Source organism: Haliotis cracherodii, unplaced genomic scaffold (genome assembly GCF_022045235.1).
Source record: "Haliotis cracherodii isolate W230 unplaced genomic scaffold, xgHalCrac1.p SCAF_1, whole genome shotgun sequence".
Classification (NCBI taxonomy): Eukaryota; Metazoa; Mollusca; class Gastropoda; order Lepetellida; family Haliotidae; genus Haliotis; species Haliotis cracherodii.
In genome coordinates, this window is record NW_027266264.1 from 70,166,083 (window position 1) to 70,238,171 (window position 72,089).

The 72,089-nt window shown below is 42.8% G+C and overlaps 5 protein-coding genes and 2 long non-coding RNA genes across 7 annotated transcripts in view; 4 read left to right on the top strand and 3 right to left on the bottom strand.

Annotated features, from left to right (window-relative positions):
- Positions 1 to 343: 343 nt before the first annotated feature.
- Positions 344 to 1,066, bottom strand: LOC139457274 (streptococcal hemagglutinin-like). The gene has a single exon (XM_071238684.1). It carries the CDS (start codon positions 1,064 to 1,066, stop codon positions 344 to 346), a length of 723 nt encoding a protein of 240 aa, XP_071094785.1.
- A 1,374-nt stretch (positions 1,067 to 2,440) lies between these two features.
- On the bottom strand, positions 2,441 to 8,269 carry LOC139468071 (aquaporin-9-like). The gene is made up of 7 exons (XM_071249781.1): positions 8,183 to 8,269; positions 6,869 to 6,995; positions 6,201 to 6,338; positions 5,525 to 5,643; positions 4,357 to 4,574; positions 3,098 to 3,309; positions 2,441 to 2,502 (listed from the first exon to the last, which is right to left on the bottom strand). Exons 1-7 carry the CDS (start codon positions 8,267 to 8,269, stop codon positions 2,471 to 2,473), a joined length of 933 nt encoding a protein of 310 aa, XP_071105882.1. The 3' UTR covers positions 2,441 to 2,470.
- Positions 8,270 to 13,621: 5,352 nt separating this feature from the next.
- Positions 13,622 to 25,159, bottom strand: LOC139466160 (receptor-binding cancer antigen expressed on SiSo cells-like). Its single transcript, XM_071248154.1, has 5 exons — positions 25,052 to 25,159; positions 21,588 to 21,789; positions 19,895 to 20,077; positions 19,489 to 19,575; positions 13,622 to 18,371 (listed from the first exon to the last, which is right to left on the bottom strand). Exons 2-5 carry the CDS (start codon positions 21,774 to 21,776, stop codon positions 18,159 to 18,161), a joined length of 672 nt encoding a protein of 223 aa, XP_071104255.1. The 5' UTR covers positions 21,777 to 21,789; positions 25,052 to 25,159; the 3' UTR covers positions 13,622 to 18,158.
- An 81-nt stretch (positions 25,160 to 25,240) lies between these two features.
- On the top strand, positions 25,241 to 39,304 carry LOC139468080 (protein LKAAEAR1-like). Its single transcript, XM_071249794.1, has 7 exons — positions 25,241 to 25,326; positions 29,080 to 29,181; positions 29,573 to 29,655; positions 33,507 to 33,578; positions 34,630 to 34,687; positions 36,246 to 36,368; positions 38,097 to 39,304. The coding sequence occupies exons 1-7, from the start codon at positions 25,321 to 25,323 to the stop codon at positions 38,157 to 38,159; spliced, it is 507 nt and encodes a 168-aa protein (XP_071105895.1). The 5' UTR covers positions 25,241 to 25,320; the 3' UTR covers positions 38,160 to 39,304.
- A 5,463-nt stretch (positions 39,305 to 44,767) lies between these two features.
- Positions 44,768 to 46,251, top strand: LOC139468086 (uncharacterized). Its single transcript, XR_011653665.1, has 3 exons — positions 44,768 to 44,922; positions 45,518 to 45,656; positions 46,158 to 46,251. It is a non-coding gene; the product is annotated as an uncharacterized lncRNA (long non-coding RNA).
- Positions 46,252 to 50,067: 3,816 nt separating this feature from the next.
- LOC139468090 (uncharacterized) lies at positions 50,068 to 53,204 on the top strand. Its single transcript, XR_011653666.1, has 3 exons — positions 50,068 to 50,249; positions 52,104 to 52,233; positions 53,125 to 53,204. It is a non-coding gene; the product is annotated as an uncharacterized lncRNA (long non-coding RNA).
- Positions 53,205 to 70,357: 17,153 nt separating this feature from the next.
- Positions 70,358 to 72,089, top strand: part of LOC139468096 (protein FAM167A-like) — a 21,081-nt gene continuing 19,349 nt past the window's right edge. Inside the window, exon 1 of the mRNA XM_071249834.1 lies at positions 70,358 to 70,455. The gene's annotated coding sequence lies outside the window, so the exon portion shown is untranslated. The remainder of the gene's footprint in view (positions 70,456 to 72,089) is intronic.

The following is a 72,089-nucleotide window of genomic DNA, read 5'->3' on the forward strand; positions in this document are numbered from 1 at the left end:
TATAAAATCTTCTGCCAGGTGTTATTTATTGTTAATATACTTAAAAATTGATATTCTAACTATTTCATTGCAGGTATTCCTTCTTCTTAAGTAACTTCTGATACCAGAGGTTATGTATCTGAGCCTAGCGTGGCGGCCACTAACACGGGGTGTCTCAGGACCATCAACATCACAGGCAGGTATGGACGTCTCAGGACCATCAACATCACAGGCTGGTATGGACGTCTCAGGACCATCAACATCACAGGCTGGTATGGACGTCTCAGGAACATCAACATCACAGGCTGGTATGAACGTCTCAGGAACGTCAACATCACAGGCTGGTATGGACGTCTCGGGAACATCAACATCGCAGGCTGGTATAGAATGTCTCAGGAAAACCAACATCACAGACTGGCTTAGGATGTCTCAGGAACATCACATCACAGGTTGGTATTGACGTCTCAGTAACACCAACATCACAGTCTGGTATGGACGTCTCAGTAAAACCAACATCACAGTCTGGTACGGACGTCTCAGAAACACCAACATCACAGTCTGGTTTGGACGTCTCAGTAACACCAACATCACAGGCTGGTATGGACGTCTCAGTGAAACCAACATCACAGTCTTGTATGGACGTTTCAGAAACACAAACATCACAGTCTGGTATGGACGTCTCAGTAACACCAACATCACAGTCTGGTATGGACGTCTCAGTAACACCAACATCACAGTCTGGTATGGACGTCTCAGTAACACCAACATCACAGGCTGGTATGGACGTCTCAGTAACATCAACATCAAAGTCTGGTATGAACGTCTCAGTAGCATCAACATCACAGTCTGGTATGGACGTCTCAGTAACACCAACATCAAAGTCTGGTGTGGACGTCTCAGTAACACCAACATCACAGTCTGGTATGGACGTCTCAGTAACACCAACATCACAGGCTGGTATTGTCTCAGGAACATCAACACCACAGTCTGGTATGGACGTCTCAGTAGCATCAACATCACAGTCTGGTATGGACGTCTCTAACACCAACATCAAAGTCTGGTATGGACGTCTCAGTAACACCAACATCACAGTTTGGTATAGGATGTCTCAGGAGCACCAATATACAGAAAAAGACCCGAGAGTCGGAAGCTAACTTGACATCTTTTAACATTGTTTCTTGGTTTAATAATCATGTATTTCTAGGTAAACAAACTGACCAAAAAATGAACAATAAGGTAAATATAAAAAAAATATTTATGATTTACGTAAACGGTAATTTTTTCAGGACTCTCCTCTGTCTGGACCTGTAGGGGACTCGCTGTATGGACATGCTTACATAATTAACGTTACTACGGAACAGCGACATCACAGGCAGGTATGGACGTCCCAGGAACATCAACATCACAAGCTGGTATGGACGTCTCAGGAACACCGACTTCACAGGCTGGTATGGAATGTCTCAGGAACATCAACATCACAGGCTGGTATGGACGTCTCAGGACTTCAACATCACATGTTGGCATTGACGTCTCAGAAACATCCACATCACAGGCTGGTATGGACGTCTCAGGAACATCAACATCACAGTCTGGTATGAACGTCTCAGTAACACCAACATCACAGTTTGGTATGGACGTCTCAGGACTTCAACAGCACATGTTGGCATTGACGTCTCAGGAACATCCACATCACAGGCTGGTATGGACGTCTCAGGAACATCAACATCACATGTTGGCATTGACATCTCAGGGACATCCACATCACAGGCTGGTATGGAATGTCTCGGGAACATCCACATCACTGGCTGGTATGGGATGTCTCCGGAACACCAACATCACTGCCTGGTGTAGGATGTCTCAGGAACACCAACATCACAGTCTGGTATGGACGTCTCAGGAACATCGACATCACAGTTTGGTATGGACGTCTCAGGACTTCAACAGCACATGTTGGCATTGACGTCTCAGGAACATCCACATCACAGGCTGGTATGGAATGTCTCAGGAACATCCACATCACAGGCTGGTATGGACGTCTCAGGAACATCAACATCACATGTTGGCATTGACATCTCAGGCACATCCACATCACAGTCTGGTATGGAATGTCTCAGGAACATCCACATCACAGGCTGGTATGGACGTCTCAGGAACATCAACATCACATGTTGGCACTGACGTCTCAGGAACATCCACATCACAGTCTGGTATGGAATGTCTCAGGAACATCCACATCACAGGCTGGTATGGACGTCTCAGGAACATCAACATCACATGTTGGCATTGACGTCTCAGGAACATCCACATCACAGGCTGGTATGGAATGTCTCAGGAACATCCACATCACAGGCTGGTATGGAATGTCTCCGGAACACCAACATCACGGCATGGTGTAGGATGTCGCAGGAACACCAACATTACAGCCTGGCATGGGTCGTCTCAGGAACACCAACATCACAGCCTGGCATGGGTCGTCTCAGGAACACCAACATCACAAATGGGTATGTGACGTCTCAGGAGTATCTACAATAATAAATTGAAAACAGTATTTGTCTTGATTTCGTCATAATAATTTAGGTAGTCTAGTTGTTAAAGCGTTCATTCGTCACGGCGAGGACCCGTGTTCTATTACAACATGGGTACGTGCAAAGGCCAATCTTGGTGCCCCGATCGTGAAACTGGAACGATAATGTTAAAAAAAGGCGTGATAGTTATTACTATTTTCTCAACCTGATTTGAACTTTACATTTTTAAAATTATAACAGATTCAAATAAGGCATCATCAATGTACGTCCTCGTTGATAACATTATCACCCTGCCATTACCACACACTCCCTCTACCTTTTTCCTTCCTCTGCACTGTGGGGGTGAAGGCATACAGGGCCTCACTTGTTTGCTATTGGTGCTGCTGAATCCAGAGCCACGAATCCAGTGCCCAGTTGTATGTAAGAGTTATTTTGAACAAGGGAAGGCGACCAGAACTGTAGCGAATCATGCTGGCTAATATCTAAGCTTTTTGCTCCCCAGCACAGGAACGAGAGAAATCTGATTCAATGTTGTTACTGAGGCAGTACAGATGTGGTAATGGTGATCAGATTGTGTTAGTGTTTAAACCTACCACAGCTGAATGTTGGATGTATGTGACCCCTGTCCATGGTTGCTATGCTGACCACGTGTCTGCCATTGTTGCCGGGACAGGAGCTGTCGATGAATTTCATCTCCTCGTCCGGCCAGTGCAGTTCTATGAACATGGTGTACACCAGCCAGGCCAACAGAGCACCCACCATCGGGCCAGCCAAGGGAACCCAGAACCAATTGTAGTCCCGGAACCTGGAACAGTTCTAGAGGTTGTCTGCTCACATATCCTTCATGTATATTCAGTGGTATAATACGACACAAATTGCATCCTCTAGCCGCGCCAGGATCCGATAAGTATGGGTTCGAATCTAATTATATTTTTCTCGATTATGACCCAGTCTTTAAGCTGTCAGCCCCATACATGTGGTTTCACCAAAGTGGTAAACGCGCAAGACATGCCTCACTTTGGGTCTTCCTCCCACGTCAAGTTGTCAAGTTGTCAAGCTGTCAAGTTGTCAAGCTGTCAAGTTGTCAAGCTGTCCGTCAATGAGGGGGATGGCCACTCGAGAAAATACAATATATATTTGTTTGCTCTGGATAGCATGCCTTGTTGCTGTCGGACAGACCGCCTAACACACAGAGACCGAGATTTGTTATCATGACATTGAAATAAAAAACACACACATTTTCACATTCACAAAAAACCATATGAGAATCGAAATGTAACAGGTGGGTGATAGCATAAGCATCGTGGACACGTAATCGGTTATAACGAACTCAAAGGGACCACTAATTTTAGTTCGTTACAACCGTAGTTCGTTATAAGTATATATACAGCATAACTACAGCATATATAGTCGGAACCAAAAAGTAAGTTCGTTATACCCGTAAGCTCGTTATAAGCGTGTTTGTTATAAACGTAGCTATAGTTTACTGTATTTCATAAACATTGTAAATATGTTTTTTTTTCTTTTTGAAAACAACCAGAAACCGTTTTGTTGTTGTACTTTGAAATCAGTCCTTAACAATGCACGTGACCCAGGAACAACACAGACATGGCTGTTATACCGACCCGGTGTTTGGTAGTATGCATACTTCAGGTGACTAAAGCACTGTTTATGCTAAATCGCACAGAAATATCAATAGTTGCATTTCAGAGATATCTGGACGGTGTACCATGTCCAGCGTGTAAATTGTTTGAGACATTTAATCCTGAAGGTGTCATACTTTCATGTTTGGCTGGAGTAAGTACAATATGCCGGAAACAGAACCGCCAGTATCAGTCAGGAAGTAACTTACGTGAAAGGATCTGACCCCCATCCCGCTATAGCGGTAAACAATCTCGGACCGAGGTCCCTCGCCGGGTTGATGGCGTAACCACAGTTGAGGGCGAAGCAGGTTCCCATGCCCAGCATGATGGAGCCGAGAGCGACGGGGAGGAAGCCGTCACTAGGCGCCATGTTGCGTCTGTCTGTGATGGCCAACACACAACCCAGAAGGATGAACGTGCCAAATACCTGAAACGTAGAATTCCAGCAATGCGAACGTGGCCATTCAACTCTCACATTCGTTCAAAACTATTCTCACACATTTCTGTCGCAATACTTATATAATTCCCATTCAATGTTCGTACTATTCTCATCCATATATATATACAAGTCTCACAAAGCACTTACACAATTCTCACACAGGAGCCACACAGTACTCATATAATACACACACATATGTGCCTCTAATCTAGGATCACAATAAAGACTGCTTTATTAAATGAGCGATTTTGGGACGTATTACAGCTATATCATGGCGACTTACAGACTAGCTGTGAAGATCCGGGTTAGAATAGGTCTTCTGCAACCCATGCTTGCCATAGAAGGCGACTATGCTTGTCGTAAAAGGCGACAAACGGGATCGGGTGGTCAGCCTCGCTGACTTGGTTGATGCATGTCACCGTATCGATGCGTAGATCGATGCTCATGATGTCAATCACTAGATTGTCTGGTCCAGACTCGATTATTTACCGACCGCCGTCATATAGCTGGAATATTGTTGGGTGCGGCAAAACTTACAGAGCAACCAGGGCCCCTTTCATATTGATGTTCGAGTTGCCCTCTTAGGCTACGACAGACGTAACTTACATAATGTTACACAGGTCCACTGTAGTCTGTAGCACCCTGTTAAACGGGACCGGAACAGTATCCAGGTTGCAGACCGTTAATTTAAATTTAGTATCCATCCACAATCAGCATCCATGCTAGCCACCTAATCCCTTTTATCCCACCTCTTAACACAGTGTATTAGGTGGATTACTCTTCAGAGGATTTCACATAAGGGGAAATAGTGAACAGTGTTTTAGATAAAAAGGCACGTCTTTAGTGCAGACGATGATAATTATAAGTCCATTTATAAAGCGCCAAATTGCATCCACCAACTGTTTGCTTATTAGTAACCTAAACCCATCTTAGCTCACCTGATCGAAGAAGCAGCTTGCAGTAGACACGTACGGCTGCGGATACGTGGCAAATATCCCGGCAGTAGCTGTGGGGCCTGTGGTTGATCTCAGGCCGCCATCGTAGTGGTTCAGGGCATCTGGTTGCAAACAGTACTACAGTGTACAGCATAACTCGGTGGACTTGTACAACACGTCACGTATATCACTCCTTCACTACTAGACGTTGATCACACTCTGCCTGGATTGAGTGAGTTGGATTTAACGCCGCTTTTAACAGTATTCCATATAATACGGCGTGTCATATCACGGCGTGTCAGCTTAATGTGGGAGGAAAGCCCGAAGTGATGCAGGTCTCAGACGTTTGCCACTTCGGTGAAACCCACGAGCACGGGTATGGTGCTGACAAACCTCGAAACATAATCGAGGCGAACCGGGTTTTGAACCCACAATCATAGGTTTCTGGTGTGCCCAAGGGACGCAACTCTGCACAGCGAATCGCGGCGCCTTAGTTAACTGGGCCCCCCGTGCCCCCCACTCTGCCTGGAAGTACCACTTACACAAACCATTGCGTAGATCGATGGTCATGAAGTCAATCACAGGATTGCCAGGTAAAGACTCGAATGTTTATAGACCGGTGGAATATTGCTGAGTGCGGCGTTAAACAACAAACAAACAAATAAGCTTACAGTCTCACCAAAGTAAAGCAGATACTGCACCGCCGCAGCAAGGAAGGACCCTCCTAGGTTGGCCATAGTGTAGAAGGGCCACTTGTACCAGGGGATGACCCCTCGTAGACACAACGCCATGGTGACGGCGGGGTTCAGGCACCCCCCTGAAACACCATATTAGGTACCAAGTGAGAACATGACAGATGCTTTGGACACTGAAATACAGTAAGAATGATGGAAGGGATTGCACTGGTTGCGGGTAGATAATGCTTGATCTTTGAGACCATCTGGACCATCTGGCAATTGAATGATAACGTGTATGCTAGGAGTGCGTTCAATATGATCATTCACACAACCATATTTGTTCCTAGCTTAATTTTTAATATTTTTACTTCAATCTCGAAAATATCCTGCGTACAACTTATGTCAACTTCCTGACACCCCTCCAGACCAGTAGATACCAAGTGTGAGACCCAACTGACTTACCTGAAACCCCTCCAGACCAGTAGATACCAAGTGTGAGACCCAACTGACTTACCTGACACCCCTCCTGACCAGTAGATACCAAGTGTGAGACCCATGTCACCTACCTTACACCCCTCCTGACCAGTAGATACCAAGTGTGAGAACCGTGTCGCCTACCTGACACCCCTCCAGACCAGTAGATACCAAGTGTGAGACCCTTGTCACCTACCTGACACCCCTCCAGACCAGTAGATACCAAGTGTGAGACCCATGCCGCCGGCGAGGCTGACGGACAGGTAACTGGACAGCTCCTGGCGGCTGAGGACATACTGGGCCCCGGATGCTATCGCGAAGGTCTACAGCGCCAAGATGGACAAACAGACACATGTTTATAGACCAGGAATTAAGCCTAACTTCAATTAAACCTTACCGAGTAGTAGAGAAAGGTTTACTTAGTGATATTAGTTCGGTATATATTCCCACCCCTCTAATGTTTTTTTTTTCCATTGTTAATATACTGAGCAAACTAAGACCATGAATATTTCTTCACTACAAAAACATATCCCAAAACATATTCATGATACTTAACTTGATCTGTTCTGAAAATATAGAGAAGTGCATTAAAGTTGTTATTTTGTCATCACCTCGTTTATGCATTGTCAATGATTAAAAGAAATACATCAAATTTGTCATTTAGATTGGCAGGTTTTGAAAATGTTTCGTTCCCTCATGTTTTTGGCGTTGTTGTCGGAATGAGAAATGCATGAAGACCAAGTCTACTTCACAATGGAAACACATTCCGTCTGGGTAGAAGTTCCGGTTGGTACGCATCAAACACGTCAGTGGAATAGTTGTATGACCATGGTGTCTAGAGTGAGTGAGTCAGTATGGTTTTACGCCACTTTTAGCAATATTCCAGCAATATCACGGCGGGGGACAGCAGAAATGGGCTTCACACATTGTACCCATGTCAGGAATCGAACCCGGGTCTTCGGCGTGACGAGCGAACGCTTTAACCACTAGGCTACCCGACTGCCCCTGGTGTTTAGAAATATTAAGTTCGGGAGTGTTGTTCATATTAATCATTTAAAGACGTTGGTCTTTATTTTCTGATGTACTAACAAAAGCTTCAGTTTTACTAATTACATTTGTGGTACTCCCTATGGAATGTCACTTTAATAGCAAAAATCGTGGTCTTTGCAAAAGAGTATTTTCAACAGGAAGCCAGATATCTGAGCCGTTACTGATTTAGGTAACTTTTCTAAGTTTTGTTAAGGTTTTAGTATTGATTAACAATGACAGCAGCTGAGCTGATATTAAAATAATCCCGTCAGCTGAAACATTTTCACATACCACAATGTATTCATATCACAGCACAAATAGAGAGTTAAACTCCAGTAGAACTTTATTCATATTGGAAACAAAGACAGGCAATGCATTCTCATTTTCAGGAATGAATCTGTACAGCATATTGAATTTATTCCATGCTTAAAAAACGCCAAAAATTTACATTAACATTTTTGGATAATCGCAAAGTACTTACCACGAGAATAAATGTCCCCCAAAACTCAGCAAGTATCTGTCTTGCAAGTTCATTTTTTATTTGCAGCTTTTTCTTTAAAGTCATCATATATTACGGTCGTTATCCAGTATGAAAGTAAACAGTGCAAACCGCTGTCACGTACGTCCTCGACCCGTGGTTGCTGCTGTGTGTAGGGCCGGCTGCTATATCCTTGCTGTGATGTAATTGAGATGAGCCTTGGTAACATACATCATACAGATCAGTCCACGACCTATCAAGTAACGGGGATATTAACGGCGCATCAGCGTTCAGTGGGTCAATGATATGCTAATTAACAATGATTTTCTGTCACTCATACTTTGTGATTAAACTTTCTGTTGTTTATGTGTGCTGTTAGGATCACAGGTCCACTTTGTCCGACAGCTGGTTAACACTTCTGTTGTCTTTGAGTGGATGAGATTTATGTGTTTAGGGGTGAGGTGAAATGGGGTTTAACGTTGCGTTCAAGAATATTACACTTGTGTAGAGAAGACAGGACCCGTTAAGATCCGGGGTAGCGTAGGTCTTCAGCGACCCATGCTTGCCATAAAAGGCGACTATGCTTGTCGTAAGAGGCGACTAACGGATCGGTTGGTCAGGCTCGATGACTTGGTTGATGCATGTCATCGATCCCAATTGCGTGGATCGATGCTCATGATGTCAATCACTGCATTGTGTGGTCCAGACTCGATTATTTACAGACCACCGTCATATAGCATGAATATTGCTGAGTGCGGCGTTAAACAAAAAAATTAAGAAACAAACAAACATAACTTCATTTGGAGGGGAGGTCATACGAGGTATGACAGTTGTATAACGACATACATGCATGTGCGTGTGTGTGTGCGTTTGCGTGCTTGTACTAGTCCGGACTAATGCCGATTGTAAATTGCTGGCCCACGGAGATACCATTCCGCAGATTAACATGAATACCCTACTCAGACCAGTCCTTGTTTTATCCCTTTAATGCCGAGCGCCAATAGAGTAATAGCAAGTACCATATTTTAATGTCTTTTGTTATGCCGAGGCTGGGGATCGAACCATCAACCCTCCGCTCTCTGGATGGACGCTCTATCCACTACATCACGGAGGCGGTCAACATGTACAGATGATGGCCGTGATTCACCAGGTGGTGTGTAGGTACTAGGTGTGTTTGTTGCTTAACGCCGTGCTCACCACTATTCAAGCTACATGGCATTTTCCCGAGGCAAGAGAGTTAACTGACTATAAAAGTCCAGTTTCCACCCTTGCCGAACTAGGCTGGTATTATGGAGTTACAATTTGGCTGGACTAACGAGTCTATGCATAGTCAAATCAAAATCGCGCACCGAAATCGAAATCCGATTGCAGGATTTGCAAAGCATGTGCACCGCCAACTCGTTGTCAACAGATATTTTCCAAATCTGTTCATGTTTTTAATCAAGGTGCTTACGTGATTTGATGCATTTCGCGATGTAAGACCCGTTTTATCACAATCTTGACATTGATTATCGATGAGACCGTCTTGACTGGGCGCCACCATTTTGTGTGAAGCAAACGCAAGTGATGGAATCTCATTGGTCCATAGGAGAGGCTTAAAAGGGACATAACTGGTAATAGCCACTGGCCTAGTTCGGCAAGGGTGGAAACTGTACTTAAAAAGTCAGTTAACTCTCTTGCCTCGGTAAGATGGCTACACGGTGGCTGTAAGTAAATGCAAACGAGTGATTGATATTATGAGTAACGATCATCACGGACTGGGTACGATGACATACTATCAACCAAGTTACCAAGCCTGACCACCCACTCCATAAAGTAAGCCACTTACGGCCAGCATAAGCGTCTTGGGGGCAATTCTAGCGTGGAATCCTCAAGGGTCAGTACCAAACACTGAGGTGGAAACTCACATATACTCCACAACCAACACCATGTGTAAGCAGTGTGTGATGCGTCTGTGAAGATATACTTGTCAAAGGATTTCCTAGATGAAAATACTGGGATCATGGTGTTTTATAGGGTGAAGGTTGGTGTAACGTGTCATTGCCCGCAATGAATGTAAACTCGTAAAGAAGTTGGTGTCATAATAATGTATTTCAGTAAAATACCTAAAAGTAATGTCTGAGATTAAGGTAGCGGCAATACAACATTGTATTGTTCAGGGTGGAAATAAGGGGTCAAAGTATTGCTCAGGATGATAAAGAGGGACATAGTATTGTTCAGGGTGGATATAGGGGTCATAGTATCGTTCAGGATGGATATAGGGGGTCATAGTATTGCTCAGGATGATATAGGGGGTGGTTGGGGGTGGGGTGTCATAGTATTGTTCAGGATGGATATAGGGGTCATAATATTGTTCCGGGTGGATATAAGGGGTCATAGTATTGTTCAGGGTGGATATAGGGGGGGGGGGGGGTCATAGTATTGTTCAGGGTGGATATAGGGGTCATAGTATTGTTCAGGGTGGATATAGGGGGGGTCATAGTATTGTTAAGGATGGATATAGGGGTCATAGTATAGTTCAGGATGGATATAGGGGTCTTAGTATTGTTCAGGGTGGATATAGGGGGTCATAGTATGGTTCAGGGTGGATATAGGGGTCATAGTATTGTTCAGGGTGGATATAGGGGGTCATAGTATTGCTCAGGATGGATATAGGGGTCATAGTATCGTTCATGGTGGTTATAGGGGTCATGTTATTGTTCAGGGTGGATATAGGGCCTCATAGTATTGTTCAGGGTGGATATAGGGGCCATAGTATTGTTCATGGTGGTTATAGGGGTCATAGTATTGTTCAGGATGGATATAGGGGGTCATAGTATCGTTCAGGATGGATATAGGGGGTCATAGTATCGTTCAGGGTGGCTATAGGGAGTCATAGTATTGTTCAGGGTGGATATAGGGGGTCATAGTATTGTTGAGGATGGATATAGGGGGTCATATTATTGTTCATGATAGATATAGGGGTCATAGTATTGTTCAGGGTGGACATATGGGGTCATATTACTGTTCAGGATAGATATAGGGGTCATAGTATTGTTCAGGATGGATATAGGGGTCAGAGTATTGCCCAGCGTTGCCTGTGAATGTAAGTGTATCACTGTATGGTCCGCAAGGCCTGCATGATGAATATAGATTGGGTGTTTCCACTATCGACTGTCATAAAGCCATTGTGGTTATGATAAGATAGATGGGCTAGGGACACGAGGTTTAAGGTTGTGAACTGGTTGACCCGGTCACTGATGAAAACAGAAGAAAAACGCGACAGGCAATGTCCCCAGTGTGACCAGAACATATATCCTATTATACAAAAACACGCCTGTCAACAGCAGCGACCAGGAGATATAGCGTGCTTGTGACAGATACTGATATTAATTGATGAAAACGTATTGATGAAAGTATTAAAGTAGAAAGTGGATCGGTGGCATACTGCCGACAAACTGCCGGCGTGACTTTATTTTTTTTATCTGACTCACACAGACGTTCAGTAAGGAGAGAAATAAAAATAAGGAATCACATTTTTTCGAGTCTTGCAAATAATGCGCTCTGTTCGAAAGTATATACTATTCAAAACAGGCCACTCAGTATTACATGGTGCGTTTGTTGTATAACGCCGCACTCGGCAAACGGACCTTCCGCTCTCTGGACGGACGCTCTATCCACTAGACCATTGAGGCCGTTGACGTGTATAGATGGCCGTGATTCAGCAGGTGGTGTGTAGATACCAGGTTTTGTTTGTTGCTTGACGCCGTACTCACTAATAGTACAGCTATAGGACAGCGGCCTGTATTCAATCGAGTCTGAGCCTGACAGTCCCGTGTTGATATTATGAGCGTCCTACGCCGTCGGGGTACGACGACACGCAACCAACCAAGTCTCCTAACAACCCCATCCAATAGTCGCCTCTTACAAGCAGCAGGACCCGTGAAGATTCCGGGGTAGAATAGGTCTTCAGCAACCCATGCTTGCCGTAAAAGGTGACTATGCTCGTCGTACAAGGCGACTAACGGGATCGGGTGGTCAGGCTCGCTGACTTGGTTGATGCACTTTCCACTAACGTCTTTTCATGAAAAGAGCTGTCAACTCCGTAATCGCCATGCCACACAATAAATCTCTCTCTCTCTCTTTCTCTCTCTCACACACACACATACACATAGACACACACACACACAAATCTTATCAATCTAGACATTTGAGTTAAAGAGTTAATAGGGAAAATTTCACGGGAAAGAACGCAGGTCCCTAGCAAACCCTGCTCTCTCACGCACGCACGCACGCACGCACGCACGCACGCACGCACGCACACACACACACACACATTTGAGTTAATGGGTTAATTCGGAAAATTTCACGGGAAAGAACGCAGGTTCCTACCAACCCCTGCTTATCTTAAGAGGCTGATAAACGAGATCTGGACGTCAGGCTCAGTGACTTGGTTGATTGCATGCGGTATCCATATTGAAAGATCAGTGCTCGTGCTGTCAAGCACTGCATTGTCTGGTCCATACTAGATTATCTGCAGACAGATGTCATAATTCATGTCACTGAAATATTGCTCAGTGCCACCTTAAGCAGGAAACAAACACTCAGCACTGACCGGATTAACGTGGTTTCGCCACATCACTACGGTGTCTGAAATCTACAGGGTGTCGTCCCTTGTGAGCTGACATACCCCACTCACTGACTCATAGCTCATATCACTGACTGCGGTTGAAAGAAGTTGTACAACATTATCAAGAGTTGTTTACGTCTTACAAAACACATAACCCAGAGAGAGTTGTCCCCCTTGCAAGACAACCTGATTATCAGAAAAACAGGCCTCCTCAAGCCTCCTTTGAGGCGTTTGTCACAGAGAGGTCGGAAAAACTGGATCTTAATTTGATTGAAAACAAATATGAATATCCACTGCACATTACACAGATATCAAATTTCACAAAAACACCGGCTCAGAAGAAAACTGAGTGAGTGAGTGAGTGAGTTGGGTTTAACGCAGCTTTTAACAGTAACTGTGTGTCAGCTTAATGTGGGAGGAAAGCCCGAAGTGATGCAGGTCTCAGACGTTTACCACTACGGTGAAACACAGGAGCACGGGTATGGTGCTGATAAACCTAGAAATAATGGGGGTGAACCGTGATTCGAAACCACGATCATAGGTTTCTGACCTGCCCAAGGGACGCAACTCTACACAGCGAATCACGGCCCTAAGACGACATGGTCACCCGTGCCCCCACAAGCAAACTGAAATACGATCAAATATTGCTATTAAAGTAATAGCTTATCCATATGACTAACAATTATGTTCATGCAAGTTTTGGACATAATGAAGTAAGAAAGAATTGTTAGTTTATTTCAACTCACTTTTGATCAGTATTTGTGTGAGTTGGGTTCAACACAGCTATAACAGTATTCCAGGTATATCAGGATGTGTCATCTCAATGTGGGAGGAAAGCCTTTAAACCATGGACCAACAGGGCACAACACAGAGATTCTTTTGAAAAAAATATTTTATCGAATGCCAGATTTATCGTATAAATAACTGCAGACATAGCTGATTTCACAATTCTAAGTAATGACATGTTTCGTCCACTTTCTTCATAACACAAAACCTCTACTACATTGGAGAAAAAGTTCTCCTAGACATTCTCTGATGTTCCATAAAAACCCAAACAAGTGCCTTTACTCATCGCCACAGCTATCAACTATGAAGTGCTGCTGCAAAATGATATTCTACTGCTGCCATGGTTATACTGAAAACTGACAACTACTGTGAGTGAGTGAGTTTGGTTTTAGCAATATTCCAGCAATATCACAGCGAGGGACACCAGAAATGGGCTTCACACATTGTACCCATGTCAGGAATCGAACCCGGGTCTTCAGCGTCACAAGCAAACGCCGTAACCACTAGGCCACCCGACTGCCCCGGCACCTCCTGTGAGTGACACTGAAATGAACTGTGGTCTTAGATCTGAGTGCTAAAAGTGTAAAGGCTATGAACAGACAAACGGATGACAAATCATGGCTAATCATATAATCTCACTTTGACTGTCACGATAAGGTCATGGAAACAACACATTTTCATAACATGATAAACTTTCACCAATAGTAAAATAAGGTATTACCTCTAAAGAGAAAATTCTTTTATTAAATACCCATCATTTATCAAATTTTACCACAGTAATATACAATGTATATAAATATTTCATTCACCAAATTATGCAAACTGTCAAATGCCTGATTTTGCATGATGTTTCAGCACTGTGGAGACCATTAGCAGGGGTAGAGCAGGGGTACAGACACCGAACAAAGCATGTGCTGTTCCATGTCTTAACGTCATTTCATCTGCTGCTTACAATAGTTCTGATAGACTTCTGAAATGGGAAAGCTCTCACTGACAGCAGTCATATACTGAACAATGAAAATAGGGCTCATGGATATTTTGGGGGTATTTTTTGCAGTGAACTGACCACACAATTTCATAAAAATATCCCCCCAATATTAATGATCCTCAGTTTGTTTTTTTCAGTAAATATTATACCTGGAAAATAAAGCAACAATGTTTTCTTGCCTTTCTGATGCTTCATCATCATCATGTTCATTTGGCCACTTTGAATCATTTCAAGACAGAATCTGACAAAACCAACCATTAACATCATCAGTGTCATAAACAAAACAAACAAACAAAAGACTTACTTCAATTTCAAGAAACATGATCAATATATGATTGTGTCATGATATTTCTACATTCAGAGACTAAATGGCTTCAGTGCCTGGGGTCATACCATCAGGAACAGCCCTCCAAGCATCTGACGTGACACAAGGGGGGGTATAACTGTCTACATCAGGAACAGCCCTCCCAGCATCTGGCGTGACACAAGGGCAGTACATCTGTCTACATCAGGAACAGCCCTCCCAGCTTCTGGCGTGACACAAGGGCAGTACAACTGTCTACATAAGGAACAGCCCTCCCAGCTTCTGATGTGACACAAAGGCAGTACAACTGTCTACATCAGGAACAGCCCTCCCAGCATCTGGCGTGACACAAGGGCAGTACATCTGTCTACATCAGGAACAGCCCTCCCAACATGACATGACACAAGGGTGGTACATCTGTCTACATCAGGAACAGCCCACAAGGGTGGTACGTGTCTACATCAGGAACAGCCCTCTTAGCATCTGACATTACATAAGGGCAGTACAACTGTCTACATCAGGAACAGCCCACCCAGCATATGACACGACACAAGGGGGTACAACTGTCTACATCAGGAACAGCACTCTGAACGTTCTGACATGACACACACATTACTAGTGAGTGAGTGAGTAGGGTTTTATACCGCTTTTAGCATATTCCAGCAATATCATGGTCTACATCAGGAACAGCCCTCTCAACATGATATGACACAAGGGCAGTACAACTGTCTACATCAGGAACAGCCCTTTCAGCATCTGACATGACACAAGGGCAGTACAACTGTCTACATCAGGAACAGCCCTCCCAACATGACATGACACAAGGGTGGTACATCTGTCTACATCAGGAACAGCCCTCTCAGCATCTGACATGACACAAGGGTGGTACGTGTCTACATCAGGAACAGCCCTCTCAGCATCTGACATGACACAAGGGCAGTACAACTGTCTACATCAGGAACAGCCCTCCCAACATCTGACATGACACAAGGGTGGTACATCTGTCTACATCAGGAACAGCCCTCTCAGCATCTGACATAACACAAGGGCAGTACAACTGTCTACATCAGGAACAGCCCTCTCAGCATCTGACATAACACAAGGGCAGTACAACTGTCTACATCAGGAACAGCCCTCCCAGCATCTGTCATGACACAAGGGTGGTACATCTGTCTACATCAGGAACAGCCCTCTCAGCATCTGACATGACACAAGGGTTGTACGTGTCTACATCAGGAACAGCCCTCCCAGCATCTGACATGACACAAGGGTTGTACGTGTCTACATCAGGAACAGCCCTCCCAGCATCTGACATGACACAAGGGTGGTACATCTGTCTACATCAGGAACAACCCTCCCAGCATCTGACATGACACAAGGGTGGTACATCTGTCTACATCAGGAACAGCCCTCCCAGCATCTCACATGACACAAGGGCAGTACAACTGTCTACATCACGAACAGCCCACCCAGCATATGACATGACACATGGGGGTACAACTGTCTACATCAGGAACAGCCCACCCAGCATATGACACGACACAAGGGGGTACAACTGTCTACATCAGGAACAGCACTCTGAACGTCCTGACATGACACACATGTTTTTTGTAGTACATGGGTTTTATACCGCTTTTAGCATATTCCAGCAATATCATGGTAGGGGACACCAGAAATTGGCTTCACACATTGTACCTATGTGGGGAATCGAACCTGGGCCTTCGAAGTGACGAGTGAATGCATTAACCACTAGGGTACTCCACCGCCTCACATGCCTTATTAGGACAGTTACAATTCACCGAAACACTGGTGAAACGCCATACTTTGTGCTTCAGGTCAGGTATTGATATAAAACATCACATATTCATGACATGTTATATGGTATGAGAATGAAATGTAAAATACAATATTATGATGGTACAAAATTTAAAATAAATTGAAACATAAATTTCTAAACTTATACCTGTTGTCATTCTCTTTGATGATGTAAGTCTGCAATGCAGCTACTTAGCATGACAAAGGATGACATCACATGGTCTCCAACATGGCCACCTTACTAACAGGGCTCCAGATAATGTCTTAAGCCGCTGAGTATTTATTCAGTGAAAAGTTATCATTCACAGTAGGTAAAGACATCTTTCTGTAGGTATTCAATATGTTTTAACTCCCTTGGGTCCATTGGCTATCTTTACAAAAATGAGTAGACTTTTCTTTAAGATAATTCTGGTGACTTCTAATTTGTATTAGTTCACAAGAAGCCCTAAGTGTGAAACATGTCATCTTCCCGAGGCAAGGGAGTTCACTGACTGCAAACAAACAGTTTCCACCCTTGCGGAACTAGGCTGGAATTTCTGAACTCGATCGTAGTACCACCAGTGGCTATTATGAGTTATGTCCCTTCTATGTCCCTTCTATTGACCAGTCAGTGATCTGTGTGGCCAATTAACAATAAACAGAGAAGTGACACCTTTCTTATGTTTTTTTCACTATTTACTGCAATACAGTTCATATTCTGTGATGCCTGCATTCAATCAGTGAAAAAAGATCTGTATAGAAATATAGGAAAATACATTACAGGTGAAAAAGATACATGGGGTGATTACGTTGTTACATTTATTGTGTTTTTGACATTTTTCATACATGTTTGTGTGCAAGCAGCTTAAAGATTAATTGGGTAATGGTGCTCTATCTTATGTATTTTACGCAAATATGAAGCCTATCTGGAGTTCTGTGCTATTTAGATATGTATTGTATCTCACCCAAAAATGTATTGTTAAGTCCGACAGGGTACAACCACATGCAATAGCCCGTGTCCACTGCCTCCACCTGTAGCAACTGTCAGCAACCATGGCTCCCAGCAGTATCCATGGCAACACAGCAGGTTCACCAAGACATGCAAGGGGTGCTAGACGATGCCCTACAACATGGGAAATGTTGCCTAACCTAACTTAACATTACACATGCAACTAAACACTGAGATACATAAACACTCTTTGGATCGGTTCCAAGGCAGCTCCCTGCCTGGCTCATACCAGACACAAACACATCTAAAAAGTCATTCAACTATTCCGAAAACAGCACATCAACATTAAACATGATGATAATGTCACTAAAACACAGATTACAACACGATGTACCACATAATGAGATAATGTCCAACACCCATCCCACACTGTATGTCCATTGCATGTCCACTGTATGTCCACTGCATGTCCACTGCATGTCCACTGCATGTCCACTGTACCAAGGAAATCCTCCACATAACCCCATGGTGACCACACTGGACACTGCATCATGACAACCTGACCGCCATCATGTGACTGTCTCTTTTCTGGCCACCTTTCATATCCCTCTCGTGTTTTTTCCGCTGCTGCTCCATCGTCCTCTCCTGGCGTTCGAGTCGCCTCTTCTCCTTCATGGCGGCCTCTGCCTGCCAGGACAGGTCCTCCTGAGCCTCGTCCCCCCAGGCGTTTCCCTCGTCCTCCCAGCTGCCTAGCTCCGAGCCCTGCAAAATACACCATGGCATACAGTGACATAGAGAGCACTTGTCTTGACACCAGTCCTGGGCTGTTTCAGATCAACGCACATTGCCCTTGTCGCTCTGCTCCACAGCATGGACAATCACATGGACAATCAGGGATGCAAAACCTGCATATGTCTGTGATTAGTGATAGACCTATCAATGGAGTAATGATATTCCCTCTGTCACTATGAATCACACTTATTACAACGTAAACACATGCACTGACATATACCATGATACAACATTTGTGTTACTACAAACAGGTGAGATTGATGGTGTTACTACATACAGGTGTCACTGATGGTGTTACTACATACAGGTGTCAGATTGATGGTGTTACTACATACAGGTGTCAGATTGATGGTGTTACTACATACAGGTGTCAGATTGATGGTGTTACTACATACAGGTGTCAGATTGATGGTGTTACTACATACAGGTGTCAGATTGATGGTGTTACTACATACAGGTGTCAGATTGATGGTGTTACTACATACAGGTGTCAGATTGATGGTGTTACTACATACAGGCGTCAGATTGATGGTGGTACTACATACAGGTGTCAGATTGATGGTGGTACTACATACAGGTGTCAGATTGATGGTGGTACTACATACAGGTGTCAGACTGATGGTGTTACTACATACAGGTGTCAGACTAATGGTGTTACTACATACAGGTGTCAGACTGATGGTGTTACTACAAACAGGTGTCAGATTGATGGTGTTACTACATACAGGTGTCAGATTGATGGTGTTACTACATACAGGTGTCAGATTGATGGTGTTACTACATACAGGTGTCAGACTGATGGTGTTACTACATACAGGTGTCAGATTGATGGTGTTACTACATACAGGTGTCAGATTGATGGTGTTACTACATACAGGTGTCAGATTGATGGTGTTACTACATACAGGTGTCAGATTGATGGTGTTACTACATACAGGTGTCAGACTGACAGTGTTACTACATACGGGTGTAAGACTGACGCTGTTACTACATACAGGTGTCAGACTGATGGTGTTACTACATACAGGTGTCAGACTGATGGTGTTAATACATGTTGGTCTGAGACTGTGTTGGTATTTATACGTACAGGTATGGGGATATCAGATGACACTGCTAGCCTGTTGGAGATTGCTGTCTTGTTGATACTAGGTTCATCTTTCTTCTTCAGTAATATCTAAAAACAAAAAAGAATGAATACAAACTTGAATGCATGCAGACAGTTGCCATTTGGGCACATCATCTCTCGTTTGCTGAAAATCTTATAATGATTTTCTCTACGAATCCAGATACAGAAGACTGATTTTTGTATGTTGACACAAGCGAGTTGGTTTTGCCTGGCTATCAAACTTTACTCTTTTTTTCATAAGAAATGTCTTCAGTATCAATCGCATCTAAATCCATCCACATCCACAGCCCCAGTTTTATTCATTTCCCCATGGTCCACAGGAGAAATTAGTTTCCACCCCGTCAACACTGTTCATTTGATAACCCACCTTTGGTGCTTTTTTAAAATCTGGTGTGAGGTCCTGGAAGTAATCTATCTCAGGCTCCGGCTCTGGTTCTGACAAGCGCTTTTGTCGATAGTTACTCGCTGTCACATGACCTGCCATGTGTCCGGTGTGACTCTTGCGACTTGTGTCGTCTATGCCCCAGCTGTCCCACGACTGAAGCTCTGTCTGTGGATCAAACATGGAACACTGAGTTGACTTCAGTTTTTGTTTTGTTTGTTGTTTGTTGTTTAACACCGCACTCAGCAATATTCCAGCTATATGACGACGGTCTTAAACATAATCGAGTCTGGACCAGACAATCCAGTGTTTGACATCATGAGAATCGATCCACCCAATTGGGATACGATGACATGCATCAATTAAGTCATCGAGTCTGACCACCCGATCCCGTTAGTCTCCCCTACGACGAGAATAGTCGCCTTTTACGGCAAGCATGGGTTGCTGAAGACCTATTCTACCCCGGATCGTCTTCACGGGTCGGCTGGTGAGTTGGCCTGGCGGTTATACTGTTTATTTGCCACGCCGAATACAATTGGGATCGATGACATGCATCAACCAAGTCAGCGAGCCTGACCAACCGATCCCGTTTGTCGCCTCTTACGACAAGCATAGTCGCATTTTATGGCAGGCATGGGTTGCTGAAGACCTATTCTACCCCTGATCTTCATGGGTCGAGTTGACTTCTACAGCACTGGTGACTGCAGCTAGGAATTTGAGGTGAGGTAAATTGGGGATTACCATCGCGTTCAAGATTATTTCAGTCATAGAGTGACGTGCATGCAGGTGTGTGGCTGCTTGTACTAGTCCGGACTACAGCTAGTCCTATAGAACTAGCCCGCTGAGATACCATGCCGCAGTTTCACAAGGATACCCACTCACACACAGCAGTATACAGACTCTAAACTGACCAGTCCTTGTTTCATCAGCATAATGCAAAGTGACAGACAGGGTAACAAGTACAATCTTTTAACATCATTTCGTATGACTCGGCCAGGGAATAGAACCACGGAGCTCCCACGCTCTGGGCAGATGCTCTATCCACTCCACCACGGAGGCGGTCTCAGCTCAGATAAGAGACTGACCAATCGATATTCTGGGGCTTCATTTGGGCTCATCAATGCTCATAGTTATAATAAAAAAAATAATCTGGTTTTGCAGCTTTAGCAGAATAAATATCCATCTTGTCTCCATACAAATCCCAGGATGATGAGGGTTGAATGAATATAAAGGAGGACTGACATTATTAACATGGTAAAAGCAAAAAAAAATTAAATTAATAATATATTAAGAAAATGTAAACTTTGTAACTTAACATGCTTAAAGTGCATTGAAAATTTGTTCAAACAGAATTCCCTTTTTCTATTAGTGTGTCCAGCATACAAACAGTTAAGACAACTATAGATTAACGCTAAGTTTTACCTTCATTCAAACATAACTTTAACATTTTGATGTCATCGCCAACACTCAAACATTATTACAAATTTAACAAAACATTTGTTCTATGCAGATAGGGAAAGAAATATATGTCTAACAGTAATTCTGTCTGTGCCTTAACGTTCGTACACAAAGGTCTGAGGCCTCAAAGTACTGAATAAATAAATCGAAAATAAATTAGATCAGTATGCAAGGTGACAAGGATCATGTTGACAGATGTCGAGGCTGTGCTGTGTCCTACCTCGCTGCTGTCCGGCACTGGCATCATGTCAATAGTGGTGGAATCATATGTAGACAGGTGATTGCCAACAGGAATAATTCCCGAGTCAGAGTTTTTTCGTCGGCGACATACCAAACGCTTGAAAGGTGAAAATACTTTGAAGATGAGGCTAATCAACGTCTTGATGATGTTCCACACCACACGAAGCATTGTGCATCAAGTCCTGAAACAAACATAGCAACGATCGTGAAACACTGAGTGAGTGAGTGAGTTGGGTTTAAGGGCGCTTCTTTGAACAGTATTCCAGTTATATCACTGCTTGTCAGCTTAATGTAGGAGGAAAGCCAGAGGTGATGCAGGTCTCAGATGTTTACCACTTCGGTGAAACCCACATAATTGGGCGGAACTAGGATTTGAACCCACAAAAAATAGGTGCCTAAGTGAAGCATCTCTGGACATTGAATTGTGGTGTCTTTTCAAAAGGATTGGGCCACCCGTGACCCCGAAACACTTTAAAGAGTATTCAATGAAACCCATGAGAATGATGTGAGCATGAAGTGAAAAGAAATTGATCTTTTTGGAGAATAAACAATCAACGATGAGGAATTACGGACAATCTGATCCAAGTGAAAGAGTGCTGAAAGCGCTAAGCCTCTGGCAAGGGACTTTAGCACTCTTACATAAGTTTATCATCTAGCTGCAAAAGTTGAGTAGATTATTCGACATATTACTCATTGCCAATTTTAGAAACAAACTATCAACCCTTCAGAGAAACTTCTCTATTGGTCAGATGACATAATGTTATCTGGTCAAGGCTGACTCCAAATGGACTGTTTGGACAAATTTGACTGAATATGATTATCAATAGGACTTAAACCTACAACATACAATACAAATACCAAAATACAGTACCAGGACGGACTTAGCTTACTTTCCTATATTTCACTGTTCAGCAATTAACTATGTTCCAGTTTCATACTGGTATACAAGACATACAGGAAGCATTGTGAGGCCAAAACCTCCTTGTTACAGCAACAATGACATGTGGAAATATCCAAATTCTTTTTACAAATGTTAAATATTGGTTTCTTGGTGGCTGTTTCCAGCTGTAATAAAACAGTTGGGTCGCAAGTGAAACAAGCGTTAGTCAGGTTATCTGAATATGCTGAAAAACAAGTATGGTACTTGTATTTTGCCTGAATATGTAATCATGTTATTAATTGAAAAATTGACATTATTATCATGACAGATAATGTATATCATCAAAACTGGCCCTTGACACTGCATACTTAGACCCATACCTACTGTGATTTTAACTCCTTGAACAGAAAAGAGATGCAAGAGTATACATTCATTATAAATATCCCAGTCTACAATCAGGACTTCATAAAGATACAGATCATGACGGGGCTGTAAGTGTTTTTGTAACCAAACAAAATCATAGCTATGGAGAATTTGTAGTTACTTCCAACTCGTAGACAAAATTAATGGTGAACTCCTAGACAAAATTTACTATTTTATTACATATAAATATTGAAATTTTATGTGGCAAATGTATTGGAAATCTTAAATTTAAAATCTTTTCATTGAGATTCATGTGGAAGCTGTAATTAATCTCTTTCTCAGCTTGGATTTTATGTATCTTCCCTAGGCAAGGGAGTTAACTGACTATAAGAGTCCAGTTTCCACCCTTGCCAAACTAGGCTGCAATTATCCTTCTGGCTGGACTAACGAGTCTATACATACTGATATTGACATCCAGTTCACAAACAACATGGCAACTGTGATGCCGAATTTGTTCGATTGCACGATTTGTGTGTCGTGTGTACCATCAACTGGGCGTCGACACATATTTTCCAAGTTGTGATATGATGCACTTTGCGAGGTGACATCCGTTTTATTACAATAAAGATCTTTAATATCGATGAGATCTTCTTGACTGGGCGCTGACATTTTGTTTGAAGGAATTGCAAATGATATATGAGAGGTGGAATATTATTGGCCAGTAGTGGGAACAAAAGAATAGAAGGGTCAAAACTCGTAATAGCCAGTGGGGGCGCTATGATCGAGCCCAGAAATTCCAGCCTAGTTCGGCAATGGTGGAAACTGGACTTTTAAAGTCAGTGAACTCATTGCCCCGGGAAAATGGGATCCAGGGGAAATCCAATACTCCACTCACCAATCGTCCTTCTCGGCTTGGACATACATACCATATTATTTATTCATAATAATGGATCCTGCAAAAGATATACTAATACTTCTTATATTTTGTATTGGATTTATTTAAAAAAAGAGCCTTCCTAAGAAAAAACTCAGCAACTGTTCTTGAGGTAAACGACTGACATGGATAGTAATTATCATTCAATTCTGATACTGTTGTTGAGGTAAGTGAAAGACATGGAAAGTTATTATTAGTACTTATTGTCATTCAATTCCAATATAAACAATGAGTCTATGAATTCATTCAAGGTTTGTCTAAGAATACACAATAAATTAAGTCTACAAGCTGGGAGTGGTTATGAAATCACCTTTTCCCCCATGACAATCTGTAAAGTTAGGCAAACCAGCCAGAGGACGATAGCATGTACAACAGTCCATGTCACTGGAGTACAATGACACATGTTCAGCTAGATCAGCCATAGTAACCACCCAATCCTCAATAATCATGTTGTTGTTTGTTCTCTAACGCCACACTCTGCAATGCTCCAGCTATTTGACGGTGGTCCGTAAATAATTGAGTCAGAGCCAGAGAATCTAGTGACTGGCATCATGAGCATCGATCTACTCAATTGGGTTACGATGACATGCATGAACCAAGTCTGCGAGCCTGACCACCTGATCCCATCTTATGCCAAGCATGGGTTGTTGAAGACCTGGTCTCATCCGGATCTTCGCGGGTTTATTAATCATGTCATACAACCACAATGGACATAGAATATGGCATCATGTTTCATGGGGATCTATACAAAACTGCTATGGAATGGCAAAAGAGCACAAACCAAGGGACTTCTAAAATTCATGCATATTCATCGTCCAAACCACCCTTTAACTCTCAAGTGAGTTGGTGAGTGAACATTGTTTAATGCCACATAAGCAGATTTGCAGCTATTTGTGGCAATTGTCCGAATGAATACGCGTGAATTTCGATAAACAGTCCTGTGCATCAACTACCATCTGACTACAGCATGTAGGCCTACATAAAGCGGTCTTTGAATACATCCTGTATTGAAACGTGAAAATAATGTGTCCTAGAATTAATTGTTTTCAAGACGATGATTGCTAATAAATAATCTATAATTGTGACAGGTACTGTAATGTTCCCTCCCTTTCCATCAACTAGGCCTAATGATGTTAGTATTGACTGATCGCCATCCAACAAGGGCACAAGTTTGGGTTTGTTTGTGAAAGCGACATAGTTCCAGCTGCCATGATAAACGTTATCAATATCGCCATTGACCAACCTGATGTATCACGCAGTTACTTACAGTATATCACAAGCGTGCCCACGGTTTAAGTGAAAACATCGGGAGATAAATCAGAAAGTCATGTTGAAATATGTTTGCCTGCGAAACGTGAAATGAAAACGTTCACAAATGAGAGTTACTTCCCTTGATCTCGTGTGCCATCGAAAACTATCGCGTGAAGTCCATGTATTGTTGCTAAACAACAGTAAACAAGATGGCGACGATGTAGGAAATCCCGCGGTTGACAGAAAAATAATATTCTCTTGCATCAGATTGTTGCAGATCTCAAGATGCCGGTGAATAGTTTATTGATTGTTTATTGTTAATCTCTCGTAAGACTTTTGAAAATGTTGAGTTTTCTTTGAAGAGACAACATGTTGATCATGTTCAATTTATTTCATATTTGTATGCTGAATGCTCCGAAAGTGCTCATTTGGCCTAATGGTTGAAATTCGACCCTTCAGTGAAACAGACTCAATTATTGATCTAAAATGGTATGACAACAACTGTCATTAATTGATTTTCTAAAACGGTCCGGTTTAATGTCCTTATACCATCAAATCTTTGTTTACACTAGTCTGGTTTACTTAAGAATTGACTGTCACTTTGTGTGAGTTCATCAACAACAAAAATTATTCGGATTTCCACTTCTGAAAACACTTCGTGGCTGTCGTACAGTTTGTCATACACTGAAAGGTCTGACAAGACAAGTATAATTTGATCAATATAGCATTAGCAGATTTAAATGGGCTTGAATACAAATTACAAGCCTATGAAATATAACATTTATGTCTACTTTGGTTTTACCTCCATTCAGGGAGATGTAACTTTGTGATGTCACAATGGCACAATGATACTATAATTTGGTGTTAATTATGGCAATGTGCCCATGAAATCGCTGTTGTAGTTTCATTGCATCTATAACTTTTCAAATATGCTGAGTTTTTGCGATTTTTTTCCTATCTTCTGGTTGACTTTATATAACAAATGCGCAAAAGAAAATTGTCTGTATTATTTTACAGAATACGTTTCAGTTCAAGACACCATACATAAATTAAATAACATCAAGTAAGGCATTATGACTATGAATAATGTATAATGAATATTCACAGACTTTAAGCTTTTAAAAATGCCATTTACTCTTTAACTGAAATATAATTTAATGTACCATCATTCTAAATATTTTAAACAAATGTTTAAATTTCTCTTTAGATCAATCTATCTTCAGATCACTGCATGGTAAATGTAGGCAACAGTTCAGTATATAAGTTAGTGATTTCAATCTAGTACTTCTCATCATTCAATTTCATCATGTTCCTTCATTTATGTTGTAAAGATTAGCTGTAAATTAGGCCTTCCTTTAGAATACAGTACCAGAAACTTTTCAAACACATGACAATACCCTATGACATAATTTGTAGTATTTAGTTGCTAGTTAAACCGGCGAAACAATGCCCTGTGAGTCATCGAGTGTGCATAAGCTCCTCCCAGTGATCTATCATCTCTACTAAATATAGCCTGCGGCTGCGCATTTTATAGCAAGCCCTAATTTACGAAAGCACTTTTATTTTTTATTTTATTTTTCTCGAAATTCAAGTGGCTAAACCGATGATAAATGGGAACTTATATCCATATATTTTTGTTTTGATTCATTGTTTTTTATTATTATGCATAAGAATGCAGTTTATTAGGTATTATCATATTGGCGCTGAACACATTCAAATGTCGCTTGTGTTAGGGTAGGTTACCAAGTATCCGTTTAGTGGCTATTAGATTACTCTGAACTCTATCCTTAGCCCTTGGATCCCCTTTACGATCAAACACCCATTGCGATCATAAGGGTTAGGTACCCGCTTAGTGGCTATTATTGATTCTATAGCTGGTCCTAATATTATTCACACAAAATTGTCAGGACAAAAGCATGAAATGATTCAGTATCAAATATTTTTGCTACTGGAAACTGTCCTGGAACATTCACATAAGCCACTTTCACACGCTACATTTATTCAGTAGGCTACTGATTCAAAAGCAAACTCACCCTTGTGTCGTCACTAGCCATGCTTATGCCTCCCTTGTTCCTTACATGTATCCACATTATCCTTACAGTGTTCCCTACCGTCACAAAAATCACCCGACAAATGATTAAATTCTATGTAATTCATGTGTAACTGCAAATTCGACGTCTAACATCTGACGCCAAGAGCCATTTTCAGGTCTCACCATATCGGCTCATTCCTAACCACTCGGTATCTTGTAGATTACAGAATGAGACAAGTGTGCCAAATGGTATCGGGATCACTTGTAAGTGTCCGTAGACTAAAGTCACGAGACACCCTGCCTACTCGTAACCTTCGTAAGTGTCCGTCACCTATTCGAACCTTTTCGTTCAGTTCCTCAACGGCGTAGACATGACAAGGTAAATTTGCACTTAATTTAACAGTGTGGAGGTAGCTCAGTTGGTTAGCAGTCGGGCTAACAATCCGACGGTCGCGAGTTCGCGTCTGACGGATTCTCACAAAAACTGGTTGCATGTCTTTGAGAGATGTGACCTACGGCAGAGGTCGTCCTCACGAGAAGTTGTAGTACTGTATTCTAAAGGTGCTCCGTAAATTAATGTATATATGACATGAATAGTTTTGCTATAATGTTAAATGTGCCTACAAAAAAATACTTGAAAAATGACATAAAAAGAAACAAAGGCGTTTGAAGTCAAGTCAAGTGAGGTCACAGCAATGTTGACCTACCTATAGTTCCTCAAGAACCTTTCACTACATCTCCTTATTATTTCAGAAAGAGTAAGCAGGGTACTGTTTCATAGTTGTTCCCTTAATTTTTATTATCATGGGGTGTCCGGTAGCCTAGTGGTTCAAGCCTTCGCTCGTCTCACCGAAGTCCCGGGTTCAATTCATAGCATGGGTACAATATGTGAAGCCCATTTCTGGTGTCCTCCGCTGTGATATTGCTGGAATATTGCTAAAAGCGGCATAAAACCAAACTCACTCACTCACACGTTTATTATCATTCTTTGATAACAGAATCAATGTTCTTCATTGGAGAGATGACTTAACAAATAACAACTCAGTTTTTTCACAAAAGTCATGTTGAATCCTGTAGCAGTACATCCAGCTGATGCCTCTATACCATCACATGTGGCAGTCATTTTAGTCACTTGTCATCAGGATGATATATGAAGGAGCAGCTTAACCATGTTAACCATGTTAACAATGTTAACCATGTTAGCCATCATGCTGGATGATAGTCTTAGCTCTTGCAGCTTACACTCACCTCATCACCATGCTCCTCGATGGTGACAGTAATACATCTCTTGCAAAGGGTGGAACATGAGCTTGAGGCTCTCCTTCATGATAACAGTAACCCAAGACACTAGATTTTAAGTGAGTGGGTGAGTATGGTTTTACGCCGCTTTTAGCAATATTCCAGCAATATCACGGCGGGGGACACCAGAAATGGGCTTCACACATTGTACCCATGTGGGGAATCGAACCCGGGTCTTCGGCGTGACGAGCGAACGCTTTAACCACTAGGCTACCCAACCGCCCCCACTAGATTTTAAACATCAATGAATTAAACTTTTCAGGCAGCTTGGGCCTGGATCAGTGCACATATGAAGCCATTATTTATTTGTACAAAGTGAATAAGAAATAATTCGACTTCCTCTTCCTTTTAGTAAACTTTATTCTTTACATATGAATTAAGTCAACCAAAATAAGTTTTACTGAGGGTTTGTACTAGTTTTAAAATTGCAGAGTAAGTGAATGAAGTTTGTTTTAGCCTGCAATCAGCAATAGCCATATTCCAGCTATATCGTGGGGTAAATAATCAATTCAGGCAGACCAGTGGTTGATAGCATGAGTGACAATCCACATCATCTTCAGTCAGCCAGGTCTCCCATTGTTACCAGCCAAGCTTTGGGTCGGCTGAACCAGATTCACCTGAGGGACTATGGAAGGAGACAGTGAGCAGCATGTAGTCATCTATTGAAGGAGGAGTTACATGTATTTTTTATCATTGCTCTATGTTTCTCCCAGGACTCTCAACCACCTGCTGAGAGGTCTGAAAGGAACAGGAAAAAGTTGTCTCCCTTTGAGCTGAAAAAACTATCCCCTCAAGAAAGAAGCAGATATCTCGCAGTAAGTTTTCTCTCTGCTTTGTTCTGTAAGTACTGGCCTGAAGAGCAATGGGTTACATTTAGATACAATCAGCATTAAAGTTTTTGTATATGATAAAAACTATGAACACATTGAACTGAAAATAACTGAATTAATTTTACCTTTGTCTATATATATCCACTTTCCACTGAAAACTCTCAACCTTCTGAGTGTATTGATAGTTTATGTAATTCATAGAGAAACAACATCTAATTAATTTGATGGCAACAAATTTGGGACTTATAATGGTGTTACCAAACATATGTTACATAATTACATGACATTTAATGATGTTTCAAGAAAAGAACTATTTCTCATTCCACCAATGGGGTGATGTCTCTTGGTTGCCTTGACGACCTGCCACTTGTTTCAGTATGAGGAACCCCCAAAGCATGTGAGTGAGGCCGTGAGTGCCACACATAAGAGGCTTGTAGAGCTGAAGAAAGCCAGGATCAGGTTGGTACTGAACTGGCATCCCACTTCAGTCGTACATCATTGAGCGGCATCCCATTCAGTCATACATCATTGACCAGCATCCTGGTTCAGTCTTTCATCATTGCAGTGGTAGAAAATAACATTTTTAGTCCAATAGTCCTATAATGTTAACATTTATCAAAATCCTTAAAAATGGCAAATTTCTACTGGTCCTTATGATACCCTAACTACTGGGCACTTTGGCAAGGACTACAGGACCAGTGCCGATTTCTAACGCTGCACTGATCAGAATCCCACTTCAGTCATACATCATTGATCAGAATCCCACTTCAGTCATACCTCCTTCATCAGAATACCACTTCAGCCATAAATCTTTGTCACATCTCATTCAGTCATACATCTTTGAGACGCATCCCATTCAGTCATACATCATTGATCAGAATCCCATGTCAGTCATACATCATTATTTGTCATCTCATTCAGTCATACATCATTGATCAGAATCCCACTTCAGTCATAAATCATTGATCAGAATCCCACTTCAGCCATACATCTTTGTTCATCATCCCATTCAGTCATACATCTTTGATCAGAATCCCACTTCAGTCATACATCATTGATCAGAATCCCACTTCAGCCATACATCATCGATCAGAATCCCACTTCAGTCATACATCATTGATCAGAATCCCACTTCAGTCATACATCTTTGTTCATCATCTCATTCAGTCATACATCATGGATCAGAATCCCACTTCAGCCATATATAATCGATCAGAATCCCACTTCAGTCATACATCATTGATCAGAATCCCACTTCAGTCATACATCATTGATCAGAATCCCACTTCAGCCATACATCATTGATCAGAATCCCACTTCAGCCATATATCATCGATCAGAATCCCACTTCAGTCATACATCATTGATCAGAATCCCACTTCAGCCATACATCATTGATCAGAATCCCACTTCAGCCATATATCATCGATCAGAATCTCACTTCAGTCATACATCATTGATCAGAATCCCACTTCAGCCATACATCATTCATCAGAATCCCACTTCAGCCATACATCATCGATCAGAATCCCACTTCAGCCATACATCATCGATCAGAATCCCACTTCAGCCATACATCTTTGTTCATCATCTCATTCAGTCATACATCATCGATCAGAATCCCACTTCAGTCATACATCATCGATCAGAATCCCACTTCAGTCATACATCTTTGTTCATCATCTCATTCAGTCATACATCATCGATCAGAATCCCACTTCAGTCATACGTCATCGATCAGAATCCCACTTCAGCCATACATCATTGATCAGAATCCCACTTCAGTCATACATCATTGATCAGAATCCCACTTCAGCCATACATCATTGATCAGAATCCCACTTCAGCCATACATCATCGATCAGAATCCCACTTCAGCCATACATCTTTGTTCATCATCTCATTCAGTCATACATCATCGATCAGAATCCCACTTCAGTCATACATCATCGATCAGAATCCCACTTCAGTCATACATCATTATTTGTCATCTCATTCAGTCATACATCATTGATCAGAATCCCACTTCAGTCATAAATCATTGATCAGAATCCCACTTCAGCCATACATCTTTGTTCATCATCCCATTCAGTCATACATCTTTGATCAGAATCCCACTTCAGTCATACATCATTGATCAGAATCCCACTTCAGCCATACATCATCGATCAGAATCCCACTTCAGTCATACATCATTGATCAGAATCCCACTTCAGTCATACATCTTTGTTCATCATCTCATTCAGTCATACATCATGGATCAGAATCCCACTTCAGCCATATATAATCGATCAGAATCCCACTTCAGTCATACATCATTGATCAGAATCCCACTTCAGTCATACATCATTGATCAGAATCCCACTTCAGCCATACATCATTGATCAGAATCCCACTTCAGCCATATATCATCGATCAGAATCCCACTTCAGTCATACATCATTGATCAGAATCCCACTTCAGCCATACATCATTGATCAGAATCCCACTTCAGCCATATATCATCGATCAGAATCTCACTTCAGTCATACATCATTGATCAGAATCCCACTTCAGCCATACATCATTCATCAGAATCCCACTTCAGCCATACATCATCGATCAGAATCCCACTTCAGCCATACATCATCGATCAGAATCCCACTTCAGCCATACATCTTTGTTCATCATCTCATTCAGTCATACATCATCGATCAGAATCCCACTTCAGTCATACATCATCGATCAGAATCCCACTTCAGTCATACATCTTTGTTCATCATCTCATTCAGTCATACATCATCGATCAGAATCCCACTTCAGTCATACGTCATCGATCAGAATCCCACTTCAGCCATACATCATTGATCAGAATCCCACTTCAGTCATACATCATTGATCAGAATCCCACTTCAGCCATACATCATTGATCAGAATCCCACTTCAGCCATACATCATCGATCAGAATCCCACTTCAGCCATACATCTTTGTTCATCATCTCATTCAGTCATACATCATCGATCAGAATCCCACTTCAGTCATACATCATCGATCAGAATCCCACTTCAGTCATACATCTTTGTTCATCATCTCATTCACTCATACATCATCGATCAGAATCCCACTTCAGTCATACATCATTGATCAGAATCCCACTTCAGCCATACATCATTGATCAGAATCCCACTTCAGTCATACATCATTGATCAGAATCCCACTTCAGTCATACATCATCGATCAGAATCCTACTTCAGTCATACATCATCGATCAGAACCCCACTTCAGCCATACATCATTGATCAGAATCCCACTTCAGTCATACATCTTTGTTCATCATCTCATTCAGTCATACATCATCGATCAGAATCCCACTTCAGTCATACATCATCGATCAGAATCCTACTTCAGCCATACATCATTGATCAGAATCCCACTTCAGTCATACATCATCGATCAGAATCCCACTTCAGTCATACATCATCGATCAGAATCCCACTTCAGTCATACATCTTTGTTCATCATCTCATTCAGTCATACATAATCGATCAGAATCCCACTTCAGTCATACATCATCGATCAGAATCCCACTTCAGTCATACATCTTTGTTCATCATCTCATTCACTCATACATCATCGATCAGAATCCCACTTCAGTCATACATCATTGATCAGAATCCCACTTCAGCCATACATCATTGATCAGAATCCCACTTCAGTCATACATCATTGATCAGAATCCCACTTCAGTCATACATCATCGATCAGAATCCCACTTCAGTCATACATCATCGATCAGAATCCCACTTCAGCCATACATCATTGATCAGAATCCCACTTCAGTCATACATCATTGATCAGAATCCCACTTCAGCCATATATCATCGATCAGAATCCCACTTCAGTCATACATCATTGATCAGAATCCCACTTCAGTCTTACATCATTGTTCAACATCCCATTCAGTCATACATCTTTGAGCGACATCCCATTCAGGGATACATCAGCATCCAATGCATTTAGATCACATATTGATTGGGCATCCCACTTAGTTTATCTAACATTGATTGGGCATCCCACTTAGGCCATACATCATTAATTGGACATACCTACCACTCAGATCTTGTATCACTGATTGTTGCATGAATGAAATATCATTCTTTCATACAGACATATATCTGTAAGCTGTCACAGAGACGACACCAGTTTTATATGTAGTTGTTGTTTAAAGAGGTTTACGTCTATACACAATGCCAGTAATAGGATGAACCCTATGTACAAAGGTATACAAGAATGTTCATGTCAATCAGTGCAGTTTCTGTCTTCATTTCAGAGACTCTGCTCCACCATCAGATAAAGAAGTTGAGGAGAAAAACAAATACGATAACTTAATAGGACAACTAAAGTGAGTTTTTAGTCCTTTTTTTATCTATACCTTCCGCAGCCACAAGCTGGTTGCTTATTTATCCAAAGGAATGTTCAAACCAGGAGACACGCCTGACCCAGAGGTCTATGTTTCCAAACACACTGTGTATCCCTTAGCTTTGCACTACCATCTCTGTTGCCAAGTGGATAGAGCTCTTGCCCAGAGTATGGAAGATGGGTGGTTCAATCCCCTGGCTGCGTCATATCAAAAGATGTTTAAAGATGGTATTTAGCATTAAGGGGATCAGGATATAACAAGGGCTGGTCAGTTCCGAGCCGTGTGAGTGGGATGTTGATGGTATTTCAGTTGGGTAGCATTATAAAACAGGGAAGTACAAGCAGCCACACACACATGCATGTATGTTGCTGTATAAGTTCCATCATCTTAAACACGACATAAAACCCAATTTCAAGGTGCACTGGTCGTGGTTTCAAATCCTGTGTTCACCTGATTTGTAATCTGTAATTTAGTAGTGCAATACATATGTGTTTCCCCCAAGTTGTATATGTCAAGGACCATCAACACATTGGGCTTCCCTGCCTCAAAATGTGTTCAAGCTGTGATAGCTGAAAAAGTGTTCAAAGAGAAGACCCAATATCATCTACTCTAAGCCCTTAATGTTCTGATATGCTCGTCAATTAGTTGTGTCATATGTGAGATGCCCCCTTCATCCCCTTTTGTCTTACCAATCACCACACTCGGGTGAATTTGTACCTATAACAATTGGTGCTGGACAAGTAGGAAGACCACCTCTTAACCCTTGAAAATCTGGGTGAGAATAGGTCTTCAGCAACCCATGCTTGCCGTAAAAGGCGACTACGCTTGTCGTAATTGCATGTCATCATATCCCAACTGCGTGGATCGATGCTCATGATGTCAATCACTGGATTGTCTGGTCCAGACTCGATTATTTACAGACCACCGTCATATAGCTGGAATATTGTTGAGTGCGGCGTTAAACAACAAACAAACAAACTAACAAATCATACCCCTGGGTCAGCTCTGAAGAAGACATACTTTAATGTTTCAGGGCAGCAGAATCCAGGAATCGGTTAAGGATCATGAGACTGCGTTACCAAGCCAACAGGGTTTGTCATCATTCCTGAAAGTCTCTGTCTATATGATTCTGTTCAAATTGGACTTCTTTCTCATGTAGGGGCGGTCAGGGTAGCCTAGTGGTTAAAGCGTTCGCTCGTCACGCCAAAGACCCAGGTTCAATTCCCGACATGGGTACAATGTGTGAAGCCCATTTCTGGTGTCCCCCGCCGTGATATTGCTGGAATATTGCTAAAAGCGGTGTAAAACCATACTCACTCACTCACTCACTCTTTCTCATGTATGTAGTGCAAATCTTACCAGTTGGATCTCCAGTATTTGACCTGTGTTTCATGTGGTTGCTACAGGTACTGTCTGTGGAGAGTAAACCCAATGGACATCTTATGATTAGGTGATTGAGATCATTTGACTTCTGACTTGAAAATTTAAGTTGCATATTTATGTTGATGGAAACAAATTGAAAACTGGTGGAAGCTATATGATAAATTTAACAAGTTTTTTAAATAAGGATAAGAATTTATGGATGAACAACTTCTTTATTACAATTAAGAGTGACGTTTCGGTGTAGGTTCTAACACCGTTATCAAGCAAGTATTATACAGAGTGTGGTTGACAAGTATATATACAAGTAGTAGGCAATGTTTATACAGTAGAGTAGATAACGGTGTTATAACCTACACCAAAACGTCCCTCTTAATTGTAATAAAGAAGTTGTTCATCCGTAAATTCTTATCCTTACTGAGTACTCCAACTTCTAAATGCTTATCAAAGAAGTTGAACAAGTTTTTTATCTTTGATATATTGTGATAGTGGAAGTGATATGATAGATGTAAAGGGTGTTTTATCTTTGATATATTGTGATAGTGGAAGTGATATGATAGATGTAAAGGGTGTTTTATCTTTGGTATATTGTGATAGTGGAAGTGATATGATAGATGTAAAGGGTGTTTTATCTTTGGTATATTGTGATAGTGGAAGTGATATGATAGATGTAAAGGGTGTTTTATCTTTGATATATTGTGATAGTGGAAGTGATATGATAGATGTAAAGGGTGTTTTATCTTTGGTATATTGTGATAGTGGAAGTGATATGATAGATGTAAAGGGTGTTTTATCTTTGGTATATTGTGATAGTGGAAGTGATATGATAGATGTAAAGGGTGTTTTATCTTTGGTATATTGTGATAGTGGAAGTGATATGATAGATGTAAAGGGTGTTTTATCTTTGGTATATTGTGATAGTGGAAGTGATATGATAGATGTAAAGGGTGTTTTATCTTTGATATATTGTGATAGTGGAAGTGATATGATAGATGTAAAGGGTGTTTTATCTTTGGTATATTGTGATAGTGGAAGTGATATGATAGATGTAAAGGGTGTTTTATCTTTGGTATATTGTGATAGTGGAAGTGATATGATAGATGTAAAGGGTGTTTTATCTTTGGTATATTGTGATAGTGGAAGTGATATGATAGATGTAAAGGGTGTTTTATCTTTGGTATATGAAGCAGTGGAAGCAAGTGAATGGAAGTGATATGATAGATTAAGATTAAGGGGTAAAGATTAGTGAGGACCTGTTGAATGTTACAGGCCCAGGAAATCAGCCACTTGATCGCATGCCAGCCAGTGGCCTTGAAGGCGGTTCGACTCCAGGCCTTGCTGCCCCCATACCCAGACACCAAGGACCGGGGAGATCGCCTGGACAAACTAGATGTGAGTAACACACAACAATGTCAGCACTGAAACATTGTCTGTATTGTGGGTTGTGCAGTCCTCCAATTGTTGTGCAGCAACTCCTGGTCAAATAGAGCCCTGGCACCTCATGCACCTCTTAATGACATCCATGTTCTCTCTTGTTTCTGCTCTCCCATCAATCCTTGATGACCATCTGGCTCCGGGTCAGAAAAAGTTTACTTCAATCCATTCACCATTTGAATATATTGCATCCAACCTTGGAAAGAAATTTACAAATTTCACATGAAATATGAAATTGTATTTCAATGTAAGGATATTAGAATAAGGAGAGAGCCTTGTGTTTTACCTGTCTTTGGTGTCTCCGATTCTCCTGTCTTAGAAGCTCTCCATGCCAACACAGCGACCGCTGCACCTTGAATATGACACAGTAATCATCAGATTGTGAACCATTGTTGCACAAACAACTTAACAAGCTAAGGATGTTTTTTTCGCTATCTCTTTTTATATTCTTCTGCCTGCTAACTCTAAAGCTGAGCATTGACACGAAAATATGTATGACGGGGGAACTGACTGGGGAGTGAGTGGTCAGGGTCTCAGACTTGTGTCACCTCCATGATGGCAGGGATCATCTCTGATTTGCCTGGCCCAGACTGTTAGTTACTGTCCACTGAGATACAGCTTGAATATTACTGACTGCCGTGTTAACTGTCTAATTGTGGACTAATGATTATATTTGTGCCATAAGAGAAAAAACGTAAAATGACATTTACCAATTCTAATCACCAGAATAGAAAGTAGCACTAGTGATAATTTCTTCCCTCACAGATTGTAAGGTTAGACAGATTAAGACTCAGGTGCTCTTGGTGTTTGTCATTTGGGTCAATTGTAGTATTGGTACAATTTTAAACCAAGGCTTACAAAAATAAAAGAATTGGTTCTCAGGCAATGACTTTTGAAAATATAGTGTGGACGGGCGGTGGTATTTTTATTTTTGCTTGTTCAAACTAGTATGTAACCAAATAAACAGTTGTGTACTATCAGCCTGGAAAAGGGCCACACTAAATAAACAAGCATACAAACTCATTGTTGCCTTGACCATAACACACGATGCGCAGTAATGCAGTGCGCATGTATAGGGAAGTAACTCTGTGCTATTTTGGATCGCATTTAAGTATTGGGATTTTTAAATTATTTTGAAAATGGAAAAAAACCGAAACATTAGCAGACTTTTTGATGATGCGGGCGGTGCCTGAGAACCAAGACTATTATTTTTTATCCGAATGAAGTAGTGCAGCACATGCACTTCAAGAACAGTGCCACTTGAGCTGGTCATATCTCCAGATCTACACACCTTGGGTGTGGGTTTGTGAGCCTTGAAAGTACTGTTTGCATGAACTGCTTGGGTATACATGGGTTTGCCCTCATGGAACTTGAGTCTCAGTCTGTGCCTAGCCTAGCGGTTAAAGTGTTCGCTTGTCAGGCCGAAGTTCTGGGTTCGATTCCCGACATGGGTCACTCACTCACTCACTCACTCACTCACTCACTCACTCACTCACTCACTCACTCACTCAAAATCTGGATGGTCTGGACAGGCAGAGATTATGTTAAAACGAGAAAGTTATTTCACCGTAACTGTTTTTAATGACATGCACAATGAGACTTTTTATGGCCTAATGCAGTAAACACAGACATATTGAGATGAGTTGCAGTGATGAAATTAAATTTTAACTGTTTTGGTTTTGTCAGAGAGACAGGGTGGAGCAATTGCTGGAGGACACAGAGGGCCTCCAGACCAACAGGATCCACTGATCTTTGTCTTCATCCGTCTCACATCATCATCAGGAGGGACTTGTTGGTGGGAAGATGGACGTGTTCGTTACCTTTCACAGATTGGTGTCATTACTTCGTCACTGCATGGCTGTGTTTATCATTTTGTTGTCACTGATCTCTCTTCATCATAAGAAACTGAAACAGATTTAATTCATATATTGAACTGACATTTTTGTCATCTTAATGTATATTCATACATATGTATGTTTAATATGTCACTTTTCGCTTATTACATGCCACTTTTAGGCATTTGAATTTTTGATGAGTTGTATGGAACAAAATGCTGTTTATATCTAGAAATAACTGAGGTACTTTTTTCTCTGTGAGATATTAGTCTATTCTTCTACAAACAATATGTCTGCACGGTATTACTGGAACCCCGGTATATTGCAATACCCTTTACATATGATGCATTGTGCAAAAAAATCTGTAAAAAAATGTAACAAGTTTTATTAATATTTGTATCGTTTAACCTAAACTCTACACCGAGATTCATTCACAAATGATTTTTCCCTTCCAAATTGATTGACAAAACGGGGTAGTGATTTTTCTCACATTGTTATCTCCCCTGTATCCATGACTACAAAATGACATCGTTTGACCATGCTGATTTGCTAGATTTACTTTAGTATGTAGAAAACAGGGTCTACATGTACAGTCAGTGTCAATCACTGTCTAACACTTTAGGTCCCAATATATGGCAGTACATATCACAATATATTGCAGTACAATGTTTTGCCAGTAAACAGCCCTAACAAAGGTATTGACAGTTTACTACATGTAGTTATTCAACCAAATTAACCAACAGTTGATTAGTTTCAAGATTGCCCTTGGTTAGAATCCATGTCATGAACATTTGCCACATTGCCTGGTAGCAACACAGCGTGATGTCATGATACTGCCGCATGTCACGCCATGTCGTGTCATGCATCGTGTCATGTTGGAGAAAGAAGACGCTGGCACCCAGTCATCCTATGTGCTTGTCATCATTTGTATATTTAGCATGATTGTACAGAGCAATTGACAAAATATACAGAATATGTTTCATTTGTAATTTATGTACAGTAAATATTATTGATATGAAGGTATTGAAAAGATAGCTTGGATCATGTACTGTACAACTTCAAATAAATGTGTCACATGTTAACGGATGTGTTGGGATTTCTTTCACTGGAGCTGCTGGCTGACATTTGCTTGTGGAAGTTCACTTACCGAACTTGGAGGCAAAGGTTTGGTCAGTACCTTGGTGTGATATACCACTTCCATTCGTGGTAGGATGAGATGGTGATGTGACTGATAACCTTCTAGGGCCCCAGAGGCAGCCTTGGTGGTATACTCTCCAGGGAGCTGAGAATGATGGAGTGCCCACTGATACATTAATATTAATGTATTGATGCATATTTTACAATTGGACTATTAGTATTTCTATCAGGGGATAACAATGTGTGACATGTACTCCCTGTGACTGCCCTGATTGTTTGATGTACTGACGTCCAGTGATGACTGGACACCACTGCCACAGACTCATTTGCATTTTAGTGACCAGACTTTTCTTATCTTTTAAACAAACACGCTTATTCTGAAATCAGAACAGACTGGCCTAATGCAAGCCTTTCGGTGGGCTTTAGATATGATTTTGCATAATTATATACTACTACTACTACTACTATTACTACTACTACTACTACTACTACTACTACTACTTCTACTACTACTACTACCGCTACCACTACTACTTCTACTACTACTACTACTACTTCTACTACTACTACTTTTACTACTACTTTTACTACTACTACGATTTTGCATAATTATATACCACTACTACTACTACTTCTACTACTACGTCTACTACTACTACTACGACTACTTCTACTACTACATCTACTACTACTTCTACTACTACTTCTACCACTACTACTACCACTACTACTTCTACTACTACTACTACTACTACTACTACTACGACATTGAGGTGCATGGCAATATATCTTTATACATCAAAGTGATCTTATCGCTAGCTCTCTTTTGGGCTTGGATGACAGCCATGATAAAGCCCTACAACCAATGTCAACAAAGGATAAACAGTTTTTGACGTTTTAGGACATTTTCTGAACAAAAGTTGACCATTCTATGACACATGCTTGTGTAGAGCCTCATCAAAAATGAAACAGATGAAATCAACATGCAATATCATGATGGATTGTGCAAAGGCGTATCAATGTATGTCTTTGAACTGTATAAGATGTGATGTGTCGTCAATGGTGCTAGCCTGGTGGCAGAGGTACTGTACTGACCACGTGAAACTCTGGGTAGGAGAGGGGTGTGCACAAACTAGGGCTGGGACGGGTAACTCGGGTAATCGGGTCGGGTGGGTCCTGAGTAGGACCCGGGTACAAACAGGACTACCCGGACCCGTGGTTAGTCACGTGATATATTGTTTAATGACAAAAACTCACTATAGCTCAGTGGTTACACTACAAGTCGCTAATGGTCGTATTACTTCGGTCGATGCACACATTCATTTTGACTTGTGTATGTTTGAGTAAAGATGATGCTTCAGTCAACTTCAGTGAACGCATGATCTGATTGTTTGATACATGTTTCTAAATAGTTTGTTTGATTGTTTGTACATGTATCTAAATAGTTTTAGCCAGGGCTGCGGTAAAACAATTACCAATCAGACATTTTGTTCCCAACTCTTGAGACTTGCAGTGGGTACCCGGGTAGGGTCGGGTAATAGGGGGTTGGATACCCGGGTAGTAAGTTTGGACTCGTCCCAGCCCTAGCACAAACTCCACTCAGTGATCTTTCACCCTGTTGACAGTTTTCAATATTTGTTGTGAAACTAGTCCCGGTGGTATCTTCAACGGGCGAGTAATAAAGTCCGCTATCTGAACAATCGGCTACCTTCAGGGACTCGATTATTGACAGACCGCCGTCATATAGCTTGAATATTGCTGAGGGCGGCGTTAAACAAAAAACAAACAAACACTGTCAATGGAACTCCCTGGAGATTCCTGGCAGAATATATAGGGTCCTAGTACTACAAGCTGCAAGTAGGAGGCTGGAGTAGTTACAATGTGTGACTTGGCAGATTACCAGTCATCGTATGTGTTATCGATTGTTGATCGTTGCTCATGCTGTCACCCACTGGTTTGGCCGACTTAATTGTATCACAGCCAGAATAGTGCTGACTGCGACATAAAGTATATTTCACTCACTTACCGCACAAGGAGGTTGCACTCGATGGAGACAACAGTGTAATATACTCATCGCCAAAAAAAACCCGGAACTATAGAAACATATGTATGTACGGTTAGAAGAGATGTTTCCAATGTGTACCAAATAATGACTAAACTGACAATCAGTCAAGTGTTGCCACAGAGTGTCCTTTTTCTTATCACGATATTGTGTACGTGATTTCCAAACTTTACACGCTAATCCTGCACGAGACAAATGGTGCATCTCGAATCATGGATCGATGACGTCACATGTTATGCATTCATGAGCGCCGATTCACACAACATACCAGTATGTTTGTTTGTGCATCGAAAAAATAATATCTCTTGACTATGAATATTTTTTCATCCATTAACCAACATGTATGGTATTCGCGTTTCTTTTGTCGGTAAGTATACTTTGATTGTTTCGTAAACTTTGCGTTGAGAGATAAGTTCTTCTAATCTGTGTAGGGGAAACAGTCAGCTGTTTGCGTCATGATCTGTGCCAAAGTGTGCTAGGTCAAACTGAACCATTGTGAAGCCTTGTGGGAACTGGAGTGAATGTCACAACATGTTTGTTTGTTGTTAACTCCGCACTACCGGAGATCCAACTGGTAAGATTTGCACTACATACATGAGAAAGAAGTCCAATTTGAACAGAATCCTATAGACAGAGACTTTCAGGAATGATGACAAACCCTGTTGGCTTGGTAACGCAGTCTCATGATCCTTAACCGATTCCTGGATTCTGCTGCCCTGAAACATTAAAGTATGTCTTCTTCAGAGCTGACCCAGGGGTATGATTTGTTAATTTGTTTGTTTGTTGTTTAACGCCGCACTCAACAATATTCCAGCTATATGACGGTGGTCTGTAAATAATCGAGTCTGGACCAGACAATCCAGTGATTGACATCATGAGCATCGATCTACGTAGTTGGGATCGATGACATGTATCAACCAAGTCAGCGAGCCTGGTCACAGCATGTCGCAAATCCTGTTCTACCGTGGTGGTAGATCCAATTCCAGCAGACGACTCGCGATTCTCGCACTGAACAATTGGTTGCTTTATTGTTTAACGCCGCACTCAGGAATATTCCAGCTATATGAAGGCGGTCTGTAAATAATCGAGTCTGGACCAGACAATCCAGTGATTAATAACATGAGCATCGATCCACGCAATTGGGATTGATGACATGCATCAACCAAGTCAGTGAGCCTGACCACCCGATCCCGTTAGTCGCCTTTTACGACAAGCAGAGTCACCTTTTACGGCAAGCATACTGAACAATTAACGTTCCAACAAACAGTCATGTCGCAGTCAGAGATAGAAACCATCGTCTTTGATACTCCCATCGTTGGCATGCATCCGATTCGTTTTGCTTTGCTAGTGTTGTCATTCCGGTCACTGCTTACCTGTGTTGTTATTAAGTACTTGTTCTTATTTACCATTTTAGTCGAGTAATCGAGTTTCTTTTACTTTCGAACCGATGTAATAACTCTTAAAGTCTCCTAGGTTCTGAGCGTCCAAAAGATCAGTTGAAACACCCAACAACTATGGCGAAAAGGACACTCACTCACTCTTGACTTGACAACATGTCATTTGATGGTCTTGTAGTCCGGACACCGCTTTACAATAGCATGTGTGAAACAAACTGAACTCTCTGCCAAATCCAAACTAAATCTAAAATATGGAACAATCGCAGAGGTCTACAAGCACAGATATGGAAACTGGCACCCGCTCCCCCTGCGTTCTCGGGGGATGATAAAGATTCGTGCGTGGAGGACAGCATGTCAGCCACCACATCATGTACAGGAGTGAGTGAATGAGTTGGGTTTAACGTCTATTTGAATATTCTTCCAGTTATATCCTCTGTAAATGTAATTTCTGATCATATGGGGCTGGTCAGGTGACTCCTTTTGGAAACCATACCATGTGTTATAGATGTATGGAAAGCTCTTTGAAAAGTGAAGTTATTAAATTAAAAAAGATAATCGGTGATTTTAACTGTCTATCGATAACCCTTTTTACTTCAAGGCCAGTGTCGAAAAGCCCTAACAGTATGGTTACTGCGGCAAGGGCAGACCCTGGGCAGTTATCTCAATACAGACAAAGATAGGAGGGATGGGGAGGGGGGAATGAGACAAGAGTAAACAATAATAAGAAAGAAAGAAGAAATCGACGCGCATACATTGGAGGTGGCCGAAATTTTTCCCAAGTTCCAAATACATTTTTCAGATACTTAAGGTATTACCTCTGTGACTGCATATAACGAACTAGCAATTGAACCTATTTCACGGGATTCATCTGGTTCCCTCCGAAAGACACTAAATCCAAAACTATTTAGTGTAACATCGGGATGTCCTTAGAATATCACGGCGTGTTAGTTTAATGTGGGAAGCCTCAAGTGATACAGCTCCCAGATGTTTGCCACTAAGTCTTTGGTGAAACCCATGAAAACGGGTATGGTGCTGACAAACTAGAAACATAATCGGGTGGAACCAGGATTCGAACCTACGATCAGGATGTCTCGTGTTTTCCCAAGCGACGCAACTCTGCACACCGATTTGCGGCGCCTTAAACGATTGGCCAACATTCAGTAATATTCCAGCTATATCACGGCGGTCTGTAAATAATCGTGTCTGAACCAGACAACCTAGGGATACCATTACATGCATCAACCAATTCAGCGAGCCATCTTCCCGAGGCAAGTGAGTTAACTGACTATAAAAGTGGAAACCGGACTTTTATCATCAGTTAACTCCCTTGCCTCGGGAAGATGGTCAGTCGCCTCTTAGGACAAGCACTGTCGCCTGTTACGGCAAGCATGGGTTGCTGAAGACCTAGCACGGGATGATGGCTCATTTAGAAACGTTCACTTTTATCCAAGCTTCATGAACATGTATATTTAAGAACATAAGCGATTCACGCCGTACACTTGCTAGATTCAGAACTAGACACCTCTTCAGAGTTTTAGATTTCAGACTCCCTCTCTTGACTGTTTATCGTTGGTTCGAATCCCAGATTCGCCTTGATAATGATCCTTGGTTTGTCCCAACCATATCTGTACTCATGGTTTCAGATCGTAACATATACTTCTGCATAACTGTGGACATTACTACCATATTGAACTGACACGTCGTGTTTCAACTGAAATACTGTCAAAAGCAGCGTAAAGGCCATCAAACTCACTCACTCACTCACTCACCCTTGACCGGACTGTCGCATAACTACGGACACTGCTGGACAGCGTCATGTGTTTTTCTATGACAGGAAGCATCGTGTCTCAGTTGACGTCTAACCCAACCAAAAACAGATGTCTTTTTCTTGATAGAGTGCCAGGGTTCAGACTTGTGTCTCCGTTCTAAAGCACAACTTCTGTTTATCTTGCCGCCATTGCATTCACACACGACACCGCGACTATATAAAGTCCACCTGCCGTCCAGGACGCTACATCAACAAACAAACATGAAGTATCTCGCTCTTCTCCTGATCGTCGCCGTCTTCACCCTCAACACTGGTAAGCAGCTCAGGGAAAAGTGAGGAAGAGAGTGAGTGAGTTGGGTTTAACGCCGCTTTGAGCAACGTTTCAAATTCAGCATGGCGTGTCAGTTTAATGCGAGTATGTTATGGGAGTTGGGGTGACTTAAGTGACGCAGATGTTAGAAAATGTCACTTTGTTTAGCCAAACGATCACGGCTGTTGTGCTGACAGTCCAAAGATCAAAATCATGGCGAGTCTGGGATCCTGACTCACGATCAAGGGACGGAACCCTGCATCCGTGCCATTATCACATAGGATAACCACTCAGGCGAGGTCAAGGTTTGATAACCTTCTTTTTAGTAGAATTCATTCAAAACTAATGTAAGCTCGAACTGATTCGGTTCAATCTTGAAAGGCGTTTGAAATAAGCATGTTTTCCACTATTAACAACTTTGACATAATTAAAGCATATATCTGACGAAAAAAACCACTAAAATATAATTGTTTTGTATGAAATCATGTTAAACATTTTCACATGTGGTCGTTAGACTGAGCCTGACTGCACTGATCGGTCATCTTCCCTAATACCACGGCGCCCTTGACACACTAACTCTTTCAATGATTATTTGTAGGCGAGGTGAGCGGCCAGCAGTGTGCGGGCGCCTGCAAGAACGAGGCACATGGTGGACACGACTTCTGCATTGCCCAGTGCTCTTCCTGTGCACATGGAGCCCATTGTGACCATCACAATGACGTCTGTATCTGTCAACAGTGAGTCTCCTACTGGCATTGTTCTCCTTACTCTCCGTATACCTGTCACACTCACTATTCCACTCTGTCCATCTGTCTGTCTGACCGTCTTTCTCTCTTCACTTCTCTTCACTCCCTCCGACAACTCTTGCTCTCTCCTTCTCAGTACCCTCTCTCCACGCCATATACTGTTATACCCACATGGTTTTTATCACATGTATGTACTTTTATATCTGCATCATATTTCACACGTGTATGTACTGTTATATCACCAGCTGTATGTATGACGTAGCCAGGAGGAGATATCCATCACAGAAGAACATGTATGACAGATTCGCGAACACCTGTTGTGTTCACTGATTTTTAGTGATCTTCTCATATGATTTTACTTTTTACACCCGATGGAATCTGTTAAAACAGAAAATCGAGACTGATTATTCTCTGGCGTTGGCGTTGTAAAAATGTCGTATTTGTGACGTAGACTCTGAGGATACCCACTAACTGTTTTTGTTGTTATTTCAGCGCATAGGAATGATCTCCTGGGAATGGTTTGGTCTGTCATCCAAATGCAGGTCAAATACAGAAAATACTTTAATAAACAACATTTTTAATTATATTTTATTGTTTTGACTTTAACAAAGCGTGCATTCCTCAGTTACTGATACAGCCTCACGTGGAGGTTATCAACCAGTTGTGCATCTCCTTGAGGACGATGTGAACTTCTTGAGGACGTGACCGAGGAACATGTGCTGAAAATTGTACGATGGACACGTAAGGAATTAACACGTCACTCTCGTCATTAATCAGTATATGTGGTTGGAGAGTATCTTACTATCACGTGAAGGTGAGGTGAAGGCGGTTTAACGTCGCGTCCGAGATTATTGCACTTCTAAAGCGACGTAGTGTGTGTGTGTGTGTGTGTGTGTGTGTGTGTGTGTGTGTTCGTTCGCACTAGTCCGGACTAATGCCGATTTTATTGTGCTAGCCTACTGAGATACCATGAATACCCCACTCAGACACAGTATACTGACTCCGAGCCGACCAGTCCTTATTTTAGCCCCTTAATGCCGGGCGCCAGAGAGGGAAAAACAAGTACCATCTTTTAACGTCTTTTGATATGACGCGTTCGGGGATCGAATCCCAGGCCTTCCGCTCTCCGCGGTGACGCTTTACGACTAGACCACGGAGGCGGTCTACTGTCACGGGAAAAACATACAGTACAATGACGTCACATCATACCCATACTGCTATCCATTAATTCGACAATTAGTTGGACAAAGAACTGATCATCAATAACCCGTTTGTCACACGAGGATTAGGCTCAGTGACTTGGTTGATAACGTGAAACATGTGCGTGCCCCGACGTTTGTTGCTCATGACATCTATCACTGGATTGTCTGGTACAGGTTCGATTATATCCAGTTCGTCATGTCGCTAGAATATTGCTCAAAGCGGCGTTTGGCAACAAACAAACAAACAAACAAACAAACAAACAAACAAACATCTAATCATTGTGCTAAAAGAATTACTCAGCTGAATATTACTTCTCTCAAATGATATTAGCATCATAGTTTATCCCAACCAATCCGAGCCAGTGTTTCGTCTCGCAATTTTACCGACAGCCTCGATTTTCTAAGGAATGATATCTCCATTGGATTATAATCAACATGTGTCGTGATGGAATGGAAATTAAAACACTGGATAATCGAATTTATCATATAATGGGTAGGTTTCTCGGCAGGATAAAGCCAACGGATAATATCCGTTGGGGTCATATGCGGATAGAAATGCAAATATCAAAGGTCAAGTAGGGACTACTTTCACTGTTTATAAACAAACATGGCGTCGCCCTCGTCATTCGGCGATCGAGTCAGAATTAACCATTGGGAATCTGGATAAACTACAGGCATAACTGCTATCATTATCAAAAGAATACTCAGTCTAATATACTGATAATCAGTGTCTAACTGTGACGCAGCTAAGGCATTTATAAGTTTTGGCAACTTTGGAGATATAAATTTCGAAACAATTTTGCGAAAAAACGAGGCCTAGCCAAGCGGGATCAGTAGCCATGTCTGTGCTTGTAGACCTCTGCGGCTTGAAACCTTCTCCACTCGCAACGTTTCAGTCATGTTTGTGAGAGAGGGAAAGCGATTTTAAAGCACAGAATTAAAGAATGACATTGTGTGTTTGGGGCTCGCTAAATACAATGTTTATTCCTAATGCAGGATATTTACCATCCCCAAACACACTCGCGTGATAACCTCGATATCTAGATATATCACACCATATAATTGAGGGAGGCAGTAGCTGAGCACGGGTATTCCCATGCTATATACTACTCAAAAGAAGCTAAAGAACACCTGACTATGGCTATAGTTAATATTTCATGGCATGGCTGAATTACTGTATAAAGATGAAAGAATCGGGTGTTTTTTTAACTGTATTGTTTTTAAAAACACAGCTGGAATAGTACTGACTGTGATGTAAAGCAAGTTTTATGCCAGTTTCATTCACTGCACGAGAAGGTTTACAGACAGGGACCTTTTTGACATTCAAAGATAAAAGTGTGGTACTTTGACAGTTTTGAAAACTTTGCCTCGGGAGATAAGTTCATGTGAGCTGTGTTGAGGGAACAGTCAGCTGTTTGTGTCATGATCTGTGCCAAGGTCTGCTATGTCAAATGGGATGCATTGTGTGTACTGGAGTGAATGTCACATGTGACGCTCTTTCTAAATCCTTACCAATAAATTACGCATCATAGGCGCGTTGACTATAGCATATTTATATTGTTCACTAATATTCTGCTATGTTGGGTAGCAGAATAGGAGTTTGTGAATGTCGTACCCAGTATGCGAGGCAAATACAGTTGTAGTACGTAGCCACATTAAACATTGGGGTGTGGATTTGGGTGTTGGGAGCGTCAATATCCGAAGTTTCCCGAATGTTTGGCAAATGAAAAAGTGTAATTTCTCTACTGTGGAACACGTACCTTGTAACTGGTGTGGTTGCAATTACAATGGGACCTGGGCGTTGTGGTTCTAAGAAAACGAGACTTAGACAAGATTGACTTATTATATTAATTGCTAATTAATAGATTCAAATCTGCTCCTGTTATCAATAGAGAATTCCGTACAATAACGGGAAGGCGAATTCCACTTACCAGCAAGTGTCCAATAGGAGGAAGGTCTGGGGGCATAGCTGGCCATGGTATTCATTGGATGTTGTGCTGCTGGATGTGAACATTAACGATTCGTGCATGGTGAACACGGAGTTTGTTGTCCTGAAAGACAAAATGTCAACCCACAAGCCTTGCAAACAGGACAACAAAGGGTATCAGCAGTACCGTCCAGTTACCCTTCCTTACAAAGTTTGGAGCGGGATTCGCTCAGCCACAGTGATGCCACCTCACAACATAACCGATACACCGCCACATATTTCATGAGGTGTTAGGTTGACGTTTGGCTCACTAAAGGCTGTATCAGATACCATTAAACTGTATACGTCTGCATTCCAGCATCCAGTACGAAGAAACAGCATATGGAATTGCGTGCACTGAATGAGCTCTTGATCGTCGAAACAATCCCTAAGATTCCTGCGTGGGGTCATAGAAACCACCGAGTCGAACAAATAGTTGACCCTGTCCTTGTCAGGATGCTAAGGGAAAATATGGCACAAGATTAGGTCATGATGGGGAATAAAGACATGATCCCGTTTTTACTATAAACTTCCAAACTACATATTTATTGAAATAACAGGGGAGATTTACACCTGAGAACTTGCCACCTCTCTATCAGACGCCCCTTTTTATGTTTGGTGGGGTACGGGTGGCCCGGTCGTCTAAGGCGCCGCGATTCGTTGTGCAGAGTTGCGTCCCTTGGGCACGCCAGAAACCTATGATTGTGGCTTCGAATCTCGGTTATGTTTCTAGGTTTGTCAGCATCATACCCGTGCTCGTGGGTTTCACCGAAGTGGTAAACGTCTGAGACCTGCATCACTTCCGGCTTTCCTCCCACATTAAGCTGACACGCTGTGGAATACTGTTAAAAGCGCCGTTAAACCCAACTCTCTCACTCACGTTTATGTTTGGTGATTGTGGGTTCGAATACCGGATTCGCCTTGATAATGATCCTCGGTTTGTCAAAAGCATATGCTCATGGTTTTCACGAAAATTATAAAAATATGCAACCTGTGTAACATAATATTCCTACCACATTGAACTGACACTTCGTTGTTTCACTGAAATACTGTAAAGCCATCACACTTAACTCACTTTTGACTGGTCATGTCACATTATACATTTATAGTCTTATCACTGTTAACTACGGACACTGTTGTATCTCGTGATGTACTTTGAATATGCCATGTAGCCTTGTATCGTGGTTGACACTTAACCCAAATGAAAAATAACCATCATGTTCTTGATAGGGTGCCATTTTTCAGACTTGTGTCTCCGTTCTAAAGCACAACTTCTGATTATCTTGCCGCCATTGCATTCCCACACGACACCAAGACTATATAAAGTCCACTTGCCGTCCGTGACGCTACACCCACAAACAAGCATGAAGTTTCTCGCTCTTCTCCTGATCGTCGCCGTCTTCACCCTCAACACTGGTAAGTAGCTCAGGGAAAAGTGAGTGAGTTGGGTTTAACGACGCTTTGAGCAGTATTTCAGATACATCATGGCGTTTCAGCTTAATGTGTGTGCGTGTGTGCCGTGCGTGAGTGTGTGAGTAGCTGTGCACGTGTGTAGGTGTGTGTGTGTGTGTGTGTGTGTGTGTGTGTGTGTGTGTGTGTGTGTGTGTGTGTGTGTGTGTGTGTGTGTGTGTGTGTGTGTGTGTATAATGGTGTTTTTTTTGTGACTTAAGTGACGCAGATGTAAGACATTGTCATTTTTGGGGTGCCACGAGCGAAGGCGAGGATAAATATCATTACCACATCGTAATACAAACTCACGATCAAGGGACTCGACCGTGCCCCTATCATATTGAAAAACGGTTCAAGGCCTATCTGTCAAGGTTCGAAGACGGTTGTAGAAGTAATTTAGAACTATTGATTCAATGAAGGTCTGAGCATGTTTCCGCGTTTTCAAAAGATCACACTGTGGGTCAACCTCTGCATTAACAGATGCGATCATTAAACTACACCCGATAGTGTTTCTTGAATGGAATCGCCACTCTTTCGGCCTCTAAAACGCTCCTATGGCATTTCAGCAAACCACTTCAGGCACTCAAAGAAATGAATTGGCGTTACATATTAATATATGTAGATGCCATCATACATATTTCTAAAACGTTTTCAGAACCCTCCAATCACCTCAAGACAATATTCCAAAAGATCCAAGAAGCAAGACTCACACTAAGTCCAAGGAAATGTAAATTCGCGACAAAACAAGTCACCTACTTAGGGTATAACGTCAGCAATGGTGGCATCCATGTCGATCCTTCAAAAATTGATTCAGTGACACAGATCCCACCCCCTAAAAATGTCCTTGACATGCATCATTTCTTAGGCTTGGCCTCATATTATCGCAAATGTGTAGCACGCGTGTCTGGCATTGCCCCAGCTATATAAAACCTTCCGAAAAAAATGCGTCTTTCGAATGGTCTAGCAATTGCCAACAGGCAATCGAAAAGCTAAAGCAAGCCATTACAACAGCCCCATCCATTTCCCAACCAAAACAAACCCTTCATCTTCACAACTGATGCATCCAAAACTGCAAGGGGGTACACTTAAGGCCAATGTGATTCTCATCGCATAACTTGTAATGATGTTGTTAATTCATGTCTTTTGACAATACAAGTATCTTCCTTGACAATGGACCTGTTCTGTTTTAAGGAACAAACAATGTTGGCTCGTCAGAGTAGGTTCTTGCAGTAAACTATTTTTATTTTTATGCATGTTAATGTTGTATTTCTTTTCCAAGTAAGTGTAAATGATGCTTAATGCTCATTTCACATCACAATCAACAACCAGAATACAACACAATGACTTGCATGATATGGCCTCTTGAAATGGAAGATTCGAAATGATTATTGATAAAGAAGCGTCACAGACATATTGTCAAAGATTATGGCTTTGCTCACGAAATACGCTGTATTTTCAAGAACATGGGTGCACAGTTTTTTTTACACAAAATTATAAGCTGTATTTTTTAATTAAAAAACCCCACCGCCCCAACACCATCACCACCCACCCCTAGAAATCAAATGGTCCGCCCCTTAGACGGTCAAAGTGTTAACCGTATGCCTCATTGGTCGTTAGACTGAGGCTGACTGCACAACGTTGACATAATTAAAGCATCTATCTGAAAACACTAAAATATAATTGTTTTGGTATGAAATCATGTTAAACCATTTAACATGTGGTCTGCCTCATTGACTGAGCCTGACTGTACTAATCTGTCATCTTCCCTAATACCACGGCGCCCTTGACTCACTAACTAACTCTTTCACTGACTATTTGTAGGCGAGGTGAGCGGCCAGCAGTGTGCGGGTGCCTGCAAGAACGAGCCAAATAACTTCTGCGCTACCCAGTGTGCTGCCTGTGCAAATAGAGCCACTTGTGACCAACAAAATAACGTCTGTACCTGTTAACAGTGAGTCTCCTACTGACCACGTTCTCCCTACTCTCCGTATACCTGTCACACTCACTAGTCCACTCTATATCTATTCTATCCCTCTTGTCCTCTCTATCTCCCTTTCTCTGACGCCTCGCTCAATTTCCTCTTTCTCCCCTTATACTGTTAAGTCTACATCATATTCCGTACAACGTACTGTTATATCCTGATCATATTCCCTGTGTGTATGTACTGTTATATCCTGATCATATTCCCTGTGTGTATGTACTGTTATATCCTGATCATATTCCCTGTGTGTATGTACTGTTATATCCTGATCATATTCCCTGTGTGTATGTACTGTTATATCCTGATCATATTCCCCATGTGTATGTACTGTTATATCCTGATCATATTCGCTGTGTGTATGTACTGTTATATCCTGATCATATTCCCTGTGTGTATGTACGGTTATATCCTGATCATATTTCCCATGTGTATGTACTGTTATATCCTGATCATATTCCCTGTGTGTATGTACTGTTATATCCTGATCATATTCCCCATGTGTATGTACTGTTATATCCTGATCATATTCGCTGTGTGTATGTACTGTTATATCCTGATCATATTCCCCGTGTGTATGTACTGATATACCTGCAAACAATCTGCTGTATGTTTGACGTAACCATGAGCGGATATCCACTACCTGTTCTTGAGAAGGACATGCTTGACATTTTCTCGAACACCTGGTGTTTCTCACTGATTTGCAGTGATCTACTCCTATGATGTTACCTGTTACACCCGATGGAATCTGGCAAAGCAGAAACTCGAGACTGAGTGTTCCCTGGCGTTGACTTTTTATAAATGTCGTATTTGTGACGTAGACAGTGACGATACCCACTAACTGTTTTTGTTGTGTTATTTCAGCCAATAGGAAAGACCTCCTGGATATGGTTTGTTCTGCCTTCGTATGAAGACAATACTTTAATAAACAAACAAAATATGAATATGTCTTGTTGTATAAATTTCAACAAAGATACAGCCATCACGTGAGAAACATGCAGTACAGTGACGTCACACCATAGAACCATAATGATTTCCATACTTGATCTACTTTTACGAAACTATGGGGCTGATTTCTTCACACGACTGCACGTCTATTCTATGAAATAATCAATTCTTTTGGGTCGATGATGATTGTTGAAACAAATAATTGTTTACTGCATGTCTTGTAAATATATTAAGCAGTTTTTTTTATTCGTGTGTGAGCGTTACAGTGCATACAGTTAGGCGTATATAAGTGCACTGCATAGTTTATCCCAACCAGGCCAGACTTTTGTTTCCATTCGCAGTTTTACCAGCAGCCAATCTTCGATTATTGAAAACATATATATCCCTTTGATTGTAATATTTGTCCCAAAAGAAAATACATAGTACTACACTGGATAATCGGAAATGAATCACAATAGAATGAAGATATAACAAACTGGATAATCGAGTCGCCAATCAACATGTCTATATAGCGTACCTTCTTCCCGAGGCAAGGGAGTTAACTGACAAAAGTCCCGTTTCCAAGATTGCCGAAATACGCTGGTATTTCTGGGCTCGGTCGTATGGCCAACAATCATTTGCTTAAACAAAAGGACGGCGAATCATTTCAGCAATTTGATGAAACATGAAAAGATCTGGAAAATATCTGTCGACGCCCAAAATACATGTTTTGCAAATCCTTCAATTGATCGGGGGCGGTCGGGTAGCCTAGTCGTTAAAGCGTCCGCTCGTCACGCCGACGTCCCGGGTTCGAAGTCTTGTGTCCCCCGCCGTGATATTGCTGAAATATTGCTAAAAGCGGCGTAATAGATCGAAATCTGCATGTTGAAATCCACGTAGTTTACAAACCGAATGTCTAGTTCTTTGCGTGATTTTGATTGGTCTATTGCCAGACTCGTTAGTCCAGCCAAAATGTAACTCCAGAATTCCAGCCTCGGCAAAGATGGAAACTGGATTTTTACAGTCGGTTAGCTCCCTTGCCTCGGGAAGATGGTAAGCGGACATACAATGTCTGAGTCCCGTGATAGGATTCGAACTACGGACCTTCTGTTCCGAATTGAAGGTTGGACGCCTTATCAACATGGCCAAAAAAGTTAACCTTGTCAAGCAAGCTGACAAAGTAAGGATGCCATCTGTGCAATGACTCCATGCCCTACATCTACATGCGTCATGCTGTTGCTCTATGGCATAAACAACACTCACCTACATGTGTAAATAAACTTAGACTTGAATGTAGGTTGGTGCTGCCAGTACTATATAACAGCGACACGAGCGTCTTTGGCCTCGTGCGGGGTAGCGGGTCAACGCATGAGCGTGTACGTCGAAACGTCTAATCCCCTGTCACACCTGCTAGGATTAATGGAGAGACAAACGCTAGTAGCTCGGTCGCTAGGTGGCTTTTGTGTATAGCGGTGGGATAGCTTCGGCCCGTGTTTGTCAGTTTGGGGTTCAGCTCCGGTATCTTGAGCATAGTTATTCCTACTGCGTGTAGGTTCCTGCCAGGAGCATCTGTGATGTGGACGAGAGATACAAGGTCGTGACAACAATGACTCGGAACAAGCAAAGAAACTCAAGAACAAAACACACTTGAAGCGGCACTTCTTCAAATGACATGGGCGATCTCCAGCTGGCGTACATAAGACGAAGAGCTTGTCAACAGAAAAACGGCAAGGTCATCTGACATTCACAGAGAGCACGGTCGATGTAGGTTTGTCTTTAGCAGTCGACTATATCCTGTAACGTTCATGTTAGACAGTCAACTATGTCATTTAACGTCCATGACTGTCTAAGTCAACTATATCCGATTTGGCAATTTAGACAGGTCGACGCCATAGGGATATGCAAGGGGCTACCACCAAGGCCATATGTTAATTTGAACAGGTCTTCACCACAGGATATTTCGAATAAAACAGGTCGCCACCACACAATTTTTTCGATTTGAAAAATATCGTTCCACAGCGATATAGCGAGATCAAAACGTCGCTGCGACAGCCATATTGCTATTTGAGAACGTCACAAACACAGCGATATGGCAATTTGAACAGGTCTCCACCATGGCGATATGGCGATGTAAAAAGTAGGCAATTGCAACGCCACAGTTCTATGGCGATTTGGACAGGTCGCTGCCAAAGCTATATATAAGGATTCTGACTTAAAACCTTATAAGAAGTACGTCTGAAAATCAAAAAGGCATCATACCTTTTCTGCAAATCTCCGACGTAGAACTTGGAAGTTAAACTCAGTAAATGAATCCGATTAATTCGGCATTAGTGGGGTTGATTTGGTTCTGTATGGTTCCGTAACGTTCAGGCACGCCTAACATCTAATATAACGTTACTTTATTCTGTAAAGCGACAAATGGATTTACACAAGAGTTAATCTGCTCATTTCGACAATGAGCAGTTGCCCTGTATTCTGGTGGAGGTATAAAGGTCTTGATCCCGTTCGACCAATTAGTACACGTATACAGAAAGACTGAACTTTTCACCTTTATTTCCTTCACATGCCTATTATAAAGACGAGTTTGTATTACGCCTTGTATGCTGTTTTGTGACCAGGCCCGCTATGCATGTCAATTATGTCCCTAAATTGACATGTATGCGCATGTGTGCGTAGAACCGACTCCAAGTGTGCTAATTGGTTGAAGTGTAAAAGGGTTGTTCACAAATGGCGTTCAACTGTTATATGTTATGAATGGGTGATATGAGCGTACACAAAACACATGCGAGCACACGACGACCAGACTGGCATTTCCAATATAACGCAGGGGCCTTATGTGGAAGTCGTTTTCTATAAATTTAACACCGAAGGCACTAGAGTCCAAGGTAAACGTTTGGTGTTCTGCCGGATACTTCTGGTATTGAGAACACAAGTCTGTGGGTCCACAGCGTTTATTCTCTGATAGTATGCTGCTACATCATATCCTTACAGTTAGACTCTGGGGGCTCAAGTTTCTGCTCAACGTCTTGGGTCCCCCACATTTGGGGAACCTATTTTGTTTTGCTTCGCATAGCTTGTGGCTACACACTTGGTAGTGGGGCTGGGTGGTCAAATAAAGAATATAAAAAGAATGTTAACATACTTGTAATTTAAACTTTTTCTGAAAGTTATTGGACAGCAAGGGACACAGGACACAGACAAACAAACATCCCTCATCATTTCAGAAGGATGTGGGGGCACGGGTGGCCCAGTCGTCTAAGGTGCCGCGATTTGCTATGCAGAGTTGCGTCCCTTGGCTACGCCAGAAACTTTTGATTGTGGGTTCGAATCCCGGTTTGCTCCGATTATGTTTCTAGGTTTGTCAGCACCATACCCGTGCTCGTGGGTTTCACAGAAGTGGTAAACGTCGGAGACCTGCATCACTTCGGGCTTTCCTCCCACATTAAGCTGACACGCCGCGATGTAACTGGAATACTGTTAAAAGCGGCGTTAAACCCAACTCACTCACCCACTCAATTCAATAGGTTCTCATTCTATCTCTATTCCTCATCGCCAAATTTTCAGATGAAATTATAATTTAATGGACCACGTAACGGTATTCAGTTACAGCAGGTAGAACAGTTGGCGGGCTAATTAATCAACGGCCCGGCAATAACACAACATATACACTTGCACTCTCCCAAGAGCGGATATTTTTTAACAAAACAACAGTTGTTAACCTGACCGTCTCCGTGGTTCAGTGGATGAAGCGTCTCCGGGGAGCGGAAGGTCGATGGTTCGATCCCCGGCAGCGTCATACCAAAAGATATTAAAAGACGGTTCTTGATGTTACCCTGCCTGGCGCTCTGCATTAAGGGGATTAAACTAGTACACACAGGTGTATGTACGTCGCTGTATAAGTGCAATATTCTTGAAGTGAAAAATCTTACCAGTTGTTTACCAAAAGCTAAAACATCAAATTTAGCTAACCGACCACCCTGATAATGTCTCCACCCAGGGTGACTTCTGAGCTACCCGACCACCCTGATGATGTCTCACCAAGTCGTAGCCGTTTAACAAAGCAACCATAATACTTTAGGATAAACGTACGGTACTTGTAGCCCTGGGATCGCTTTAAAAATGGAACCCTTTTTCCACAACGATTATACGACTACCTCAACTCCGACACACGACATTCGCCCTAAGATCTCTTCGTGTATAGGGCCCTTATCTCCACTAACGAGGACCGATGTACCTCTATTAAAGCAGACTAATATATTCCGATCTCTCCCTGGCGCTTTGTAAAACCCTTTGAAGTGAGAAAGTAACCGTTATGTGTCATCCCAGTCAATATGGCTTTAACATTAGATATTGTACTACACTGATCGGCAGATCCCGCTGTCGACATTCTTCTCACGCGGCTTGGAGAGGCTCCGTGTGGTAGACACTCTATAGAGCACCTGTGGTATTCGGGGGTATTCCTAGTCGCATTGAAGAGCGATTAGCGTCACATAATTGCATTCACTACTTTGACAAATCGGCCCAGATTAAAGCTACAGAGGGTCCACTGTACGCTGGCTCCTATAAACGCTTCAACTTCTCACAACTAGGCGTCAAGTCCAACAGTATCGATTATCAGATGACAAAAGTAATGGTTACCGTGCAGTTGTTGGCGAGAGGTACTGTTGCAGTCTCCACCGAAGCTTACAAGCGTTAATACCATGTGCAAGCTGCCTCAAGTAGGCAGGCATGTTAGTGATTTATGCACCATTTGTGCAGCTAGGTTATGGAATAGGACCTGTTGACAGGATTGACAGGAGGGAGGGTAGATCGGTAGTCGCCCAGGATGGAGACGTTACCAGGGTGGTCGGGTAGATCTGTAGTCGCCCTGGGTAGGGTAGAGACGTTATCAGGGTGGTCGGGTAGCTCTATAGTCTCTTTGGGTGGAGACGTTATCAGGGTGGTCGGGTAGCTCTGTAGTCGCCCTGGATGGAGACGTTATCAGGGTAGTCGGGTAGCTCTGTAGTCTCTTTGGGTGGAGACGTTATCAGGGTGGTCGGGTAGCTCTGTAGTCGCCCTGGATGGAGACGTTATCAGGGTGGTCGGGTAGCTCTGTAGTCGCCCAGGATGGAGACGTTATCAGGGTGGTCGGGTAGCTCTGTAGTCTCTTTGGGTGGAGACGTTATCAAGGTGATCGGGTAGCTCTGAAGTCGCCCTGGGTAGAGACGTTATCAGGGTGATCGGGTAGCTCTGTAGTCGCCTTGGGTAGTGACGTTATCAGGGTGGTCGGGTAGCTCTGTAGTCGCCCTGGATGGAGACGTTATCAGGGTGGTCGGGTAGCTCTGTAGTCGCCCTGGGTAGTGACGTTATCAGGGTGGTCGGGTAGCTCTGTAGTCGCCCTGGATGGAGACGTTATCAGGGTGGTCGGGTAGCTCTGTAGTCACCCTGGGTAGTGACGTTATCAGGGTGGTCGGGTAGCTCTGTTGTCGCCCTGGGTAGAGACGTTATCAGGGTGGTCGGGTAGCTCTGTAGTCGCCTTGGGTAGTGACGTTATCAGGGTGGTCGGGTAGCTCTGTAGTCACCCTGGGTAGAGACGTTATCAGGGTGGTCGGGTGGCTCTGTTGTCACCCTGGGTAGTGACGTTATCAGGGTGGTCGGGTAGCTCTGTAGTTACCCTGGGTAGATATGTTATCAGGGTGGTCGGGTAGCTCTGTAGTCTCTTTGGGTGGAGACGTTATCAGGGTGGTCGGGTGGCTCTGTAGTCGCCCTGGGTAGAGACGTTATCAGGGTGGTCGGGTAGCTCTGTAGTCTCTGTGGGTAGAGACGTTATCAGGGTGGTCGGGTAGCTCTGTAGTCACCCTGGGTAGAGACGTTACCAGGGTGGTCGGGTAGCTCTGTAGTCGCACAAGATGGAGACGTTATCAGGGTGGTCGGGTGGCTCTGTAGCCTCTTTGAGTGGAGACGTTATCAGGGTGATCGGGTAGCTCTGTAGTCGCCCTGGATGGAGACGTTATCAGGGTGGTCGGGTAGATTGTTATCCTCTTTGAGTGGAGACGTTATCAGGGTTATCGGGTAGCTCTGTAGTCGCACATGATGGAGACGTTATCAGGGTGATCGGATAGCTCTGTAGTCGCCCTGGATGGAGACATTATCAGGGTGGTCGGGTAGCTCTGTAGTCGCACAAGATGGAGACGTTATCAGGGTGGTCGGGTAGCTCTGTAGTCGCACAAGATGGAGACGTTATCAGGGTGGTCGGGTAGCTCTGTAGTCGCCCTGGATGGAGACGTTATCAGGGTGGTCGGGTAGCTCTGTAGTCGCCCTGGGTGGAGACGTTATCAGGGTGGTCGGGTAGCTCTGTAGTCACCCTGGGTAGAGACGTTACCAGGGTGGTCTGGTAGCTTTGTAGTCTCTTTGGGTGGAGACGTTATCAGGGTGGTCGGGTAGCTCTGTAGTCGCCCTGGGTGGAGACGTTATCAGGGTGGTCGAGTGGCTCTGTAGTCGCCCTGGGTGGGGACGTTATCAGGGTGGTCGGGTAGCTCTGTAGTCTCTTTGGGTGGAGACGTTATCAGGGTGGCTGGGTAGCTCTGTAGTCTCTTTGGGTGGAGACGTTTTCAGGGTGGCTGGGTAGCTCTATAGTCTCTTAGGGTGGAGACGTTATCAGGGTGGTCAGGTAGCTCTTTAGTCTCTTTGGGTGGAGACGTTATCAGGGTGGCTGGGTAGCTCTGTAGTCTCTTTTGGTGGAGACGTTATCAGGGTGGTCGGGTAGATTGTTAGCCTCTTTGGGTGGAGACGTTATCAGGGTGATCAGGTAGCTCTGTAGTCGCACAAGATGGAGACGTTATCAGGGTGATCGGGTAGCTCTGTAGTCACCCTGGGTAGAGACGTTACCAGGGTGGTCTGGTAGCTTTGTAGTCTCTTTGGGTGGAGACGTTATCAGGGTGGTCGGGTAGCTCTGTAGTCGCCCTGGGTGGAGACGTTATCAGGGTGGTCGAGTGGCTCTGTAGTCACCCTGGGTGGAGACGTTATCAGGGTGGTCGGGTAGCTCTGTAGTCTCTTTGGGTGGAGACGTTATCAGGGTGGCTGGGTAGCTCTGTAGTCTCTTTGGGTGGACACGTTTTCAGGGTGGCTGGGTAGCTCTATAGTCTCTTAGGGTGGAGACGTTATCAGGGTGGTCAGGTAGCTCTTTAGTCTCTTTGGGTGGAGACGTTATCAGGGTGGCTGGGTAGCTCTGTAGTCTCTTTTGGTGGAGACGTTATCAGGGTGGTCGGGTAGATTGTTAGCCTCTTTGGGTGGAGACGTTATCAGGGTGATCAGGTAGCTCTGTAGTCGCACAAGATGGAGACGTTATCAGGGTGATCGGGTAGCTCTGTAGTCGCCTTGGATGGAGACGTTATCAGGGTGATCGGGTAGCTCTGTAGTCGCCCTGGATGGAGGCGTTATCAGGGTGGTTGGGTAGCTCTGTAGTCACCCTGGATGGAGACGTTATCAGGGTGGTCGGGTAGCTCTGTAGTCGCCCTGGGTGGAGACGTTATCAGGGTGGTCGGGTGGCTCTGTAGTCGCCCTGGGTAGAGACGTTATCAGGGTGGTCGGGTAGCTCTGTAGTCACCCTGGGTAGAGACGTTATCAGGGTGGTCTGGTAGCTTTGTAGTCTCTTTGGGTGGAGACGTTATCAGGGTGGTCGGGTAGCTCTGTAGTCGCACAAGATGGAGACGTTGTCAGGGTGGTTGGGTAGCTCTGTAGTCACCCTGGATGGAGACGTTATCAGGGTGATCGGGTAGCTCTGTAGTCGCCCTGGATGGAGACGTTATCAGGGTGGTCGGGTGGCTCTGTAGTCGCCCTGGGTAGAGACGTTATCAGGGTGGTCGGGTAGCTCTGTAGTCACCCTGGATGGAGACGTTATCAGGGTGGTTGGGTAGCTCTGTAGTCACCCTGGATGGAGACGTTATCAGGGTGATCGGGTAGCTCTGTAGTCGCACAAGATGGAGACGTTATCAGGGTGGTCGGGTAGCTCTGTAGTCGCCGTGGGTGGAGACGTTATCAGGGTGGTCGAGTGGCTCTGTAGTCTCTTTGGGTGGAGACGTTATCAGGGTGGTTGGGTAGTTCTGTAGTCTCTTTGGGTGGAGACGTTATCAGGGTGGTCGGGTAGCTCTGTAGTCTTGTTAGGGTGGAGACGTTAACAGGGTGGTTGGGTAGCTCTGTAGTCTCTTTGGGTAGAGACGTTATCAGGGTGGACGGGTAGCTCTGTAGTCACCTTGGGTAGAGACGGTACCAGTGTGGTCGGGTAGCTCTGTAGTCTCTTTGGGTGGAGACATTATCAGGGTGGTCGGGTAGCTTTGTAGCCTCTTTGGGTGGAGACGTTATCAGGGTGGTCGGGTAGATTGTTAGCCTCTTTGGGTGGAGACGTTATCAGGGTGATCGGGTAGCTCTGTAGTCGCACAGGATGGAGACGTTATCAGGGTGATCGGGTAGCTTTGTAGTCGCACAGGATGGAGACGTTATCAGGGTGGCTGGGTAGCTCTGTAGTCGCCGTGGGTGGAGACGTTATCAGGGTGGTCGGGTAGCTCTGTAGTCACCCTGGATGGAGACGTTATCAGGGTGGTCGGGTGGCTCTGTAGTCACCCTGGATGGAGACGTTATCAGGGTGGTCGGGTAGCTCTGTAGTCTCTTTGGGTGGAGACATTATCAGGGTGGTCGGGTAGCTCTGTAGTTCTTTTAGGGTGGAGACGTTAACAGGGTGGTCGTGTAGATTGTTAGCCTCTTTGGGTGGAGACGTTATCAGGGTGATTGGGTAGCTCTGTAGTCGCACTGGATGGAGATGTTATCAGGGTGATCGGGTAGCTCTGTAGGCGCCTTGGATGGAGACGTTATCAGGGTGGTCGGGTAGCTCTGTAGTCTCTTTGGGTGGAGACGTTATCAGGGTGGCTGGGTAGCTCTGTAGTCTCTTTGGGTGGAGACGTTATCAGGGTGGTTGGGTAGCTCTATAGTCTCTTTGGGTGGAGACGGTATCAGTTTGGTCAGGTAGCTCTGTAGTCTCTTTGGGTGGAGACGTTATCAGGGTGGTCGGGTAGCTCTGTAGCCTCTTTGGGTGGAGACGTTATCAAGGTGGTCGGGTAGCTCTGTAGTCTCTTTTGGACGAGACGTTATCAGGGTGGTCGGGTAGATTGTTAGCCTCTTTGGGTGGAGACGTTATCAGGGTGATCGGGTAGCTCTGTAGTTGCACAGGATGGAGACGTTATCAGGGTGATCGGGTAGCTCTGTAGTCGCCTTGGATGGTGACGTTATCAGGGTGGTTGGGTAGCTCTGTAGTCTCTTTGGGTGGAGACGTGATCAGGGTGGTCGGGTAGCTCTGTAGTCGCCGTGGGTGGAGACGTTATCAGGGTGGTCGGGTAGCTCTGTAGTCTCTTTGGGTGGAGACGTTATCAGGGTGGCTGGGTAGCTCTGTAGATTCTTTGGGTGGAGACGTTATCAGGGTGGCTGGGTAGCTCTATAGTCTCTTTGGGTGGAGACGTTATCAGGGTGGTCGGGTAGATCGGTAGTCACCCTGGGTGGAGACATTATCAGGGTGGTCGGGTACATCGGTAGTCACCGTGGGTGGATTGAGACATTATCAGGGTGGTCGGGTAGATCTGTAGGCACCCTGGGTGGAGACATTATCAGGTTGGTCGGGTAGATCGGTAGTCCCCGTGGGTGGAGACATTATCAGGTTGGTTGGGTAAATCGGTAGTCACCGTGTGTGGATGGAGACGTTATCAGGTGGGTAGCACAATTTCTGCTGTTTGATATGACCACAATAGTCGGGTAATATATCCAATGCAGTAAATTCGTAAAGGAATCGGCGGTATCCCACGATAGCAAATCTTTAGCCGTCTCAGAGGACACAGCAATGCCGATATCTGTACCTGGAAGTAAAAATGAATGTTAATTCTATTAAAAAAGAGCTTCAATGTCAAATATTGTAATACATTAGCGCTGCTATCACACATCGGGTCGTCATCCTCGTAAAGTCCAATCTCCTGTTGGTAAGCCTACCTGTAAATTGATGTTTTTATCGCCGGGTACTTCACAGAAATACAGAAATCGCATTGTCACTTGTCACAGAAGCGGTTGTTTTATCTAGGCCTGGATATCTCCTAGCCGCCGAGTCATAAGTTTGCACTGCGACAAATATCTGCCTGTACAGACACCTGTAAGACACCTGTACAGACACCTGTCAGACACCAGGCTGCGGCAATAGGTTGTATTAGCTCACCTAGTCAATCAAATATTTACACATTCTGTTCGTCCAGACACCGTTAGTACGGAAACCTCAATAGAATAGAAAAACCCGTCAATCTTAAAAAAAGTGTCACATATTCATGTTCTTCCAAATTCTAAATGTCTATAAAAGACTATGTGATTTTATAACATTTTTTTTTATAACACCATCTATGTTCTGCGTACACATAATAGAGGGGTGTTGTTCCCCCTCATGTGTTTATAACACCATCTATGTCCAGGATACACGTATATAATAGAGGGGTGTTGTTCCCCCTCATGTGTTTATAACACCATCTATGCCCAGTATACACGTATATAATAGAGGGGTGTTGTTCCCTCTCATGTGTTTATAACACCATCTATGTCCAGTATACACGTATATAATAGAGGGGTGTTGTTCCCCCTCATGTGTTTATAACACCATCTATGCCCAGTATACATGTATATAATAGAGGGGTGTTGTTCCCCCTCATGTGTTTATAACACCATCTATGCCCAGGATACACGTATATAATAGAGGGGTGTTGTTCCATCTCACGTGTTTATAACACCATCTATGCCCAGGATACACGTATATAATAGAGGGGTGTTGTTCCATCTCACGTGTTTATAACACCATCTATGTCCAGGATACACGTATATAATAGAGGGGTGTTGTTCCATCTCACGTGTTTATAACACCATCTATGCCCAGGATACACGTATATAATAGAGGGGTGTTGTTCCATCTCACGTGTTTATAACACCATCTATGCCCAGGATACACGTATATAATAGAGGGGTGTTGTTCCATCTCACGTGTTTATAACACCATCTATGCCCAGGATACACGTATATAATAGAGGGGTGTTCTTCCCCCTCATGTGTTTATAACACCATCTATGCCCAGGATACACGTATATAATAGAGGGGTGTTGTTCCATCTCACGTGTTTATAACACCATCTATGCCCAGGATACACGTATATAATAGAGGGGTGTTGTTCCATCTCACGTGTTTATAACACCATCTATGTCCAGGATACACGTATATAATAGAGGGGTGTTGTTCCATCTCACGTGTTTATAACACCATCTATGCCCAGGATACACGTATATAATAGAGGGGTGTTGTTCCATCTCACGTGTTTATAACACCATCTATGCCCAGGATACACGTATATAATAGAGGGGTGTTGTTCCCCCTCATGTGTTTATAACACCATCTATGCCCAGGATACACGTATATAATAGAGGGGTGTTGTTCCATCTCACGTGTTTATAACACCATCTATGCCCAGGATACACGTATATAATAGAGGGGTGTTGTTCCATCTCACGTGTTTATAACACCATCTATGTCCAGGATACACGTATATAATAGAGGGGTGTTGTTCCATCTCACGTGTTTATAACACCATCTATGTCCAGGATACACGTATATAATAGAGGGGTGTTGTTCCATCTCACGTGTTTATAACACCATCTATGCCCAGGATACACGTATATAATAGAGGGGTGTTGTTCCCCCTCATGTGTTTATAACACCATCTATGCCCAGGATACACGTATATGATAGAGGGGTGTTGTTCCATCTCACGTGTTTATAACACCATCTATGCCCAGGATACACGTATATGATAGAGGGGTGTTGTTCCATCTCACGTGTTTATAACACCATCTATGCCCAGGATACACGTATATAATAGAGGGGTGTTGTTCCATCTCACGTGTTTATAACACCATCTATGCCCAGGATACACGTATATAATAGAGGGGTGTTGTTCCATCTCACGTGTTTATAACACCATCTATGTCCAGGATACACGTATATAATAGAGGGGTGTTGTTCCATCTCACGTGTTTATAACACCATCTATGCCCAGGATACACGTATATAATAGAGGGGTGTTGTTCCATCTCACGTGTTTATAACACCATCTATGCCCAGGATACACGTATATAATAGAGGGGTGTTGTTCCATCTCACGTGTTTATAACACCATCTATGCCCAGGATACACGTATATAATAGAGGGGTGTTGTTCCATCTCACGTGTTTATAACACCATCTATGCCCAGGATACACGTATATAATAGAGGGGTGTTGTTATCCCTCATGTGTTTATAACACCATCTATGCCCAGGATACACGTATATAATAGAGGGGTGTTGTTCCATCTCACGTGTTCATAACACCATCTATGTCCAGGATACACGTATATAATAGAGGGGTGTTGTTCCATCTCACGTGTTTATAACACCATCTATGCCCAGGATACACGTATATAATAGAGGGGTGTTGTTCCATCTCACGTGTTTATAACACCATCTATGCCCAGGATACACGTATATAATAGAGGGGTGTTGTTCCATCTCACGTGTTTATAACACCATCTATGCCCAGGATACACGTATATAATAGAGGGGTGTTGTTATCCCTCATGTGTTTATAACACCATCTATGCCCAGGATACACGTATATAATAGAGGGGTGTTGTTCCATCTCACGTGTTTATAACACCATCTATGTCCAGGATACACGTATATAATAGAGGGGTGTTGTTCCATCTCACGTGTTTATAACACCATCTATGTCCAGGATACACGTATATAATAGAGGGGTGTTGTTCCATCTCACGTGTTTATAACACCATCTATGCCCAGGATACACGTATATAATAGAGGGGTGTTGTTCCATCTCACGTGTTTATAACACCATCTATGCCCAGGATACACGTATATAATAGAGGGGTGTTGTTCCATCTCACGTGTTTATAACACCATCTATGCCCAGGATACACGTATATAATAGAGGGGTGTTGTTATCCCTCATGTGTTTATAACACCATCTATGCCCAGGATACACGTATATAATAGAGGGGTGTTGTTCCATCTCACGTGTTTATAACACCATCTATGTCCAGGATACACGTATATAATAGAGGGGTGTTGTTCCATCTCACGTGTTTATAACACCATCTATGTCCAGGATACACGTATATAATAGAGGGGTGTTGTTCCATCTCACGTGTTTATAACACCATCTATGCCCAGGATACACGTATATAATAGAGGGGTGTTGTTCCATCTCACGTGTTTATAACACCATCTATGCCCAGGATACACGTATATAATAGAGGGGTGTTGTTCCATCTCACGTGTTTATAACACCATCTATGCCCAGGATACACGTATATAATAGAGGGGTGTTGTTCCATCTCACGTGTTTATAACACCATCTATGCCCAGGATACACGTATATAATAGAGGGGTGTTGTTCCCCCTCATGTGTTTATAACACCATCTATGTCCAGTATACACGTATATAATAGAGGGGTGTTGTTCCATCTCATGTGTTTATAACACCATCTATGTCCAGTATACACATATATAATAGAGGGGAGTTATTCCATCTCACATGTTTATAACACCAGCGTAAAGCGTAAAGGCATATAATAGAGGGGTGTTGTTCCCCCTCATGTCTTTATAACATCTATATCCAGCGTACACGTATAAAATAGAGGGGTGCAGTGCCCTCTCGCATATTTATAATCCCATCTATCTCAAGCTTAGACGTACAGGCTAGAGGGGTGCTGTTCCCCCTCACCATCTTTGTCCAGCGGTAGATACAACCGGTTCTCAGTAATACCCGGGGAAAATGTTCTTTCAAATATACATTGTATATACAATGTTAAGCGTTTATGTATTGTCCACAAATCTCACTTACGGTGAACCATGTGCCACTGCATGCCGCTTTATCAATACCTAAAGTCGTCTTCTTATATGCCTATTGCCGTATATCAGCTGTAGTACACAAACTGGGCATTCAAGCCAAGAGATTATCTTCCAGAAGCCGGGTCTGCCCAGAACAGTTCAACACCATAAGTCGGTGGGCATTATTGGATCAACAGTTAACCTTACATTTGATGATATGTATGTTTTATGAAACAAGTGCACGATAAAACCACTTTGAGGGATTATCGTGTCGGTGTGTAAACATACTAGGAATAGCGTGAAGGGTTCCCTAAGCTCCCAGCTCCAAGCTGGTACCATATACAGAGAGCTAACGCTACCGGGTAGTGTAGTGTTGACATTTGCAGTGTTATGTGTTTCAGTCTTATACTTAAGTACATCCTCATGAACGGACTTTAAATAAGACAAAGTCAACCGCAGACATGTCTGTTTGAAATACTGTACTGGTATCCAGTGTCTGTATACACTTACTCCACTCTCAGTAACTGTAAGGCGCAATAAGGTAGCATTGTGGTTAAAGCGTTCGCTCGTCACGGGAGGCCACGGTTCGATTCCCCACATGCCTTGGTACAATGTGTGAAGCCTTTTTCTGGTTTCACCAGCTGTGATATTGCTGGAATATTGCTAAAGGCGGCATAAAACTATACTCAGTCAGTCAGAGACTAAGTAACACTAAGTAAAAACGATCATTCGGTTTACATACCACCATCACCCCCGCCCCCCAAAACCAAATACCAAAAACAACCCCCAAAACACAAAGAAACTCACCCCACACCCCGCATACAAACAATGAAGCTAATTGAATAATAACGGTACGCGAATGCCTATTAAGGAAGGCTGTGCGACGCTAACACTGAGGCGAGATACAAGAGGACTACAGCGAACATGACCAGGAATGTCACTATAACAGTAAACTGTTGTGTGCCTTGTTGAATACAGCTATAAACATAATGGCGTTAATCGAAATTCTGAGTTGTAACACGTTTCATTTGTAAACACATTAAGGCGAATATAAACTATCCTGCTAAGGGCACCTCAATACGTTTTGTTTGATTAAAAATAACTTATATCAGTGCACTGATTATGTATGCTATTTGCGAAAGTCACACTCTTTTTTAAATTAATATATTATAGAAACCAGTTGGTATATTTCCCATTGCTTCCAAACACTGATTGAACACAATCACCGCACACTACCATGTTGACCATTGTGATAAAAATATCGACTTGAATACGTTTTGTTTGATAGGATCCATGTTAAGTCCACAAGGATAGCTGTACCCATGACGGAACACACGTGACTACTGGGCAGACATACTGAAAGTATCGGATCTGTTTCGGGCTAACGCGAATGATCAGTTATTGACTTACTGTCCTTGACTACTGATGACACATGGTATTGAGTAAAACTGTTACAGATGAACGGTTTGTCGAGAGTGTCGCCGTGTTAGTGCATGTCTATGGAACAACTTGATATGCTGATTCAATTTGCTCCTACCACGACTTTTTCATACGTAATGTGGATTTTTACAAATGTCTGTGAGTGTCACTAAGTTGGGTTTTTTAACAGTATTCCGACGGCACGGGTGGCCCAGTCGTCTAAGGCGCCGCAAATCGCTGTGCAGAGTTGCGTCCCTTGGGCACGGCAGAAACCTATGATTGTTGGTTCGAATCCCGGTTCGCCCCGATTATGTTTCTAGGTTTGTCAGCACCATACTCGTGCTCGTGGGTTTCACCGAAGTGGTACACGACTGAGACCTGCATCACTTCGGGCTTTCCTCCCACATTAAGCTGACAAGCCGTGATATAACTGGAATACTGTTAAAGGCGGCGTTAAACCAAACTCACTGACTCACTTTAACAGTATTCCAGTTGTATAATGGCGTGTCAGCCTAATGTGGGAGGTTCTTTAAACGTTTACCACTTCGGTGAAACCCACGAGCACGGGTATGGTGCTGACAAACCTAGAAACATAATCTGTGCGAACGGGGTTCGAAACCCCATGATCGATAAATTTCTGGCCTGCCCAATGAACGCAACTCAGAACAACGAATTAGACGAACTCATGTTTTTCATATTATAGCGTTGAGATATATGGTTTGAACCCAAGGCAAATAAAAGCTGCAATGGCGTCCAACAATGGCGTCTGAAGCAGCAACATGTGCTGGGTATCAATAAGTATCAATAGTGTCAAGGATATCAAGGCGTATCACTTGACAAAACAGGGGGATGGGTAGCTTAGTGGTTAAATCGTCGGGTCACCGAGGCCAAGGCCCGGGTTCTATTCCAGTTACGGCACGATTTTAACAACCTCGTTCAGGTGTTCACAGGCGTGATATGGCTGGAACAATACTTAATGAGACTTACAACCTATAAAATACTAAGTTAAAATACCTTTACGAGGGACGAGGTATGTTGAATTTAAGGTAATAAACCCACGTTCACTGTTCAGGGCACGTACTGGAGAGCTCCTGTTCCTGTTCCATGTACAAGTGGAACAACTGTGCGTTTAAGTGTAGGTAGTTTCAGACGTGCATTACTTCAAGTGCCTGTGTGTGTGAAGATTCCGGGTTAGAACCGGTCTTCAGCAACCCATGCTTGTTAACAGACGACTAACGGGATCGAGTGGTCAGCGCTGACGTGGTTGATGGATGTTATTGTATCCAAATTGATGCTCATGATGTCAATTGTGGATTGTCTGGTCCAGACTCAATCATTTACAGACCGCCGCCATATAGCTGGAATATTGCTGAGTGCGGCTTTAAACAACACTCAAACAAGCAAACAAACCTGTCATAACTAATTCCCCATCCAAACGTTTACAAGGCTGCTCGTCAAATACACTCACACCATGGGAGTCTTGTCTGCTTAGCCGACCCGTCTTCCTTATGAGTTATGGTAGATTAAAGCATGTCACACACATTTCAACGTTGTAAACCATGTCGATATTTTTGACGCCATAATTCATATCAGCTCCCCCAGCCTTTGTAGCAGGGTAGTGTACATAGCCTTAGTGTAGTTACACGGCTCACGTGAGTGACAGCTTGTGGATTTCAAGTGGGGGTGCTGGAGGGGCCTGCGAACGCCCGCTTCATTATGTCACTAGCCCACCACGGCGCGTGAAGTTTGTGTTGCTCTACTGTTAGTTGTGGGAATGGAGAGGTGTTCATTTCACGGCTGACATTGATGATAGCTGTTTATTTCAATTCTCTGCTCATATATATTTCACTTGTCTTCAGAGGACCAGGGAGACTGCGGGTGTTGGAACAAGGAGCGGAGATAATACCCGAGGCAGCAAGGTAGGTAAAAGGAGTTAAACACTGTTTTTGACTCTCGGGTAATAATAATATTAATTATAAATCATTGACACTGATTCTTCCATGTAACGAGTGACGTTACCTTGACGTAGAAATGTCCCCGTTCTATGGAGAAGGGCAAATACAGGAGTACACGTATATATCCGAGACAGGTGTCAATAACGCTAAGGTGGATATGTAGGTGTAAGTTTCAGTTATGCAAAATTATGAATGAATTTCTTCAGGTATTTCTGTCACAACAAACGTTTCCCTGTTTCAATAAAAACAGGATTTCCCTCTTAGTATTAATTTCTCTTTATATGTAATCATTAATTTCTCTGTATATCCAGTAAATTACTGCGTAGTATATCTAAGCATTAATATCTAATAAATCCAGGTGTATTGCTTCGATATAGATATGCCTCAGCCCGACGTATATGTTTCTTCCATACACAGAAATATCGCCCCAATATAAGTAATATACTATCCCATGCGGACTTTGCTCAAAAAGGCACCAGATTTCTTCAGTAATGGAGGTGTACCATCCAGATACAGAGTAATGCAGGTGTACCCGCCAGATACAGGTATCGCTGAGTAATGCAGTCGTATACTCCACATACACGTCTGTCTCCCGTGAAGACCCGTGTTAGAATAGGTCTTCAGCAACCAATGCCTGTCGTAAAGGGTGACTATGCTTGTCGTAAGTGGCGACTAACGGGATCGGGTGGTCAGGCTTGCTGACTTAATTGATGCATGTCATCGATCCCAATTGCGTGGATCGATGCTCATGATATCAATGACTGAATTGTCTGGTTCAGATTCGATTACTTAAAGACCGTCATATAGCTGGAATATTGCAGAGTGCGGCGTTAATCAACAAACAAACAAACAAACAAACAAAACAGTAATGCAGGTGTAGTTCTCCGATACAGGTATCTCTCAGTAACGCATGTGTATGCTCCACATACAGGTATCTCTTAGTAATGCAGATGCATCTCTGCGATACGGGTATCTCCGAGTAATGCAGGTGTATAGAATACACGTATCTCTCAGTTAAGTCGATGTTACTTCCAATACAATCAACACTCAATACAGCAGATGTCTCCCTCTGGTTCATACACTTGTAAGGGGCAACTAACGGGATCGGGTGGTCAGGCTCGCTGACTTGGTTGATGTATGTCATCGTATCCCAATTGCGTAGATCCATGATCATGATGCCAATCACTGGATATCTGGTCCAGACTCGAATATTTACAGACCGCCGTCATGTAGCTGGAATAGCTGGTTAAACAACAAACAAATAAACATACACTTGTATGTGTCAAAGTAAGGACTATGTATCCCTCCGATATGGACATATCGCGATAACCACAGATGTATCAAGGCAATTTAAACCCCTGAATGATCAACGCTGCAGTCGTGTCTGATATCCAAATGACTTGTCATGATCTATTAGTAGCCTTTATTTACATTCCAAACTTCAGAGTGACGACCTATAGTGCAACGTGATAAGCTCCGTCCCCCATCGCAAAGTCGTTTATCAACCACCTGTTGACAGTGTGTAGAATCTCATTTTGGGTTTAGACTCTTAGACCAAACACTTTCAGTGCCACGTTAACCTGGTCTGACAAATTAAC

Excerpts from the sequence above, each read along its gene's own strand:
- LOC139468080 (XM_071249794.1), top strand. Across the intron at positions 29,182-29,572 it reads AAAGAAGCAGATATCTCGCA|TATGAGGAACCCCCAAAGCA; the intron begins GTAAGTTTTCTC and ends CACTTGTTTCAG. Across the intron at positions 33,579-34,629 it reads AACTTAATAGGACAACTAAA|GGCAGCAGAATCCAGGAATC; the intron begins GTGAGTTTTTAG and ends TTAATGTTTCAG.
- LOC139457274 (XM_071238684.1), bottom strand. The coding sequence starts at position 1,066 with ATGTTGGTGTTACTGAGACGTCCATACCAGACTTTGATGTTGGTGTTA.
- LOC139468071 (XM_071249781.1), bottom strand. The coding sequence starts at position 8,269 with ATGATGACTTTAAAGAAAAAGCTGCAAATAAAAAATGAACTTGCAAGA. Across the intron at positions 6,996-8,182 it reads GGGGGACATTTATTCTCGTG|ACCTTCGCGATAGCATCCGG; the intron begins GTAAGTACTTTG and ends TTGGCGCTGTAG. Across the intron at positions 3,310-4,356 it reads TGGGGGTCAGATCCTTTCAC|GTTCCGGGACTACAATTGGT; the intron begins GTAAGTTACTTC and ends GAACTGTTCCAG.
- LOC139466160 (XM_071248154.1), bottom strand. The coding sequence starts at position 21,776 with ATGCTTCGTGTGGTGTGGAACATCATCAAGACGTTGATTAGCCTCATC. Across the intron at positions 19,576-19,894 it reads ATTTTAAAAAAGCACCAAAG|ATATTACTGAAGAAGAAAGA; the intron begins GTGGGTTATCAA and ends TTTTGTTTTTAG. Across the intron at positions 18,372-19,488 it reads CATCTGATATCCCCATACCT|GGCTCGGAGCTAGGCAGCTG; the intron begins GTACGTATAAAT and ends TGTATTTTGCAG.